Genomic DNA, 72,089 nt, shown 5'->3' with positions numbered 1-72,089 from the left:
GCCCGGAATCCTGGGGCGGAGGAGCGCGGAGGGGTTTCGCACCAGCAAGAAGAAGGCGATCTCTGGAAGTCTTGCTCGCTGCCCGGAAGCTGAGCAGAGAGCCTAGCGAAGAATGTTGTCGGCGTTGCTGGCGGCGCCAGCGGAGGAGTGCCACGAGGCGTAGCACACCCCGGTAGAACTAGGAAAGTTACCTGGATCTCCTAGCAAGCAGGAAACGGAGGCACCCTGGAAACGAAGACAAGCGGGAAGCCAAGATAGCGTCCGAGTCCGAACGCTCAGCCTCGATGAAAGGAATCATTGGCCCCGCCTCCTGGGAGGAGCCGCGTTAAGTGTGCTTCCGGAGATCACGTGCTGCCGGCCGGCGCCTGGGATTCTGGTTGTTGGTGTTCCAGCGCCGCTATCGTGCGGGGCGGCGTTTCGAATCATGACATCCTAAATCAAATGCAGTGAGTAGGGTACCCCGCCACTTGGCTGGCCATAAGATCTATGTATCTGTATCCTAATGTAGGTGCTACAGCTTAGAGAGTGTTAGCAAATCCGGCATGGGATTTTGAGAAGTATGTGAGGTAGAAAACACAATTTTAGTTTCACATTTCTAATGAGCTGTGGATTTTCACATTAACGCAGACTCTATTGTACTGATGTGTTTGAGTTATAAAAAGCAATTTGTGTTGTATTGCATATAGTAAATTGACTAACAGTGGACTTTTCCATCTGCAGATTATACTGAATGACCAGCAGTGGCAGTGTTGCCCAACAGATTATCGCTGCATTGCCGAGACTAAACAAAAAAAAAAAAAAAAAAGAAAGAAAAACACTGAAGTCTTCAAGCATACTGCATCATTTTACCAATTTATGTGGTAAGTTAAACTCACAATCATTCCTTTGGGCGATTAAAAGACGTTCACAGCATCTGAATGTCTTCACTACTTTCAAGTGGGGTACTCTTGCTTGAATATCATTTCTGTCAAGATGGAAGTAATGTGGATCACTTTGTTTTAGTCATGATGGTTAATAAAGGTCTGGCTGCCTCCAAGGCTACCAAAACCTGCTTTAGATCCTGGTGCAGCAATATACCATCTGAGGAAATGACTGCCTTTGAGGCTGGAATGTATTACCTTACCTTAGAGCCATAGTCTAACTTTCACATGGAAGTAAGCTGCTTTCACCTCTTCCACTGCAGTCTGTATGATGGGCTCTGATATTCAAGATGGATTGTTAAGGATCATCTGTCTTTTTGTATCTCCATCCCACGTTGAAAAAGCCCCCAATGCGTTGACTAGTTCAGTCCTTAACCGTTCCACCTCCTGCTTGCCTTTCAGTCCTAATTGCAGATAGTGACCGAGTGCATAATTGCTGAGATCTCATCCTCCTGTGTCACCCTTACCAAGGACAATTGTTCCAGTGGTGCCCTGACATCATAAAGCTACTGCAGGATGTCATCTGACAGGAGGGCCAATCAATTGCCTAGCAAGCAATAGGATACATTTATCTTGGTATTTAAATGAGTAGCAGGGTAGAGAGGATGCCCAACGGAAAACTAAGATGAAAGAAGTTGGGGCATTTTTTCAGACTTATAGATTTGTATGAATGTGCGGCGATCATAATAGTCTTTTCCTCACTATTGCTTTACTAGTAGGCCTTGGTTAAAATGATGCTGGTAACATATGCTATTCACAGTTTTTATTATTCCCACTAACTGAAGCATTACCCTTCCACTCAACTTATCAGCTGACTTAATTAACTCTGGTGTACCATATCCTAAAACAAATGCAGTGAGTAGGGTACCCCGCCACTTGGCTGGCCATAAGATCTATGTATCTGTATCCTAATGTAGGTGCTACAGCTTAGAGAGTGTTAGCAAATCCGGCATGGGATTTTGAGAAGTATGTGAGGTTGAAAACACAAATTTAGTTTCACATTTCTAATGAGCTGTGGATTTTCACATTAACGCAGACTCTATTGTACTGATGTGTTTGAGTTATAAAAAGCAATTTGTGTTGTATTGCATATAGTAAATTGACTAACAGTGGACTTTTCCATCTGCAGATTATACTGAATGACCAGCAGTGGCAGTGTTGCCCAACAGATTATCGCTGCATTGCCGAGACTAAACAAAAAAAAAATAAATAAATAAAACACTGAAGTCTTCAAGCATACTGCATCATTTTACCAATTTATGTGGTAAGTTAAACTCACAATCATTCCTATGGGCATTAAAAGACGTTCACAGCATCTGAATGTCTTCACTACTTTCAAGTGGGGTACTCTTGCTTGAATATCATTTCTGTCAAGATGGAAGTAATGTGGATCACTTTGTTTTAGTCATGATGGTTAATAAAGGTCTGGCTGCCTCCAAGGCTACCAAAACCTGCTTTAGATCCTGGTGCAGCAATATACCATCTGAGGAAATGACTGCCTTTGAGGCTGGAATGTATTACCTTACGTTAGAGCCATAGTCTAACTTTCACATGGAAGTAAGCTGCTTTCACCTCTTCCACTGCAGTCTGTATGATGGGCTCTGATATTCAAGATGGATTGTTGAGGATCATCTGTCTTTTTGTATCTCCATCCCACGTTGAAAAAGCCCCCAATGCTTTGACTAATTCAGTCCTTAACCGTTCCACCTCCTGCTTGCCTTTCAGTCCTAATTGCAGATAGTGACCAAGTGCATAATTGCTGAGATCTCATCCTCCTGTGTCACCCTTACCAAGGACAATTGTTCCAGTGGTGCCCTGACATCATAAAGCTACTGCAGGATGTCATCTGACAGGAGGGCCAATCAATTGCCTAGCAAGCAATAGGATACATTTATCTTGGTATTTAAATGAGTAGCAGGGTAGAGAGGATGCCCAACGGAAAACTAAGATGAAAGAAGTTGGGGCATTTTTTCAGACTTATAGATTTGTATGAATGTGCGGCGATCATAATAGTCTTTTCCTCACTATTGCTTTACTAGTAGGCCTTGGTTAAAATGATGCTGGTAACATATGCTATTCACAGTTTTTATTATTCCCACTAACTGAAGCATTACCCTTCCACTCAACTTATCAGCTGACTTAATTAACTCTGGTGTACCATATCCTAAAACAAATGCAGTGAGTAGGGTACCCCGCCACTTGGCTGGCCATAAGATCTATGTATCTGTATCCTAATGTAGGTTGCTACAGCTTAGAGAGTGTTAGCAAATCCGGCATGGGATTTTGAGAAGTATGTGAGGTTGAAAACACAAATTTAGTTTCACATTTCTAATGAGCTGTGGATTTTCACATTAACGCAGACTCTATTGTACTGATGTGTTTGAGTTATAAAAAGCAATTTGTGTTGTATTGCATATAGTAAATTGACTAACAGTGGACTTTTCCATCTGCAGATTATACTGAATGACCAGCAGTGGCAGTGTTGCCCAACAGATTATCGCTGCATTGCCGAGACTAAACAAAAAAAAAAAAAATAAATAAAACACTGAAGTCTTCAAGCATACTGCATCATTTTACCAATTTATGTGGTAAGTTAAACTCACAATCATTCCTTTGGGCATTAAAAGACGTTCACAGCATCTGAATGTCTTCACTACTTTCAAGTGGGGTACTCTTGCTTGAATATCATTTCTGTCAAGATGGAAGTAATGTGGATCACTTTGTTTTAGTCATGATGGTTAATAAAGGTCTGGCTGCCTCCAAGGCTACCAAAACCTGCTTTAGATCCTGGTGCAGCAATATACCATCTGAGGAAATGACTCCCTTTGAGGCTGGAATGTATTACCTTACGTTAGAGCCATAGTCTAACTTTCACATGGAAGTAAGCTGCTTTCACCTCTTCCACTGCAGTCTGTATGAATGCCTCTGATATTCAAGATGGATTGTTAAGGATCATCTGTCTTTTTGTATCTCCATCCCACGTTGAAAAAGCCCCCAATGCTTTGACTGGTTCAGTCCTTAACCGTTCCACCTCCTGCTTGCCTTTCAGTCCTAATTGCAGATAGTGACCGAGTGCATAATTGCTGAGATCTCATCCTCCTGTGTCACCCTTACCAAGGACAATTGTTCCAGTGGTGCAGGGCACTGTAAAACGAGAAGGATAAAAGCTTCCATTGCAGAAACTATATAGCACACTAATGATATTTCAATCATTCAACACACTCAACCAAAATATCTCCTTGTGCACTATGAACTCATCCTCAAGTAGCACCAAGGTAAAAAGTTACACAAAGCTTTAATGTGTATACACACACCAACATTTACATCATATCAACATGGAGCATATAGCAAATTTCATATATTGCTGTTGGGGGAAAAATACATCACATCAATATAAAAACCAATACACTGCTTAACCCCCCACAACGCTGCTCAACATAAAATCCACAAATATACATAAAATATTAAAAACAAATGGGAGAACCCCACGGCAGAGTACTAATCTATCTGATGTGTATGCGGATCCATTGTATGTATCAAACACAAGTCCTAATGAAGTAGATGTTCTTTATCCACCTCATCAGGACTCGTGTCTGATATGCTTATCTGATGAGTTTCGGCTCTCTCAATGAGAAATTATTCATAAACATATAGAATTTTTTTGCAGTTGGGCGAGCCAACAAATGAATGAGAGCCAAGCCAGGATTCTTGCATGGCTCTAGGAACCCATACACAGAGCCAAGGACATGTTTGACTGCTTGACATGTAAATCATGCAGTAACCATCATGTAAAAATAAGGTGGTCTTGTTGAAGATTGCATTAATCTCTTAGCATGAGCTGAAAGCCATTTTGTACTTGGCAGCAATTTTAGTTAGCTATGTGCTGGCCATTTGCTGTTTCCCTCTCCCAGAGTCTTGCACATGCTCAGATTTGCTTAGCTAGTAGAGTGCATCTGTTCCTAGTATAGAACTGTCAGGCTGTTCTAACTGATGTCAGCAACTTATTACTCCTCCTACTTGTTGACTGTGCAGTTTCTGTATGACCATTTATGTGCATAACTCTTCTCATGTGTACTTGTACCGCCTTTTTTAAGCCCCTGTGTGGGTATATAATGCCCCTGTTCTCTGTACTCCTTAGAAATGTCTCCTACAGTGATTTGAGAATACTGTATGACGCATTTTTACCTCTTTAGAGGTTAAATAAAAAGATGTCTTTTATATTACAGCTTCTGTGCCAATCTCTTGTTTGTTGGTTTAAAAGGACCAGTTGTATCAGTGAAGCCCCAGATTAGGTTTTTATTTCTACAATTGGTGCTCTCTCTGAGGCTCATCAGAGAAGTGGCTATCCAAGGGAGTGATCCTGATGGGAGACAGGAATCTACTGAGGAGGACAGAACAGGACTCTAGTAAAAAGGTACCCTAAAACTGAGATTCTGTCTCTGACCATTTGGTCACTCAGAACTTGGCAGTTAGAATCTGGAAACTTGTACTTGGTAAGGTCGTTTGTTACGACGCTTCTTGGATTTGTATGGAAATTGGCCAATATTTGGAATTTGGAAATATGTAAACTGCAGTTTATGTAGGCAGGTAATGAGAAACTTTTGTAAACTTGGACGGCACACTTTGAGTTAAGTGCTACTTTGTGTATAATATTGTATATGCTGCAATATTTTTGGCATGCCTGTTCTTAGCACACATCGTAGAATGTGTTGCATTTGTGTAGGTACCCTTGGAACTTGTATTGAATTAGCCGGCTCCCCTAGAGGGGATACTTAACTAGGTTAAGGTATAGAAACGTATTTTTTCCTTGGTGACTAGTACCCTGAGGAACTAAATATGTACATAGAAAGGATCCTGGTCTGTGCACTTAGTAACATTCATAAATGGTGATATGCAGAGCGTTTTTTTCTTGGTGTTCTGCCAGCCAAATCTAGTGAATATGACTTACAACTAGTATTTACAAATAGTTTGGTTTAAGTACAGTCTGTGGGCTGTCTTTTGTTTCTGTCCTAAGTGTTGATCTGTGGGTTAAATGTGTGTTTATATATAATATATAATATAATATAATATATATATTTTGATTATATAAAAAATGTTATTTAAAATAGGTGCATTAAATTCGTTTTTTAATATTTATAATGCCTAATAATGATGCTGTGACCTCCTAGCATCCGAATTGAATTTAAGCCGTGCTATACAGCAATAGGGGGTCACTTACATGTGAATTGTCACTTTACCCAGGCGTACAAAACTTATTTTTATAAGGGTAGACATTATACATTTCTGATGCCACATCTCTGGGATATGTAGAGGACATTCTGGGGATGACTATTATGCAAAATCATTGTAGGATATTCATTTTTAAGTGCCCCAAACATCAAAGTCGAAATTGAGTAAAATTCCCTATTTAAATGAGGTTATTCCAATCAGAGCAGCTTTTAAACTGCCTTAGGCTCCAGTAAATGCACATATGTAAGTATAGAACGAATAGCTGACATCTATACTGCTAGACAAGCACTCAGCACACTGCTTACAAATATAAATATGTACAAAAAACTGGCAGAAGTTATTAAGCTTCTGAATTGCTGGTAGACAGGAATGGAGTGGGTTGTTGCGCTCTCAATCTCCAGGGTCACTTTGAATTTGTAAAACTGCATGAAAATCTTGCACATGAGATGGAACAGCTGAATAGGTTAAAGGTCGAAGTTCTACATTTAGAAGCCTAGCAGGGCTCAGCGCAACATTTGCTTTGACATTTCGACATTTGAAAGACGAAATGGCAGGGCAGGGACAGAAAGAGGTTTTGCGTACTTTTTTTGGCAAAAGCAAGTTTTTGTGCACTAATATGAACAGATTGAATAATAATGGTATATGTGAGCTCTTATTAAGACAATGGCTCTGCCATATGTATAGCACTAATGCTTTTAGGGCTGAATTAAGGAAGCAATGGGATTTAGTTTGAATTCATGTGCCCTCGTGTTACATTTGTACATTTGCTAAAGGAATGTGCTATTTAGCTTCTCAGAGTTTGTTTATGCCCAGTTGCTATAAATTGGGGTTGATAGTGTTGACAGAATGAAACCTGTTACAGGTTTCCTACTGTCAAAAATGGGGGAAAGAGGCTAGCTCCTCTACAAATTAAGGGTAGGCAAATGTATGTGTTCTCTCTCTTTTTCTCAAATTTCTTTTGAGCCTGTCTAAACTGTCTGTGAAATAGCCATGAGACATTTAATTGGCTACTCAGTAATACTGTTTTAAAGATTATTAGCATTAATAAAATTAATAAATACATTTTCTATGTTACTGCCCATCCTGTCTGATGAAATTATGAAAGGATGAGTAGTCTAGAATGTGGTTTCCTTATTTGATCTTTAAGGGGAACTAGCTGTGGGTAGTTTTTGTTCTGAAATTCTCAGGTGATAACACTATTGTTTGTTATTCTCATGCTACATACAGTTTTGCAAGGGCATTGCTAGTTTTTATTAGCAATTAGCAGTTTTATTTGTATGAATGTGCGGCGATCATCATAGTCTTTTACTCACCATTGCTTTACTAGTAGGCCTTGGTTAAAATGATGCTGGTAACATATGCTATTCACAGTTTGTATTATTCCCACTAACTGAAGCATTACCCTTCCACTCTCAACTTATCAGCTGACTTAATTAACTCTGGTGTACCATATCCTTGTTATGCTGCCCTGGGGTCCTCTCCTCGGGATGACGATGTGGCTAGTTATGGGTCCACCTCCCATCCGTCCCCAGTCCGGTGTATGTATAACACCCTCGGACTTGGGAGACAGGTGGGCGAGGGAAGGAAGGGTAGGGACCGCGGGGATGGAGACCTGAAAAGAGAGAAGATGACCGATTACTCCAAGGCGGTTCTTCAGGACTCAGCTCCCACCCTGTGCCTGTGATTACTGCTCACCTGGGCTTCTGTCCTCCCTGCGAGGTATGTCCGCGCAACACCAGAACTGCTTAAGTCCCGTGTGTGGGCTAGGACAGGTGGCTACCGCGTTACTTCACGGGTAGCTGGGACGTAGAGCCCAGTGTCTCGAAGGGGTGGATTGTTATCTGGGGTAGGCGCTACCACTCAACGCCTCTCGGAGTTTGCAATGGCGGAGGAGCGCTCGGAGGGCTCTAAACTTCTTCCGTTCCTTTACGGAGAAGTCCAGGGTCAAGCGATGACTGTTCCTGGCGCTACTACGTCACGCCCTCAATCCTTGGGCGGAGGAGCGCTAGGAGCCGGATCGGGTTTCTCCCGTGCCGGATACGACGGAACCTGAAGGGAAGGCGGTGCGGAAACCCGGCGCTTCAACGTCACGCCCGGAATCCTGGGGCGGAGGAGCGCGGAGGGGTTTCGCACCAGCAAGAAGAAGGCGATCTCTGGAAGTCTTGCTCGCTGCCCGGAAGCTGAGCAGAGAGCCTAGCGAAGAATGTTGTCGGCGTTGCTGGCGGCGCCAGCGGAGGAGTGCCACGAGGCGTAGCACACCCCGGTAGAACTAGGAAAGTTACCTGGATCTCCTAGCAAGCAGGAAACGGAGGCACCCTGGAAACGAAGACAAGCGGGAAGCCAAGATAGCGTCCGAGTCCGAACGCTCAGCCTCGATGAAAGGAATCATTGGCCCCGCCTCCTGGGAGGAGCCGCGTTAAGTGTGCTTCCGGAGATCACGTGCTGCCGGCCGGCGCCTGGGATTCTGGTTGTTGGTGTTCCAGCGCCGCTATCGTGCGGGGCGGCGTTTCGAATCATGACATCCTAAATCAAATGCAGTGAGTAGGGTACCCCGCCACTTGGCTGGCCATAAGATCTATGTATCTGTATCCTAATGTAGGTGCTACAGCTTAGAGAGTGTTAGCAAATCCGGCATGGGATTTTGAGAAGTATGTGAGGTTGAAAACACAATTTTAGTTTCACATTTCTAATGAGCTGTGGATTTTCACATTAACGCAGACTCTATTGTACTGATGTGTTTGAGTTATAAAAAGCAATTTGTGTTGTATTGCATATAGTAAATTGACTAACAGTGGACTTTTCCATCTGCAGATTATACTGAATGACCAGCAGTGGCAGTGTTGCCCAACAGATTATCGCTGCATTGCCGAGACTAAACAAAAAAAAAAAAAAAAAAGAAAGAAAAACACTGAAGTCTTCAAGCATACTGCATCATTTTACCAATTTATGTGGTAAGTTAAACTCACAATCATTCCTTTGGGCGATTAAAAGACGTTCACAGCATCTGAATGTCTTCACTACTTTCAAGTGGGGTACTCTTGCTTGAATATCATTTCTGTCAAGATGGAAGTAATGTGGATCACTTTGTTTTAGTCATGATGGTTAATAAAGGTCTGGCTGCCTCCAAGGCTACCAAAACCTGCTTTAGATCCTGGTGCAGCAATATACCATCTGAGGAAATGACTGCCTTTGAGGCTGGAATGTATTACCTTACGTTAGAGCCATAGTCTAACTTTCACATGGAAGTAAGCTGCTTTCACCTCTTCCACTGCAGTCTGTATGATGGGCTCTGATATTCAAGATGGATTGTTAAGGATCATCTGTCTTTTTGTATCTCCATCCCACGTTGAAAAAGCCCCCAATGCGTTGACTAGTTCAGTCCTTAACCGTTCCACCTCCTGCTTGCCTTTCAGTCCTAATTGCAGATAGTGACCGAGTGCATAATTGCTGAGATCTCATCCTCCTGTGTCACCCTTACCAAGGACAATTGTTCCAGTGGTGCCCTGACATCATAAAGCTACTGCAGGATGTCATCTGACAGGAGGGCCAATCAATTGCCTAGCAAGCAATAGGATACATTTATCTTGGTATTTAAATGAGTAGCAGGGTAGAGAGGATGCCCAACGGAAAACTAAGATGAAAGAAGTTGGGGCATTTTTTCAGACTTATAGATTTGTATGAATGTGCGGCGATCATAATAGTCTTTTCCTCACTATTGCTTTACTAGTAGGCCTTGGTTAAAATGATGCTGGTAACATATGCTATTCACAGTTTTTATTATTCCCACTAACTGAAGCATTACCCTTCCACTCAACTTATCAGCTGACTTAATTAACTCTGGTGTACCATATCCTAAAACAAATGCAGTGAGTAGGGTACCCCGCCACTTGGCTGGCCATAAGATCTATGTATCTGTATCCTAATGTAGGTGCTACAGCTTAGAGAGTGTTAGCAAATCCGGCATGGGATTTTGAGAAGTATGTGAGGTTGAAAACACAAATTTAGTTTCACATTTCTAATGAGCTGTGGATTTTCACATTAACGCAGACTCTATTGTACTGATGTGTTTGAGTTATAAAAAGCAATTTGTGTTGTATTGCATATAGTAAATTGACTAACAGTGGACTTTTCCATCTGCAGATTATACTGAATGACCAGCAGTGGCAGTGTTGCCCAACAGATTATCGCTGCATTGCCGAGACTAAACAAAAAAAAAATAAATAAATAAAACACTGAAGTCTTCAAGCATACTGCATCATTTTACCAATTTATGTGGTAAGTTAAACTCACAATCATTCCTATGGGCATTAAAAGACGTTCACAGCATCTGAATGTCTTCACTACTTTCAAGTGGGGTACTCTTGCTTGAATATCATTTCTGTCAAGATGGAAGTAATGTGGATCACTTTGTTTTAGTCATGATGGTTAATAAAGGTCTGGCTGCCTCCAAGGCTACCAAAACCTGCTTTAGATCCTGGTGCAGCAATATACCATCTGAGGAAATGACTGCCTTTGAGGCTGGAATGTATTACCTTACGTTAGAGCCATAGTCTAACTTTCACATGGAAGTAAGCTGCTTTCACCTCTTCCACTGCAGTCTGTATGATGGGCTCTGATATTCAAGATGGATTGTTGAGGATCATCTGTCTTTTTGTATCTCCATCCCACGTTGAAAAAGCCCCCAATGCTTTGACTAATTCAGTCCTTAACCGTTCCACCTCCTGCTTGCCTTTCAGTCCTAATTGCAGATAGTGACCAAGTGCATAATTGCTGAGATCTCATCCTCCTGTGTCACCCTTACCAAGGACAATTGTTCCAGTGGTGCCCTGACATCATAAAGCTACTGCAGGATGTCATCTGACAGGAGGGCCAATCAATTGCCTAGCAAGCAATAGGATACATTTATCTTGGTATATAAATGAGTAGCAGGGTAGAGAGGATGCCCAACGGAAAACTAAGATGAAAGAAGTTGGGGCATTTTTTCAGACTTATAGATTTGTATGAATGTGCGGCGATCATAATAGTCTTTTCCTCACTATTGCTTTACTAGTAGGCCTTGGTTAAAATGATGCTGGTAACATATGCTATTCACAGTTTTTATTATTCCCACTAACTGAAGCATTACCCTTCCACTCAACTTATCAGCTGACTTAATTAACTCTGGTGTACCATATCCTAAAACAAATGCAGTGAGTAGGGTACCCCGCCACTTGGCTGGCCATAAGATCTATGTATCTGTATCCTAATGTAGGTTGCTACAGCTTAGAGAGTGTTAGCAAATCCGGCATGGGATTTTGAGAAGTATGTGAGGTTGAAAACACAAATTTAGTTTCACATTTCTAATGAGCTGTGGATTTTCACATTAACGCAGACTCTATTGTACTGATGTGTTTGAGTTATAAAAAGCAATTTGTGTTGTATTGCATATAGTAAATTGACTAACAGTGGACTTTTCCATCTGCAGATTATACTGAATGACCAGCAGTGGCAGTGTTGCCCAACAGATTATCGCTGCATTGCCGAGACTAAACAAAAAAAAAAAAAAAAAATAAAACACTGAAGTCTTCAAGCATACTGCATCATTTTACCAATTTATGTGGTAAGTTAAACTCACAATCATTCCTTTGGGCATTAAAAGACGTTCACAGCATCTGAATGTCTTCACTACTTTCAAGTGGGGTACTCTTGCTTGAATATCATTTCTGTCAAGATGGAAGTAATGTGGATCACTTTGTTTTAGTCATGATGGTTAATAAAGGTCTGGCTGCCTCCAAGGCTACCAAAACCTGCTTTAGATCCTGGTGCAGCAATATACCATCTGAGGAAATGACTCCCTTTGAGGCTGGAATGTATTACCTTACGTTAGAGCCATAGTCTAACTTTCACATGGAAGTAAGCTGCTTTCACCTCTTCCACTGCAGTCTGTATGAATGCCTCTGATATTCAAGATGGATTGTTAAGGATCATCTGTCTTTTTGTATCTCCATCCCACGTTGAAAAAGCCCCCAATGCTTTGACTGGTTCAGTCCTTAACCGTTCCACCTCCTGCTTGCCTTTCAGTCCTAATTGCAGATAGTGACCGAGTGCATAATTGCTGAGATCTCATCCTCCTGTGTCACCCTTACCAAGGACAATTGTTCCAGTGGTGCCCTGACATCATAAAGCTACTGCAGGATGTCATCTGACAGGAGGGCCAATCAATTGCCTAGCAAGCAATAGGATACATTTATCTTGGTATATAAATGAGTAGCAGGGTAGAGAGGATGCCCAACTGAAAACTAAGATGAAAGAAGTTGGGGCATTTTTTCAGACTTATAGATTTGTATGAATGTGCGGCGATCATAATAGTCTTTTCCTCACCATTGCTTTACTAGTAGGCCTTGGTTAAAATGATGCTGGTAACATATGCTATTCACAGTTTGTATTATTCCCACTAACTGAAGCATTACCCTTCCACTCAACTTATCAGCTGACTTAATTAACTCTGGTGTACCATATCCTAATGCAGTGAGTAGGGTACCCCGCCACTTGGCTGGCCATAAGATCTATGTATCTGTATCCTAATGTAGGTGCTACAGCTTAGAGAGTGTTAGCAAATCCGGCATGGGATTTTGAGAAGTATGTGAGGTTGAAAACACAAATTTAGTTTCACGTTTCTAATGAGCTGTGGATTTTCACATTAACGCAGACTCTATTGTACTGATGTGTTTGAGTTATAAAAAGCAATTTGTGTTGTATTGCATATAGTAAATTGACTAACAGTGGACTTTTCCATCTGCAGATTATACTGAATGACCAGCAGTGGCAGTGTTGCCCAACAGATTATCGCTGCATTGCCGAGACTAAACAAAAAAAAAAAAAAAAAGAAAGAAAAACACTGAAGTCTTCAAGCATACTGCATCATTTTACCAATTTATGTGGTAAGTTAAACTCACAATCATTCCTTTGGGCGATTAAAAGACGTTCACAGCATCTGAATGTCTTCACTACTTTCAAATGGGGTACTCTTGCTTGAATATCATTTCTGTCAAGATGGAAGTAATGTGGATCACTTTGTTTTAGTCATGATGGTTAATAAAGGTCTGGCTGCCTCCAAGGCTACCAAAACCTGCTTTAGATCCTGGTGCAGCAATATACCATCTGCGGAAATGACTGCCTTTGAGGCTGGAATGTATTACCTTACGTTAGAGCCATAGTCTAACTTTCACATGGAAGTAAGCTGCTTTCACCTCTTCCACTGCAGTCTGTATGATGGGCTCTGATATTCAAGATGGATTGTTAAGGATCATCTGTCTTTTTGTATCTCCATCCCACGTTGAAAAAGCCCCCAATGCTTTGACTAGTTCAGTCCTTAACCGTTCCACCTCCTGCTTGCCTTTCAGTCCTAATTGCAGATAGGGACCGAGTGCATAATTGCTGAGATCTCATCCTCCTGTGTCACCCTTACCAAGGACAATTGTTCCAGTGGTGCCCTGACATCATAAAGCTACTGCAGGATGTCATCTGACAGGAGGGCCAATCAATTGCCTAGCAAGCAATAGGATACATTTATCTTGGTATTTAAATGAGTAGCAGGGTAGAGAGGATGCCCAACGGAAAACTAAGATGAAAGAAGTTGGGGCATTTTTTCAGACTTATAGATTTGTATGAATGTGCGGCGATCATAATAGTCTTTTCCTCACCATTGCTTTACTAGTAGGCCTTGGTTAAAATGATGCTGGTAACATATGCTATTCACAGTTTGTATTATTCCCACTAACTGAAGCATTACCCTTCCACTCTCAACTTATCAGCTGACTTAATTAACTCTGGTGTACCATATCCTAAAACAAATGCAGTGAGTAGGGTACCCCGCCACTTGGCTGGCCATAAGATCTATGTATCTGTATCCTAATGTAGGTGCTACAGCTTAGAGAGTGTTAGCAAATCCGGCATGGGATTTTGAGAAGTATGTGAGGTTGAAAACACAAATTTAGTTTCACATTTCTAATGAGCTGTGGATTTTCACATTAACGCAGACTCTATTGTACTGATGTGTTTGAGTTATAAAAAGCAATTTGTGTTGTATTGCATATAGTAAATTGACTAACAGTGGACTTTTCCATCTGCAGATTATACTGAATGACCAGCAGTGGCAGTGTTGCCCAACAGATTATCGCTGCATTGCCGAGACTAAACAAAAAAAATAAAAATAAATAAAAACACTGAAGTCTTCAAGCATACTGCATCATTTTACCAATTTATGTGGTAAGTTAAACTCACAATCATTCCTTTGGGCATTAAAAGACGTTCACAGCATCTGAATGTCTTCACTATTTTCAAGTGGGGTACTCTTGCTTGAATATCATTTCTGTCAAGATGGAAGTAATGTGGATCACTTTGTTTTAGTCATAATGGTTAATAAAGGTCTGGCTGCCTCCAAGGCTACCAAAACCTGCTTTAGATCCTGGTGCAGCAATATACCATCTGCGGAAATGACTGCCTTTGAGGCTGGAATGTATTACCTTACGTTAGAGCCATAGTCTAACTTTCACATGGAAGTAAGCTGCTTTCACCTCTTCCACTGCAGTCTGTATGATGGGCTCTGATATTCAAGATGGATTGTTAAGGATCATCTGTCTTTTTGTATCTCCATCCCACGTTGAAAAAGCCCCCAATGCTTTGACTAGTTCAGTCCTTAACCGTTCCACCTCCTGCTTGCCTTTCAGTCCTAATTGCAGATAGTGACCGAGTGCATAATTGCTGAGATCTCATCCTCCTGTGTCACCCTTACCAAGGACAATTGTTCCAGTGGTGCCCTGACATCATAAAGCTACTGCAGGATGTCATCTGACAGGAGGGCCAATCAATTGCCTAGCAAGCAATAGGATACATTTATCTTGGTATTTAAATGAGTAGCAGGGTAGAGAGGATGCCCAACGGAAAACTAAGATGAAAGAAGTTGGGGCATTTTTTCAGACTTCTAGATTTGTATGAATGTGCAGCGATCATAATAGTCTTTTCCTCACCATTGCTTTACTAGTAGGCCTTGGTTAAAATGATGCTGGTAACATATGCTATTCACAGTTTGTATTATTCCCACTAACTGAAGCATTACCCTTCCACTCTCAACTTATCAGCTGACTTAATTAACTCTGGTGTACCATATCCTAAAACAAATGCAGTGAGTAGGGTACCCCGCCACTTGGCTGGCCATAAGATCTATGTATCTGTATCCTAATGTAGGTGCTACAGCTTAGAGAGTGTTAGCAAATCCGGCATGGGATTTTGAGAAGTATGTGAGGTTGAAAACACAAATTTAGTTTCACATTTCTAATGAGCTGTGGATTTTCACATTAACGCAGACTCTATTGTACTGATGTGTTTGAGTTATAAAAAGCAATTTGTGTTGTATTGCATATAGTAAATTGACTAACAGTGGACTTTTCCATCTGCAGATTATACTGAATGACCAGCAGTGGCAGTGTTGCCCAACAGATTATCGCTGCATTGCCGAGACTAAACAAAAAAGAAAAAAAGAAATAAAAACACTGAAGTCTTCAAGCATACTGCATCATTTTACCAATTTATGTGGTAAGTTAAACTCACAATCATTCCTTTGGGCATTAAAAGACGTTCACAGCATCTGAATGTCTTCACTACTTTCAAGTGGGGTACTCTTGCTTGAATATCATTTCTGTCAAGATGGAAGTAATGTGGATCACTTTGTTTTAGTCATGATGGTTAATAAAGGTCTGGCTGCCTCCAAGGCTACCAAAACCTGCTTTAGATCCTGGTGCAGCAATATACCATCTGAGGAAATGACTCCCTTTGAGGCTGGAATGTATTACCTTACGTTAGAGCCATAGTCTAACTTTCACATGGAAGTAAGCTGCTTTCACCTCTTCCACTGCAGTCTGTATGAATGCCTCTGATATTCAAGATGGATTGTTAAGGATCATCTGTCTTTTTGTATCTCCATCCCACGTTGAAAAAGCCCCCAATGCTTTGACTGGTTCAGTCCTTAACCGTTCCACCTCCTGCTTGCCTTTCAGTCCTAATTGCAGATAGTGACCGAGTGCATAATTGCTGAGATCTCATCCTCCTGTGTCACCCTTACCAAGGACAATTGTTCCAGTGGTGCCCTGACATCATAAAGCTACTGCAGGATGTCATCTGACAGGAGGGCCAATCAATTGCCTAGCAAGCAATAGGATACATTTATCTTGGTATATAAATGAGTAGCAGGGTAGAGAGGATGCCCAACTGAAAACTAAGATGAAAGAAGTTGGGGCATTTTTTCAGACTTATAGATTTGTATGAATGTGCGGCGATCATAATAGTCTTTTCCTCACCATTGCTTTACTAGTAGGCCTTGGTTAAAATGATGCTGGTAACATATGCTATTCACAGTTTGTATTATTCCCACTAACTGAAGCATTACCCTTCCACTCAACTTATCAGCTGACTTAATTAACTCTGGTGTACCATATCCTAAAACAAATGCAGTGAGTAGGGTACCCCGCCACTTGGCTGGCCATAAGATCTATGTATCTGTATCCTAATGTAGGTGCTACAGCTTAGAGAGTGTTAGCAAATCCAGCATGGGATTTTGAGAAGTATGTGAGGTTGAAAACACAAATTTAGTTTCACGTTTCTAATGAGCTGTGGATTTTCACATTAACGCAGACTCTATTGTACTGATGTGTTTGAGTTATAAAAAGCAATTTGTGTTGTATTGCATATAGTAAATTGACTAACAGTGGACTTTTCCATCTGCAGATTATACTGAATGACCAGCAGTGGCAGTGTTGCCCAACAGATTATCGCTGCATTGCCGAGACTAAACAAAAAAAAAAAAAAAAGAAAGAAAAACACTGAAGTCTTCAAGCATACTGCATCATTTTACCAATTTATGTGGTAAGTTAAACTCACAATCATTCCTTTGGGCGATTAAAAGACGTTCACAGCATCTGAATGTCTTCACTACTTTCAAATGGGGTACTCTTGCTTGAATATCATTTCTGTCAAGATGGAAGTAATGTGGATCACTTTGTTTTAGTCATGATGGTTAATAAAGGTCTGGCTGCCTCCAAGGCTACCAAAACCTGCTTTAGATCCTGGTGCAGCAATATACCATCTGCGGAAATGACTGCCTTTGAGGCTGGAATGTATTACCTTACGTTAGAGCCATAGACTAACTTTCACATGGAAGTAAGCTGCTTTCACCTCTTCCACTGCAGTCTGTATGATGGGCTCTGATATTCAAGATGGATTGTTAAGGATCATCTGTCTTTTTGTATCTCCATCCCACGTTGAAAAAGCCCCCAATGCTTTGACTAGTTCAGTCCTTAACCGTTCCACCTCCTGCTTGCCTTTCAGTCCTAATTGCAGATAGTGACCGAGTGCATACTTGCTGAGATCTCATCCTCCTGTGTCACCCTTACCAAGGACAATTGTTCCAGTGGTGCCCTGACATCATAAAGCTACTGCAGGATGTCATCTGACAGGAGGGCCAATCAATTGCCTAGCAAGCAATAGGATACATTTATCTTGGTATTTAAATGAGTAGCAGGGTAGAGAGGATGCCCAACGGAAAACTAAGATGAAAGAAGTTGGGGCATTTTTTCAGACTTCTAGATTTGTATGAATGTGCGGCGATCATAATAGTCTTTTCCTCACCATTGCTTTACTAGTAGGCCTTGGTTAAAATGATGCTGGTAACATATGCTATTCACAGTTTGTATTATTCCCACTAACTGAAGCATTACCCTTCCACTCTCAACTTATCAGCTGACTTAATTAACTCTGGTGTACCATATCCTAAAACAAATGCAGTGAGTAGGGTACCCCGCCACTTGGCTGGCCATAAGATCTATGTATCTGTATCCTAATGTAGGTGCTACAGCTTAGAGAGTGTTAGCAAATCCGGCATGGGATTTTGTTAAGTATGTGAGGTTGAAAACACAAATTTAGTTTCACATTTCTAATGAGCTGTGGATTTTCACATTAACGCAGACTCTATTGTACTGATGTGTTTGAGTTATAAAAAGCAATTTGTGTTGTATTGCATATAGTAAATTGACTAACAGTGGACTTTTCCATCTGCAGATTATACTGAATGACCAGCAGTGGCAGTGTTGCCCAACAGATTATCGCTGCATTGCCGAGACTAAACAAAAAAGAAAAAAAGAAATAAAAACACTGAAGTCTTCAAGCATACTGCATCATTTTACCAATTTATGTGGTAAGTTAAACTCACAATCATTCCTTTGGGCATTAAAAGACGTTCACAGCATCTGAATGTCTTCACTACTTTCAAGTGGGGTACTCTTGCTTGAATATCATTTCTGTCAAGATGGAAGTAATGTGGATCACTTTGTTTTAGTCATGATGGTTAATAAAGGTCTGGCTGCCTCCAAGGCTACCAAAACCTGCTTTAGATCCTGGTGCAGCAATATACCATCTGAGGAAATGACTCCCTTTGAGGCTGGAATGTATTACCTTACGTTAGAGCCATAGTCTAACTTTCACATGGAAGTAAGCTGCTTTCACCTCTTCCACTGCAGTCTGTATGAATGCCTCTGATATTCAAGATGGATTGTTAAGGATCATCTGTCTTTTTGTATCTCCATCCCACGTTGAAAAAGCCCCCAATGCTTTGACTGGTTCAGTCCTTAACCGTTCCACCTCCTGCTTGCCTTTCAGTCCTAATTGCAGATAGTGACCGAGTGCATAATTGCTGAGATCTCATCCTCCTGTGTCACCCTTACCAAGGACAATTGTTCCAGTGGTGCCCTGACATCATAAAGCTACTGCAGGATGTCATCTGACAGGAGGGCCAATCAATTGCCTAGCAAGCAATAGGATACATTTATCTTGGTATATAAATGAGTAGCAGGGTAGAGAGGATGCCCAACTGAAAACTAAGATGAAAGAAGTTGGGGCATTTTTTCAGACTTATAGATTTGTATGAATGTGCGGCGATCATAATAGTCTTTTCCTCACCATTGCTTTACTAGTAGGCCTTGGTTAAAATGATGCTGGTAACATATGCTATTCACAGTTTGTATTATTCCCACTAACTGAAGCATTACCCTTCCACTCAACTTATCAGCTGACTTAATTAACTCTGGTGTACCATATCCTAAAACAAATGCAGTGAGTAGGGTACCCCGCCACTTGGCTGGCCATAAGATCTATGTATCTGTATCCTAATGTAGGTGCTACAGCTTAGAGAGTGTTAGCAAATCCGGCATGGGATTTTGAGAAGTATGTGAGGTTGAAAACACAAATTTAGTTTCACGTTTCTAATGAGCTGTGGATTTTCACATTAACGCAGACTCTATTGTACTGATGTGTTTGAGTTATAAAAAGCAATTTGTGTTGTATTGCATATAGTAAATTGACTAACAGTGGACTTTTCCATCTGCAGATTATACTGAATGACCAGCAGTGGCAGTGTTGCCCAACAGATTATCGCTGCATTGCCGAGACTAAACAAAAAAAAAAAAAAAAAGAAAGAAAAACACTGAAGTCTTCAAGCATACTGCATCATTTTACCAATTTATGTGGTAAGTTAAACTCACAATCATTCCTTTGGGCGATTAAAAGACGTTCACAGCATCTGAATGTCTTCACTACTTTCAAATGGGGTACTCTTGCTTGAATATCATTTCTGTCAAGATGGAAGTAATGTGGATCACTTTGTTTTAGTCATGATGGTTAATAAAGGTCTGGCTGCCTCCAAGGCTACCAAAACCTGCTTTAGATCCTGGTGCAGCAATATACCATCTGCGGAAATGACTGCCTTTGAGGCTGGAATGTATTACCTTACGTTAGAGCCATAGTCTAACTTTCACATGGAAGTAAGCTGCTTTCACCTCTTCCACTGCAGTCTGTATGATGGGCTCTGATATTCAAGATGGATTGTTAAGGATCATCTGTCTTTTTGTATCTCCATCCCACGTTGAAAAAGCCCCCAATGCTTTGACTAGTTCAGTCCTTAACCGTTCCACCTCCTGCTTGCCTTTCAGTCCTAATTGCAGATAGTGACCGAGTGCATACTTGCTGAGATCTCATCCTCCTGTGTCACCCTTACCAAGGACAATTGTTCCAGTGGTGCCCTGACATCATAAAGCTACTGCAGGATGTCATCTGACAGGAGGGCCAATCAATTGCCTAGCAAGCAATAGGATACATTTATCTTGGTATTTAAATGAGTAGCAGGGTAGAGAGGATGCCCAACGGAAAACTAAGATGAAAGAAGTTGGGGCATTTTTTCAGACTTATAGATTTGTATGAATGTGCGGCGTTCATAATAGTCTTTTCCTCACCATTGCTTTACTAGTAGGCCTTGGTTAAAATGATGCTGGTAACATATGCTATTCACAGTTTGTATTATTCCCACTAACTGAAGCATTACCCTTCCACTCAACTTATCAGCTGACTTAATTAACTCTGGTGTACCATATCCTAATGCAGTGATTAGGGTACCCCGCCACTTGGCTGGCCATAAGATCTATGTATCTGTATCCTAATGTAGGTGCTACAGCTTAGAGAGTGTTAGCAAATCCGGCATGGGATTTTGAGAAGTATGTGAGGTTGAAAACACAAATTTAGTTTCACATTTCTAATGAGCTGTGGATTTTCACATTAACGCAGACTCTATTGTACTGATGTGTTTGAGTTATAAAAAGCAATTTGTGTTGTATTGCATATAGTAAATTGACTAACAGTGGACTTTTCCATCTGCAGATTATACTGAATGACCAGCAGTGGCAGTGTTGCCCAACAGATTATCGCTGCATTGCCGAGACTAAACAAAAAAGAAAAAAAGAAATAAAAACACTGAAGTCTTCAAGCATACTGTATCATTTTACCAATTTATGTGGTAAGTTAAACTCACAATCATTCCTTTGGGCGATTAAAAGACGTTCACAGCATCTGAATGTCTTCACTACTTTCAAGTGGGGTACTCTTGCTTGAATATCATTTCTGTCAAGATGGAAGTAATGTGGATCACTTTGTTTTAGTCATGATGGTTAATAAAGGTCTGGCTGCCTCCAAGGCTACCAAAACCTGCTTTAGATCCTGGTGCAGCAATATACCATCTGAGGAAATGACTGCCTTTGAGGCTGGAATGTATTACCTTACGTTAGAGCCATAGTCTAACTTTCACATGGAAGTAAGCTGCTTTCACCTCTTCCACTGCAGTCTGTATGATGGGCTCTGATATTCAAGATGGATTGTTAAGGATCATCTGTCTTTTTGTATCTCCATCCCACGTTGAAAAAGCCCCCAATGCTTTGACTAGTTCAGTCCTTAACCGTTCCACCTCCTGCTTGCCTTTCAGTCCTAATTGCAGATAGTGACCGAGTGCATAATTGCTGAGATCTCATCCTCCTGTGTCACCCTTACCAAGGACAATTGTTCCAGTGGTGCCCTGACATCATAAAGCTACTGCAGGATGTCATCTGACAGGAGGGCCAATCAATTGCCTAGCAAGCAATAGGATACATTTATCTTGGTATTTAAATGAGTAGCAGGGTAGAGAGGATGCCCAACGGAAAACTAAGATGAAAGAAGTTGGGGCATTTTTTCAGACTTATAGATTTGTATGAATGTGCGGCGATCATAATAGTCTTTTCCTCACTATTGCTTTACTAGTAGGCCTTGGTTAAAATGATGCTGGTAACATATGCTATTCACAGTTTGTATTATTCCCACTAACTGAAGCATTACCCTTCCACTCTCAACTTATCAGCTGACTTAATTATCTCTGGTGTACCATATCCTAAAACAAATGCAGTGAGTAGGGTACCCCGCCACTTGGCTGGCCATAAGATCTATGTATCTGTATCCTAATGTAGGTGCTACAGCTTAGAGAGTGTTAGCAAATCCGGCATGGGATTTTGAGAAGTATGTGAGGTTGAAAACACAAATTTAGTTTCACATTTCTAATGAGCTGTGGATTTTCACATTAACGCAGACTCTATTGTACTGATGTGTTTGAGTTATAAAAAGCAATTTGTGTTGTATTGCATATAGTAAATTGACTAACAGTGGACTTTTCCATCTGCAGATTATACTGAATGACCAGCAGTGGCAGTGTTGCCCAACAGATTATCGCTGCATTGCCGAGACTAAACAAAAAAACAAAAAAAAAGAAAGAAAAACACTGAAGTCTTCAAGCATACTGCATCATTTTACCAATTTATGTGGTAAGTTAAACTCACAATCCTTCCTTTGGGCGATTAAAAGACGTTCACAGCATCTGAATGTCTTCACTACTTTCAAGTGGGGTACTCTTGCTTGAATATCATTTCTGTCAAGATGGAAGTAATGTGGATCACTTTGTTTTAGTCATGATGGTTAATAAAGGTCTGGCTGCCTCCAAGGCTACCAAAACCTGCTTTAGATCCTGGTGCAGCAATATACCATCTGAGGAAATGACTGCCTTTGAGGCTGGAATGTATTACCTTACGTTAGAGCCATAGTCTAACTTTCACATGGAAGTAAGCTGCTTTCACCTCTTCCACTGCAGTCTGTATGATGGGCTCTGATATTCAAGATGGATTGTTAAGGATCATCTGTCTTTTTGTATCTCCATCCCACGTTGAAAAAGCCCCCAATGCTTTGACTAGTTCAGTCCTTAACCGTTCCACCTCCTGCTTGCCTTTCAGTCCTAATTGCAGATAGTGACCGAGTGCATAATTGCTGAGATCTCATCCTCCTGTGTCACCCTTACCAAGGACAATTGTTCCAGTGGTGCCCTGACATCATAAAGCTACTGCAGGATGTCATCTGACAGGAGGGCCAATCAATTGCCTAGCAAGCAATAGGATACATTTATCTTGGTATTTAAATGAGTAGCAGGGTAGAGAGGATGCCCAACGGAAAACTAAGATGAAAGAAGTTGGGGCATTTTTTCAGACTTATAGATTTGTATGAATGTGCGGCGATCATAATAGTCTTTTCCTCACTATTGCTTTACTAGTAGGCCTTGGTTAAAATGATGCTGGTAACATATGCTATTCACAGTTTGTATTATTCCCACTAACTGAAGCATTACCCTTCCACTCTCAACTTATCAGCTGACTTAATTATCTCTGGTGTACCATATCCTAAAACAAATGCAGTGAGTAGGGTACCCCGCCACTTGGCTGGCCATAAGATCTATGTATCTGTATCCTAATGTAGGTGCTACAGCTTAGAGAGTGTTAGCAAATCCGGCATGGGATTTTGAGAAGTATGTGAGGTTGAAAACACAAATTTAGTTTCACATTTCTAATGAGCTGTGGATTTTCACATTAACGCAGACTCTATTGTACTGATGTGTTTGAGTTATAAAAAGCAATTTGTGTTGTATTGCATATAGTAAATTGACTAACAGTGGACTTTTCCATCTGCAGATTATACTGAATGACCAGCAGTGGCAGTGTTGCCCAACAGATTATCGCTGCATTGCCGAGACTAAACAAAAAAGAAAAAAAGAAATAAAAACACTGAAGTCTTCAAGCATACTGTATCATTTTACCAATTTATGTGGTAAGTTAAACTCACAATCATTCCTTTGGGCGATTAAAAGACGTTCACAGCATCTGAATGTCTTCACTACTTTCAAGTGGGGTACTCTTGCTTGAATATCATTTCTGTCAAGATGGAAGTAATGTGGATCACTTTGTTTTAGTCATGATGCTTAATAAAGGTCTGGCTGCCTCCAAGGCTACCAAAACCTGCTTTAGATCCTGGTGCAGCAATATACCATCTGAGGAAATGACTGCCTTTGAGGCTGGAATGTATTACCTTACGTTAGAGCCATAGTCTAACTTTCACATGGAAGTAAGCTGCTTTCACCTCTTCCACTGCAGTCTGTATGATGGGCTCTGATATTCAAGATGGATTGTTAAGGATCATCTGTCTTTTTGTTTCTCCATCCCACGTTGAAAAAGCCCCCAATGCTTTGACTAGTTCAGTCCTTAACCGTTCCACCTCCTGCTTGCCTTTCAGTCCTAATTGCAGATAGTGACCGAGTGCATAATTGCTGAGATCTCATCCTCCTGTGTCACCCTTACCAAGGACAATTGTTCCAGTGGTGCCCTGACATCATAAAGCTACTGCAGGATGTCATCTGACAGGAGGGCCAATCAATTGCCTAGCAAGCAATAGGATACATTTATCTTGGTATTTAAATGAGTAGCAGGGTAGAGAGGATGCCCAACGGAAAACTAAGATGAAAGAAGTTGGGGCATTTTTTCAGACTTATAGATTTGTATGAATGTGCGGCGATCATAATAGTCTTTTCCTCACTATTGCTTTACTAGTAGGCCTTGGTTAAAATGATGCTGGTAACATATGCTATTCACAGTTTGTATTATTCCCACTAACTGAAGCATTACCCTTCCACTCTCAACTTATCAGCTGACTTAATTAACTCTGGTGTACCATATCCTAAAACAAATGCAGTGAGTAGGGTACCCCGCCACTTGGCTGGCCATAAGATCTATGTATCTGTATCCTAATGTAGGTGCTACAGCTTAGAGAGTGTTAGCAAATCCGGCATGGGATTTTGAGAAGTATGTGAGGTTGAAAACACAAATTTAGTTTCACATTTCTAATGAGCTGTGGATTTTCACATTAACGCAGACTCTATTGTACTGATGTGTTTGAGTTATAAAAAGCAATTTGTGTTGTATTGCATATAGTAAATTGACTAACAGTGGACTTTTCCATCTGCAGATTATACTGAATGACCAGCAGTGGCAGTGTTGCCCAACAGATTATCGCTGCATTGCCGAGACTAAACAAAAAAGAAAAAAAGAAATAAAAACACTGAAGTCTTCAAGCATACTGTATCATTTTACCAATTTATGTGGTAAGTTAAACTCACAATCATTCCTTTGGGCGATTAAAAGACGTTCACAGCATCTGAATGTCTTCACTACTTTCAAGTGGGGTACTCTTGCTTGAATATCATTTCTGTCAAGATGGAAGTAATGTGGATCACTTTGTTTTAGTCATGATGGTTAATAAAGGTCTGGCTGCCTCCAAGGCTACCAAAACCTGCTTTAGATCCTGGTGCAGCAATATACCATCTGAGGAAATGACTGCCTTTGAGGCTGGAATGTATTACCTTACGTTAGAGCCATAGTCTAACTTTCACATGGAAGTAAGCTGCTTTCACCTCTTCCACTGCAGTCTGTATGATGGGCTCTGATATTCAAGATGGATTGTTAAGGATCATCTGTCTTTTTGTATCTCCATCCCACGTTGAAAAAGCCCCCAATGCTTTGACTAATTCAGTCCTTAACCGTTCCACCTCCTGCTTGCCTTTCAGTCCTAATTGCAGATAGTGACCGAGTGCATAATTGCTGAGATCTCATCCTCCTGTGTCACCCTTACCAAGGACAATTGTTCCAGTGGTGCCCTGACATCATAAAGCTACTGCAGGATGTCATCTGACAGGAGGGCCAATCAATTGCCTAGCAAGCAATAGGATACATTTATCTTGGTATATAAATGAGTAGCAGGGTAGAGAGGATGCCCAACTGAAAACTAAGATGAAAGAAGTTGGGGCATTTTTTCAGACTTATAGATTTGTATGAATGTGCGGCGATCATAATAGTCTTTTCCTCACCATTGCTTTACTAGTAGGCCTTGGTTAAAATGATGCTGGTAACATATGCTATTCACAGTTTGTATTATTCCCACTAACTGAAGCATTACCCTTCCACTCTCAACTTATCAGCTGACTTAATTATCTCTGGTGTACCATATCCTAAAACAAATGCAGTGAGTAGGGTACCCCGCCACTTGGCTGGCCATAAGATCTATGTATCTGTATCCTAATGTAGGTGCTACAGCTTAGAGTGTGTTAGCAAATCCGGCATGGGATTTTGAGAAGTATGTGAGGTTGAAAACACAAATTTAGTTTCACATTTCTAATGAGCTGTGGATTTTCACATTAACGCAGACTCTATTGTACTGATGTGTTTGAGTTATAAAAAGCAATTTGTGTTGTATTGCATATAGTAAATTGACTAACAGTGGACTTTTCCATCTGCAGATTATACTGAATGACCAGCAGTGGCAGTGTTGCCCAACAGATTATCGCTGCATTGCCGAGACTAAACAAAAAAGAAAAAAAGAAATAAAAACACTGAAGTCTTCAAGCATACTGTATCATTTTACCAATTTATGTGGTAAGTTAAACTCACAATCATTCCTTTGGGCGATTAAAAGACGTTCACAGCATCTGAATGTCTTCACTACTTTCAAGTGGGGTACTCTTGCTTGAATATCATTTCTGTCAAGATGGAAGTAATGTGGATCACTTTGTTTTAGTCATGATGCTTAATAAAGGTCTGGCTGCCTCCAAGGCTACCAAAACCTGCTTTAGATCCTGGTGCAGCAATATACCATCTGAGGAAATGACTGCCTTTGAGGCTGGAATGTATTACCTTACGTTAGAGCCATAGTCTAACTTTCACATGGAAGTAAGCTGCTTTCACCTCTTCCACTGCAGTCTGTATGATGGGCTCTGATATTCAAGATGGATTGTTAAGGATCATCTGTCTTTTTGTATCTCCATCCCACGTTGAAAAAGCCCCCAATGCTTTGACTAGTTCAGTCCTTAACCGTTCCACCTCCTGCTTGCCTTTCAGTCCTAATTGCAGATAGTGACCGAGTGCATAATTGCTGAGATCTCATCCTCCTGTGTCACCCTTACCAAGGACAATTGTTCCAGTGGTGCCCTGACATCATAAAGCTACTGCAGGATGTCATCTGACAGGAGGGCCAATCAATTGCCTAGCAAGCAATAGGATACATTTATCTTGGTATTTAAATGAGTAGCAGGGTAGAGAGGATGCCCAACGGAAAACTAAGATGAAAGAAGTTAGGGCATTTTTTCAGACTTATAGATTTGTATGAATGTGCGGCGATCATAATAGTCTTTTCCTCACTATTGCTTTACTAGTAGGCCTTGGTTAAAATGATGCTGGTAACATATGCTATTCACAGTTTGTATTATTCCCACTAACTGAAGCATTACCCTTCCACTCTCAACTTATCAGCTGACTTAATTATCTCTGGTGTACCATATCCTAAAACAAATGCAGTGAGTAGGGTACCACGCCACTTGGCTGGCCATAAGATCTATGTATCTGTATCCTAATGTAGGTGCTACAGCTTAGAGAGTGTTAGCAAATCCGGCATGGGATTTTGAGAAGTATGTGAGGTTGAAAACACAAATTTAGTTTCACATTTCTAATGAGCTGTGGATTTTCACATTAACGCAGACTCTATTGTACTGATGTGTTTGAGTTATAAAAAGCAATTTGTGTTGTATTGCATATAGTAAATTGACTAACAGTGGACTTTTCCATCTGCAGATTATACTGAATGACCAGCAGTGGCAGTGTTGCCCAACAGATTATCGCTGCATTGCCGAGACTAAACAAAAAAGAAAAAAAGAAATAAAAACACTGAAGTCTTCAAGCATACTGTATCATTTTACCAATTTATGTGGTAAGTTAAACTCACAATCATTCCTTTGGGCGATTAAAAGACGTTCACAGCATCTGAATGTCTTCACTACTTTCAAGTGGGGTACTCTTGCTTGAATATCATTTCTGTCAAGATGGAAGTAATGTGGATCACTTTGTTTTAGTCATGATGCTTAATAAAGGTCTGGCTGCCTCCAAGGCTACCAAAACCTGCTTTAGATCCTGGTGCAGCAATATACCATCTGAGGAAATGACTGCCTTTGAGGCTGGAATGTATTACCTTACGTTAGAGCCATAGTCTAACTTTCACATGGAAGTAAGCTGCTTTCACCTCTTCCACTGCAGTCTGTATGATGGGCTCTGATATTCAAGATGGATTGTTAAGGATCATCTGTCTTTTTGTTTCTCCATCCCACGTTGAAAAAGCCCCCAATGCTTTGACTAGTTCAGTCCTTAACCGTTCCACCTCCTGCTTGCCTTTCAGTCCTAATTGCAGATAGTGACCGAGTGCATAATTGCTGAGATCTCATCCTCCTGTGTCACCCTTACCAAGGACAATTGTTCCAGTGGTGCCCTGACATCATAAAGCTACTGCAGGATGTCATCTGACAGGAGGGCCAATCAATTGCCTAGCAAGCAATAGGATACATTTATCTTGGTATTTAAATGAGTAGCAGGGTAGAGAGGATGCCCAACGGAAAACTAAGATGAAAGAAGTTGGGGCATTTTTTCAGACTTATAGATTTGTATGAATGTGCGGCGATCATAATAGTCTTTTCCTCACTATTGCTTTACTAGTAGGCCTTGGTTAAAATGATGCTGGTAACATATGCTATTCACAGTTTGTATTATTCCCACTAACTGAAGCATTACCCTTCCACTCTCAACTTATCAGCTGACTTAATTAACTCTGGTGTACCATATCCTAAAACAAATGCAGTGAGTAGGGTACCCCGCCACTTGGCTGGCCATAAGATCTATGTATCTGTATCCTAATGTAGGTGCTACAGCTTAGAGAGTGTTAGCAAATCCGGCATGGGATTTTGAGAAGTATGTGAGGTTGAAAACACAAATTTAGTTTCACATTTCTAATGAGCTGTGGATTTTCACATTAACGCAGACTCTATTGTACTGATGTGTTTGAGTTATAAAAAGCAATTTGTGTTGTATTGCATATAGTAAATTGACTAACAGTGGACTTTTCCATCTGCAGATTATACTGAATGACCAGCAGTGGCAGTGTTGCCCAACAGATTATCGCTGCATTGCCGAGACTAAACAAAAAAGAAAAAAAGAAATAAAAACACTGAAGTCTTCAAGCATACTGTATCATTTTACCAATTTATGTGGTAAGTTAAACTCACAATCATTCCTTTGGGCGATTAAAAGACGTTCACAGCATCTGAATGTCTTCACTACTTTCAAGTGGGGTACTCTTGCTTGAATATCATTTCTGTCAAGATGGAAGTAATGTGGATCACTTTGTTTTAGTCATGATGCTTAATAAAGGTCTGGCTGCCTCCAAGGCTACCAAAACCTGCTTTAGATCCTGGTGCAGCAATATACCATCTGAGGAAATGACTGCCTTTGAGGCTGGAATGTATTACCTTACGTTAGAGCCATAGTCTAACTTTCACATGGAAGTAAGCTGCTTTCACCTCTTCCACTGCAGTCTGTATGATGGGCTCTGATATTCAAGATGGATTGTTAAGGATCATCTGTCTTTTTGTTTCTCCATCCCACGTTGAAAAAGCCCCCAATGCTTTGACTAGTTCAGTCCTTAACCGTTCCACCTCCTGCTTGCCTTTCAGTCCTAATTGCAGATAGTGACCGAGTGCATAATTGCTGAGATCTCATCCTCCTGTGTCACCCTTACCAAGGACAATTGTTCCAGTGGTGCCCTGACATCATAAAGCTACTGCAGGATGTCATCTGACAGGAGGGCCAATCAATTGCCTAGCAAGCAATAGGATACATTTATCTTGGTATTTAAATGAGTAGCAGGGTAGAGAGGATGCCCAACGGAAAACTAAGATGAAAGAAGTTGGGGCATTTTTTCAGACTTATAGATTTGTATGAATGTGCGGCGATCATAATAGTCTTTTCCTCACTATTGCTTTACTAGTAGGCCTTGGTTAAAATGATGCTGGTAACATATGCTATTCACAGTTTGTATTATTCCCACTAACTGAAGCATTACCCTTCCACTCTCAACTTATCAGCTGACTTAATTAACTCTGGTGTACCATATCCTAAAACAAATGCAGTGAGTAGGGTACCCCGCCACTTGGCTGGCCATAAGATCTATGTATCTGTATCCTAATGTAGGTGCTACAGCTTAGAGAGTGTTAGCAAATCCGGCATGGGATTTTGAGAAGTATGTGAGGTTGAAAACACAAATTTAGTTTCACATTTCTAATGAGCTGTGGATTTTCACATTAACGCAGACTCTATTGTACTGATGTGTTTGAGTTATAAAAAGCAATTTGTGTTGTATTGCATATAGTAAATTGACTAACAGTGGACTTTTCCATCTGCAGATTATACTGAATGACCAGCAGTGGCAGTGTTGCCCAACAGATTATCGCTGCATTGCCGAGACTAAACAAAAAAGAAAAAAAGAAATAAAAACACTGAAGTCTTCAAGCATACTGTATCATTTTACCAATTTATGTGGTAAGTTAAACTCACAATCATTCCTTTGGGCGATTAAAAGACGTTCACAGCATCTGAATGTCTTCACTACTTTCAAGTGGGGTACTCTTGCTTGAATATCATTTCTGTCAAGATGGAAGTAATGTGGATCACTTTGTTTTAGTCATGATGGTTAATAAAGGTCTGGCTGCCTCCAAGGCTACCAAAACCTGCTTTAGATCCTGGTGCAGCAATATACCATCTGAGGAAATGACTGCCTTTGAGGCTGGAATGTATTACCTTACGTTAGAGCCATAGTCTAACTTTCACATGGAAGTAAGCTGCTTTCACCTCTTCCACTGCAGTCTGTATGATGGGCTCTGATATTCAAGATGGATTGTTAAGGATCATCTGTCTTTTTGTTTCTCCATCCCACGTTGAAAAAGCCCCCAATGCTTTGACTAGTTCAGTCCTTAACCGTTCCACCTCCTGCTTGCCTTTCAGTCCTAATTGCAGATAGTGACCGAGTGCATAATTGCTGAGATCTCATCCTCCTGTGTCACCCTTACCAAGGACAATTGTTCCAGTGGTGCCCTGACATCATAAAGCTACTGCAGGATGTCATCTGACAGGAGGGCCAATCAATTGCCTAGCAAGCAATAGGATACATTTATCTTGGTATTTAAATGAGTAGCAGGGTAGAGAGGATGCCCAACGGAAAACTAAGATGAAAGAAGTTGGGGCATTTTTTCAGACTTATAGATTTGTATGAATGTGCGGCGATCATAATAGTCTTTTCCTCACTATTGCTTTACTAGTAGGCCTTGGTTAAAATGATGCTGGTAACATATGCTATTCACAGTTTGTATTATTCCCACTAACTGAAGCATTACCCTTCCACTCTCAACTTATCAGCTGACTTAATTAACTCTGGTGTACCATATCCTAAAACAAATGCAGTGAGTAGGGTACCCCGCCACTTGGCTGGCCATAAGATCTATGTATCTGTATCCTAATGTAGGTGCTACAGCTTAGAGAGTGTTAGCAAATCCGGCATGGGATTTTGAGAAGTATGTGAGGTTGAAAACACAAATTTAGTTTCACATTTCTAATGAGCTGTGGATTTTCACATTAACGCAGACTCTATTGTACTGATGTGTTTGAGTTATAAAAAGCAATTTGTGTTGTATTGCATATAGTAAATTGACTAACAGTGGACTTTTCCATCTGCAGATTATACTGAATGACCAGCAGTGGCAGTGTTGCCCAACAGATTATCGCTGCATTGCCGAGACTAAACAAAAAAGAAAAAAAGAAATAAAAACACTGAAGTCTTCAAGCATACTGTATCATTTTACCAATTTATGTGGTAAGTTAAACTCACAATCATTCCTTTGGGCGATTAAAAGACGTTCACAGCATCTGAATGTCTTCACTACTTTCAAGTGGGGTACTCTTGCTTGAATATCATTTCTGTCAAGATGGAAGTAATGTGGATCACTTTGTTTTAGTCATGATGGTTAATAAAGGTCTGGCTGCCTCCAAGGCTACCAAAACCTGCTTTAGATCCTGGTGCAGCAATATACCATCTGAGGAAATGACTGCCTTTGAGGCTGGAATGTATTACCTTACGTTAGAGCCATAGTCTAACTTTCACATGGAAGTAAGCTGCTTTCACCTCTTCCACTGCAGTCTGTATGATGGGCTCTGATATTCAAGATGGATTGTTAAGGATCATCTGTCTTTTTGTATCTCCATCCCACGTTGAAAAAGCCCCCAATGCTTTGACTAATTCAGTCCTTAACCGTTCCACCTCCTGCTTGCCTTTCAGTCCTAATTGCAGATAGTGACCAAGTGCATAATTGCTGAGATCTCATCCTCCTGTGTCACCCTTACCAAGGACAATTGTTCCAGTGGTGCCCTGACATCATAAAGCTACTGCAGGATGTCATCTGACAGGAGGGCCAATCAATTGCCTAGCAAGCAATAGGATACATTTATCTTGGTATATAAATGAGTAGCAGGGTAGAGAGGATGCCCAACTGAAAACTAAGATGAAAGAAGTTGGGGCATTTTTTCAGACTTATAGATTTGTATGAATGTGCGGCGATCATAATAGTCTTTTCCTCACCATTGCTTTACTAGTAGGCCTTGGTTAAAATGATGCTGGTAACATATGCTATTCACAGTTTGTATTATTCCCACTAACTGAAGCATTACCCTTCCACTCTCAACTTATCAGCTGACTTAATTATCTCTGGTGTACCATATCCTAAAACAAATGCAGTGAGTAGGGTACCCCGCCACTTGGCTGGCCATAAGATCTATGTATCTGTATCCTAATGTAGGTGCTACAGCTTAGAGTGTGTTAGCAAATCCGGCATGGGATTTTGAGAAGTATGTGAGGTTGAAAACACAAATTTAGTTTCACATTTCTAATGAGCTGTGGATTTTCACATTAACGCAGACTCTATTGTACTGATGTGTTTGAGTTATAAAAAGCAATTTGTGTTGTATTGCATATAGTAAATTGACTAACAGTGGACTTTTCCATCTGCAGATTATACTGAATGACCAGCAGTGGCAGTGTTGCCCAACAGATTATCGCTGCATTGCCGAGACTAAACAAAAAAGAAAAAAAGAAATAAAAACACTGAAGTCTTCAAGCATACTGTATCATTTTACCAATTTATGTGGTAAGTTAAACTCACAATCATTCCTTTGGGCGATTAAAAGACGTTCACAGCATCTGAATGTCTTCACTACTTTCAAGTGGGGTACTCTTGCTTGAATATCATTTCTGTCAAGATGGAAGTAATGTGGATCACTTTGTTTTAGTCATGATGCTTAATAAAGGTCTGGCTGCCTCCAAGGCTACCAAAACCTGCTTTAGATCCTGGTGCAGCAATATACCATCTGAGGAAATGACTGCCTTTGAGGCTGGAATGTATTACCTTACGTTAGAGCCATAGTCTAACTTTCACATGGAAGTAAGCTGCTTTCACCTCTTCCACTGCAGTCTGTATGATGGGCTCTGATATTCAAGATGGATTGTTAAGGATCATCTGTCTTTTTGTATCTCCATCCCACGTTGAAAAAGCCCCCAATGCTTTGACTAGTTCAGTCCTTAACCGTTCCACCTCCTGCTTGCCTTTCAGTCCTAATTGCAGATAGTGACCGAGTGCATAATTGCTGAGATCTCATCCTCCTGTGTCACCCTTACCAAGGACAATTGTTCCAGTGGTGCCCTGACATCATAAAGCTACTGCAGGATGTCATCTGACAGGAGGGCCAATCAATTGCCTAGCAAGCAATAGGATACATTTATCTTGGTATTTAAATGAGTAGCAGGGTAGAGAGGATGCCCAACGGAAAACTAAGATGAAAGAAGTTAGGGCATTTTTTCAGACTTATAGATTTGTATGAATGTGCGGCGATCATAATAGTCTTTTCCTCACTATTGCTTTACTAGTAGGCCTTGGTTAAAATGATGCTGGTAACATATGCTATTCACAGTTTGTATTATTCCCACTAACTGAAGCATTACCCTTCCACTCTCAACTTATCAGCTGACTTAATTATCTCTGGTGTACCATATCCTAAAACAAATGCAGTGAGTAGGGTACCACGCCACTTGGCTGGCCATAAGATCTATGTATCTGTATCCTAATGTAGGTGCTACAGCTTAGAGAGTGTTAGCAAATCCGGCATGGGATTTTGAGAAGTATGTGAGGTTGAAAACACAAATTTAGCTTCACATTTCTAATGAGCTGTGGATTTTCACATTAACGCAGACTCTATTGTACTGATGTGTTTGAGTTATAAAAAGCAATTTGTGTTGTATTGCATATAGTAAATTGACTAACAGTGGACTTTTCCATCTGCAGATTATACTGAATGACCAGCAGTGGCAGTGTTGCCCAACAGATTATCGCTGCATTGCCGAGACTAAACAAAAAAGAAAAAAAGAAATAAAAACACTGAAGTCTTCAAGCATACTGTATCATTTTACCAATTTATGTGGTAAGTTAAACTCACAATCATTCCTTTGGGCGATTAAAAGACGTTCACAGCATCTGAATGTCTTCACTACTTTCAAGTGGGGTACTCTTGCTTGAATATCATTTCTGTCAAGATGGAAGTAATGTGGATCACTTTGTTTTAGTCATGATGGTTAATAAAGGTCTGGCTGCCTCCAAGGCTACCAAAACCTGCTTTAGATCCTGGTGCAGCAATATACCATCTGAGGAAATGACTGCCTTTGAGGCTGGAATGTATTACCTTACGTTAGAGCCATAGTCTAACTTTCACATGGAAGTAAGCTGCTTTCACCTCTTCCACTGCAGTCTGTATGATGGGCTCTGATATTCAAGATGGATTGTTAAGGATCATCTGTCTTTTTGTATCTCCATCCCACGTTGAAAAAGCCCCCAATGCTTTGACTAATTCAGTCCTTAACCGTTCCACCTCCTGCTTGCCTTTCAGTCCTAATTGCAGATAGTGACCAAGTGCATAATTGCTGAGATCTCATCCTCCTGTGTCACCCTTACCAAGGACAATTGTTCCAGTGGTGCCCTGACATCATAAAGCTACTGCAGGATGTCATCTGACAGGAGGGCCAATCAATTGCCTAGCAAGCAATAGGATACATTTATCTTGGTATATAAATGAGTAGCAGGGTAGAGAGGATGCCCAACTGAAAACTAAGATGAAAGAAGTTGGGGCATTTTTTCAGACTTATAGATTTGTATGAATGTGCGGCGATCATAATAGTCTTTTCCTCACCATTGCTTTACTAGTAGGCCTTGGTTAAAATGATGCTGGTAACATATGCTATTCACAGTTTGTATTATTCCCACTAACTGAAGCATTACCCTTCCACTCTCAACTTATCAGCTGACTTAATTATCTCTGGTGTACCATATCCTAAAACAAATGCAGTGAGTAGGGTACCCCGCCACTTGGCTGGCCATAAGATCTATGTATCTGTATCCTAATGTAGGTGCTACAGCTTAGAGTGTGTTAGCAAATCCGGCATGGGATTTTGAGAAGTATGTGAGGTTGAAAACACAAATTTAGTTTCACATTTCTAATGAGCTGTGGATTTTCACATTAACGCAGACTCTATTGTACTGATGTGTTTGAGTTATAAAAAGCAATTTGTGTTGTATTGCATATAGTAAATTGACTAACAGTGGACTTTTCCATCTGCAGATTATACTGAATGACCAGCAGTGGCAGTGTTGCCCAACAGATTATCGCTGCATTGCGAGACTAAACAAAAAAGAAAAAAAGAAATAAAAACACTGAAGTCTTCAAGCATACTGTATCATTTTACCAATTTATGTGGTAAGTTAAACTCACAATCATTCCTTTGGGCGATTAAAAGACGTTCACAGCATCTGAATGTCTTCACTACTTTCAAGTGGGGTACTCTTGCTTGAATATCATTTCTGTCAAGATGGAAGTAATGTGGATCACTTTGTTTTAGTCATGATGGTTAATAAAGGTCTGGCTGCCTCCAAGGCTACCAAAACCTGCTTTAGATCCTGGTGCAGCAATATACCATCTGAGGAAATGACTGCCTTTGAGGCTGGAATGTATTACCTTACGTTAGAGCCATAGTCTAACTTTCACATGGAAGTAAGCTGCTTTCACCTCTTCCACTGCAGTCTGTATGATGGGCTCTGATATTCAAGATGGATTGTTAAGGATCATCTGTCTTTTTGTATCTCCATCCCACGTTGAAAAAGCCCCCAATGCTTTGACTAATTCAGTCCTTAACCGTTCCACCTCCTGCTTGCCTTTCAGTCCTAATTGCAGATAGTGACCAAGTGCATAATTGCTGAGATCTCATCCTCCTGTGTCACCCTTACCAAGGACAATTGTTCCAGTGGTGCCCTGACATCATAAAGCTACTGCAGGATGTCATCTGACAGGAGGGCCAATCAATTGCCTAGCAAGCAATAGGATACATTTATCTTGGTATTTAAATGAGTAGCAGGGTAGAGAGGATGCCCAACGGAAAACTAAGATGAAAGAAGTTGGGGCATTTTTTCAGACTTATAGATTTGTATGAATGTGCGGCGATCATAATAGTCTTTTCCTCACTATTGCTTTACTAGTAGGCCTTGGTTAAAATGATGCTGGTAACATATGCTATTCACAGTTTGTATTATTCCCACTAACTGAAGCATTACCCTTCCACTCTCAACTTATCAGCTGACTTAATTAACTCTGGTGTACCATATCCTAAAACAAATGCAGTGAGTAGGGTACCCCGCCACTTGGCTGGCCATAAGATCTATGTATCTGTATCCTAATGTAGGTGCTACAGCTTAGAGAGTGTTAGCAAATCCGGCATGGGATTTTGAGAAGTATGTGAGGTTGAAAACACAAATTTAGTTTCACATTTCTAATGAGCTGTGGATTTTCACATTAACGCAGACTCTATTGTACTGATGTGTTTGAGTTATAAAAAGCAATTTGTGTTGTATTGCATATAGTAAATTGACTAACAGTGGACTTTTCCATCTGCAGATTATACTGAATGACCAGTAGTGGCAGTGTTGCCCAACAGATTATCGCTGCATTGCCGAGACTAAACAAAAAAGAAAAAAAGAAATAAAAACACTGAAGTCTTCAAGCATACTGTATCATTTTACCAATTTATGTGGTAAGTTAAACTCACAATCATTCCTTTGGGCGATTAAAAGACGTTCACAGCATCTGAATGTCTTCACTACTTTCAAGTGGGGTACTCTTGCTTGAATATCATTTCTGTCAAGATGGAAGTAATGTGGATCACTTTGTTTTAGTCATGATGCTTAATAAAGGTCTGGCTGCCTCCAAGGCTACCAAAACCTGCTTTAGATCCTGGTGCAGCAATATACCATCTGAGGAAATGACTGCCTTTGAGGCTGGAATGTATTACCTTACGTTAGAGCCATAGTCTAACTTTCACATGGAAGTAAGCTGCTTTCACCTCTTCCACTGCAGTCTGTATGATGGGCTCTGATATTCAAGATGGATTGTTAAGGATCATCTGTCTTTTTGTATCTCCATCCCACGTTGAAAAAGCCCCCAATGCTTTGACTAGTTCAGTCCTTAACCGTTCCACCTCCTGCTTGCCTTTCAGTCCTAATTGCAGATAGTGACCGAGTGCATAATTGCTGAGATCTCATCCTCCTGTGTCACCCTTACCAAGGACAATTGTTCCAGTGGTGCCCTGACATCATAAAGCTACTGCAGGATGTCATCTGACAGGAGGGCCAATCAATTGCCTAGCAAGCAATAGGATACATTTATCTTGGTATTTAAATGAGTAGCAGGGTAGAGAGGATGCCCAACGGAAAACTAAGATGAAAGAAGTTAGGGCATTTTTTCAGACTTATAGATTTGTATGAATGTGCGGCGATCATAATAGTCTTTTCCTCACTATTGCTTTACTAGTAGGCCTTGGTTAAAATGATGCTGGTAACATATGCTATTCACAGTTTGTATTATTCCCACTAACTGAAGCATTACCCTTCCACTCTCAACTTATCAGCTGACTTAATTATCTCTGGTGTACCATATCCTAAAACAAATGCAGTGAGTAGGGTACCACGCCACTTGGCTGGCCATAAGATCTATGTATCTGTATCCTAATGTAGGTGCTACAGCTTAGAGAGTGTTAGCAAATCCGGCATGGGATTTTGAGAAGTATGTGAGGTTGAAAACACAAATTTAGTTTCACATTTCTAATGAGCTGTGGATTTTCACATTAACGCAGACTCTATTGTACTGATGTGTTTGAGTTATAAAAAGCAATTTGTGTTGTATTGCATATAGTAAATTGACTAACAGTGGACTTTTCCATCTGCAGATTATACTGAATGACCAGCAGTGGCAGTGTTGCCCAACAGATTATCGCTGCATTGCCGAGACTAAACAAAAAAGAAAAAAAGAAATAAAAACACTGAAGTCTTCAAGCATACTGTATCATTTTACCAATTTATGTGGTAAGTTAAACTCACAATCATTCCTTTGGGCGATTAAAAGACGTTCACAGCATCTGAATGTCTTCACTACTTTCAAGTGGGGTACTCTTGCTTGAATATCATTTCTGTCAAGATGGAAGTAATGTGGATCACTTTGTTTTAGTCATGATGCTTAATAAAGGTCTGGCTGCCTCCAAGGCTACCAAAACCTGCTTTAGATCCTGGTGCAGCAATATACCATCTGAGGAAATGACTGCCTTTGAGGCTGGAATGTATTACCTTACGTTAGAGCCATAGTCTAACTTTCACATGGAAGTAAGCTGCTTTCACCTCTTCCACTGCAGTCTGTATGATGGGCTCTGATATTCAAGATGGATTGTTAAGGATCATCTGTCTTTTTGTTTCTCCATCCCACGTTGAAAAAGCCCCCAATGCTTTGACTAGTTCAGTCCTTAACCGTTCCACCTCCTGCTTGCCTTTCAGTCCTAATTGCAGATAGTGACCGAGTGCATAATTGCTGAGATCTCATCCTCCTGTGTCACCCTTACCAAGGACAATTGTTCCAGTGGTGCCCTGACATCATAAAGCTACTGCAGGATGTCATCTGACAGGAGGGCCAATCAATTGCCTAGCAAGCAATAGGATACATTTATCTTGGTATTTAAATGAGTAGCAGGGTAGAGAGGATGCCCAACGGAAAACTAAGATGAAAGAAGTTGGGGCATTTTTTCAGACTTATAGATTTGTATGAATGTGCGGCGATCATAATAGTCTTTTCCTCACTATTGCTTTACTAGTAGGCCTTGGTTAAAATGATGCTGGTAACATATGCTATTCACAGTTTGTATTATTCCCACTAACTGAAGCATTACCCTTCCACTCTCAACTTATCAGCTGACTTAATTAACTCTGGTGTACCATATCCTAAAACAAATGCAGTGAGTAGGGTACCCCGCCACTTGGCTGGCCATAAGATCTATGTATCTGTATCCTAATGTAGGTGCTACAGCTTAGAGAGTGTTAGCAAATCCGGCATGGGATTTTGAGAAGTATGTGAGGTTGAAAACACAAATTTAGTTTCACATTTCTAATGAGCTGTGGATTTTCACATTAACGCAGACTCTATTGTACTGATGTGTTTGAGTTATAAAAAGCAATTTGTGTTGTATTGCATATAGTAAATTGACTAACAGTGGACTTTTCCATCTGCAGATTATACTGAATGACCAGCAGTGGCAGTGTTGCCCAACAGATTATCGCTGCATTGCCGAGACTAAACAAAAAAGAAAAAAAGAAATAAAAACACTGAAGTCTTCAAGCATACTGTATCATTTTACCAATTTATGTGGTAAGTTAAACTCACAATCATTCCTTTGGGCGATTAAAAGACGTTCACAGCATCTGAATGTCTTCACTACTTTCAAGTGGGGTACTCTTGCTTGAATATCATTTCTGTCAAGATGGAAGTAATGTGGATCACTTTGTTTTAGTCATGATGCTTAATAAAGGTCTGGCTGCCTCCAAGGCTACCAAAACCTGCTTTAGATCCTGGTGCAGCAATATACCATCTGAGGAAATGACTGCCTTTGAGGCTGGAATGTATTACCTTACGTTAGAGCCATAGTCTAACTTTCACATGGAAGTAAGCTGCTTTCACCTCTTCCACTGCAGTCTGTATGATGGGCTCTGATATTCAAGATGGATTGTTAAGGATCATCTGTCTTTTTGTTTCTCCATCCCACGTTGAAAAAGCCCCCAATGCTTTGACTAGTTCAGTCCTTAACCGTTCCACCTCCTGCTTGCCTTTCAGTCCTAATTGCAGATAGTGACCGAGTGCATAATTGCTGAGATCTCATCCTCCTGTGTCACCCTTACCAAGGACAATTGTTCCAGTGGTGCCCTGACATCATAAAGCTACTGCAGGATGTCATCTGACAGGAGGGCCAATCAATTGCCTAGCAAGCAATAGGATACATTTATCTTGGTATTTAAATGAGTAGCAGGGTAGAGAGGATGCCCAACGGAAAACTAAGATGAAAGAAGTTGGGGCATTTTTTCAGACTTATAGATTTGTATGAATGTGCGGCGATCATAATAGTCTTTTCCTCACTATTGCTTTACTAGTAGGCCTTGGTTAAAATGATGCTGGTAACATATGCTATTCACAGTTTGTATTATTCCCACTAACTGAAGCATTACCCTTCCACTCTCAACTTATCAGCTGACTTAATTAACTCTGGTGTACCATATCCTAAAACAAATGCAGTGAGTAGGGTACCCCGCCACTTGGCTGGCCATAAGATCTATGTATCTGTATCCTAATGTAGGTGCTACAGCTTAGAGAGTGTTAGCAAATCCGGCATGGGATTTTGAGAAGTATGTGAGGTTGAAAACACAAATTTAGTTTCACATTTCTAATGAGCTGTGGATTTTCACATTAACGCAGACTCTATTGTACTGATGTGTTTGAGTTATAAAAAGCAATTTGTGTTGTATTGCATATAGTAAATTGACTAACAGTGGACTTTTCCATCTGCAGATTATACTGAATGACCAGCAGTGGCAGTGTTGCCCAACAGATTATCGCTGCATTGCCGAGACTAAACAAAAAAGAAAAAAAGAAATAAAAACACTGAAGTCTTCAAGCATACTGTATCATTTTACCAATTTATGTGGTAAGTTAAACTCACAATCATTCCTTTGGGCGATTAAAAGACGTTCACAGCATCTGAATGTCTTCACTACTTTCAAGTGGGGTACTCTTGCTTGAATATCATTTCTGTCAAGATGGAAGTAATGTGGATCACTTTGTTTTAGTCATGATGGTTAATAAAGGTCTGGCTGCCTCCAAGGCTACCAAAACCTGCTTTAGATCCTGGTGCAGCAATATACCATCTGAGGAAATGACTGCCTTTGAGGCTGGAATGTATTACCTTACGTTAGAGCCATAGTCTAACTTTCACATGGAAGTAAGCTGCTTTCACCTCTTCCACTGCAGTCTGTATGATGGGCTCTGATATTCAAGATGGATTGTTAAGGATCATCTGTCTTTTTGTTTCTCCATCCCACGTTGAAAAAGCCCCCAATGCTTTGACTAGTTCAGTCCTTAACCGTTCCACCTCCTGCTTGCCTTTCAGTCCTAATTGCAGATAGTGACCGAGTGCATAATTGCTGAGATCTCATCCTCCTGTGTCACCCTTACCAAGGACAATTGTTCCAGTGGTGCCCTGACATCATAAAGCTACTGCAGGATGTCATCTGACAGGAGGGCCAATCAATTGCCTAGCAAGCAATAGGATACATTTATCTTGGTATTTAAATGAGTAGCAGGGTAGAGAGGATGCCCAACGGAAAACTAAGATGAAAGAAGTTGGGGCATTTTTTCAGACTTATAGATTTGTATGAATGTGCGGCGATCATAATAGTCTTTTCCTCACTATTGCTTTACTAGTAGGCCTTGGTTAAAATGATGCTGGTAACATATGCTATTCACAGTTTGTATTATTCCCACTAACTGAAGCATTACCCTTCCACTCTCAACTTATCAGCTGACTTAATTAACTCTGGTGTACCATATCCTAAAACAAATGCAGTGAGTAGGGTACCCCGCCACTTGGCTGGCCATAAGATCTATGTATCTGTATCCTAATGTAGGTGCTACAGCTTAGAGAGTGTTAGCAAATCCGGCATGGGATTTTGAGAAGTATGTGAGGTTGAAAACACAAATTTAGTTTCACATTTCTAATGAGCTGTGGATTTTCACATTAACGCAGACTCTATTGTACTGATGTGTTTGAGTTATAAAAAGCAATTTGTGTTGTATTGCATATAGTAAATTGACTAACAGTGGACTTTTCCATCTGCAGATTATACTGAATGACCAGCAGTGGCAGTGTTGCCCAACAGATTATCGCTGCATTGCCGAGACTAAACAAAAAAGAAAAAAAGAAATAAAAACACTGAAGTCTTCAAGCATACTGTATCATTTTACCAATTTATGTGGTAAGTTAAACTCACAATCATTCCTTTGGGCGATTAAAAGACGTTCACAGCATCTGAATGTCTTCACTACTTTCAAGTGGGGTACTCTTGCTTGAATATCATTTCTGTCAAGATGGAAGTAATGTGGATCACTTTGTTTTAGTCATGATGGTTAATAAAGGTCTGGCTGCCTCCAAGGCTACCAAAACCTGCTTTAGATCCTGGTGCAGCAATATACCATCTGAGGAAATGACTGCCTTTGAGGCTGGAATGTATTACCTTACGTTAGAGCCATAGTCTAACTTTCACATGGAAGTAAGCTGCTTTCACCTCTTCCACTGCAGTCTGTATGATGGGCTCTGATATTCAAGATGGATTGTTAAGGATCATCTGTCTTTTTGTATCTCCATCCCACGTTGAAAAAGCCCCCAATGCTTTGACTAATTCAGTCCTTAACCGTTCCACCTCCTGCTTGCCTTTCAGTCCTAATTGCAGATAGTGACCAAGTGCATAATTGCTGAGATCTCATCCTCCTGTGTCACCCTTACCAAGGACAATTGTTCCAGTGGTGCCCTGACATCATAAAGCTACTGCAGGATGTCATCTGACAGGAGGGCCAATCAATTGCCTAGCAAGCAATAGGATACATTTATCTTGGTATATAAATGAGTAGCAGGGTAGAGAGGATGCCCAACTGAAAACTAAGATGAAAGAAGTTGGGGCATTTTTTCAGACTTATAGATTTGTATGAATGTGCGGCGATCATAATAGTCTTTTCCTCACCATTGCTTTACTAGTAGGCCTTGGTTAAAATGATGCTGGTAACATATGCTATTCACAGTTTGTATTATTCCCACTAACTGAAGCATTACCCTTCCACTCTCAACTTATCAGCTGACTTAATTATCTCTGGTGTACCATATCCTAAAACAAATGCAGTGAGTAGGGTACCCCGCCACTTGGCTGGCCATAAGATCTATGTATCTGTATCCTAATGTAGGTGCTACAGCTTAGAGTGTGTTAGCAAATCCGGCATGGGATTTTGAGAAGTATGTGAGGTTGAAAACACAAATTTAGTTTCACATTTCTAATGAGCTGTGGATTTTCACATTAACGCAGACTCTATTGTACTGATGTGTTTGAGTTATAAAAAGCAATTTGTGTTGTATTGCATATAGTAAATTGACTAACAGTGGACTTTTCCATCTGCAGATTATACTGAATGACCAGCAGTGGCAGTGTTGCCCAACAGATTATCGCTGCATTGCCGAGACTAAACAAAAAAGAAAAAAAGAAATAAAAACACTGAAGTCTTCAAGCATACTGTATCATTTTACCAATTTATGTGGTAAGTTAAACTCACAATCATTCCTTTGGGCGATTAAAAGACGTTCACAGCATCTGAATGTCTTCACTACTTTCAAGTGGGGTACTCTTGCTTGAATATCATTTCTGTCAAGATGGAAGTAATGTGGATCACTTTGTTTTAGTCATGATGCTTAATAAAGGTCTGGCTGCCTCCAAGGCTACCAAAACCTGCTTTAGATCCTGGTGCAGCAATATACCATCTGAGGAAATGACTGCCTTTGAGGCTGGAATGTATTACCTTACGTTAGAGCCATAGTCTAACTTTCACATGGAAGTAAGCTGCTTTCACCTCTTCCACTGCAGTCTGTATGATGGGCTCTGATATTCAAGATGGATTGTTAAGGATCATCTGTCTTTTTGTATCTCCATCCCACGTTGAAAAAGCCCCCAATGCTTTGACTAGTTCAGTCCTTAACCGTTCCACCTCCTGCTTGCCTTTCAGTCCTAATTGCAGATAGTGACCGAGTGCATAATTGCTGAGATCTCATCCTCCTGTGTCACCCTTACCAAGGACAATTGTTCCAGTGGTGCCCTGACATCATAAAGCTACTGCAGGATGTCATCTGACAGGAGGGCCAATCAATTGCCTAGCAAGCAATAGGATACATTTATCTTGGTATTTAAATGAGTAGCAGGGTAGAGAGGATGCCCAACGGAAAACTAAGATGAAAGAAGTTAGGGCATTTTTTCAGACTTATAGATTTGTATGAATGTGCGGCGATCATAATAGTCTTTTCCTCACTATTGCTTTACTAGTAGGCCTTGGTTAAAATGATGCTGGTAACATATGCTATTCACAGTTTGTATTATTCCCACTAACTGAAGCATTACCCTTCCACTCTCAACTTATCAGCTGACTTAATTATCTCTGGTGTACCATATCCTAAAACAAATGCAGTGAGTAGGGTACCACGCCACTTGGCTGGCCATAAGATCTATGTATCTGTATCCTAATGTAGGTGCTACAGCTTAGAGAGTGTTAGCAAATCCGGCATGGGATTTTGAGAAGTATGTGAGGTTGAAAACACAAATTTAGCTTCACATTTCTAATGAGCTGTGGATTTTCACATTAACGCAGACTCTATTGTACTGATGTGTTTGAGTTATAAAAAGCAATTTGTGTTGTATTGCATATAGTAAATTGACTAACAGTGGACTTTTCCATCTGCAGATTATACTGAATGACCAGCAGTGGCAGTGTTGCCCAACAGATTATCGCTGCATTGCCGAGACTAAACAAAAAAGAAAAAAAGAAATAAAAACACTGAAGTCTTCAAGCATACTGTATCATTTTACCAATTTATGTGGTAAGTTAAACTCACAATCATTCCTTTGGGCGATTAAAAGACGTTCACAGCATCTGAATGTCTTCACTACTTTCAAGTGGGGTACTCTTGCTTGAATATCATTTCTGTCAAGATGGAAGTAATGTGGATCACTTTGTTTTAGTCATGATGGTTAATAAAGGTCTGGCTGCCTCCAAGGCTACCAAAACCTGCTTTAGATCCTGGTGCAGCAATATACCATCTGAGGAAATGACTGCCTTTGAGGCTGGAATGTATTACCTTACGTTAGAGCCATAGTCTAACTTTCACATGGAAGTAAGCTGCTTTCACCTCTTCCACTGCAGTCTGTATGATGGGCTCTGATATTCAAGATGGATTGTTAAGGATCATCTGTCTTTTTGTATCTCCATCCCACGTTGAAAAAGCCCCCAATGCTTTGACTAATTCAGTCCTTAACCGTTCCACCTCCTGCTTGCCTTTCAGTCCTAATTGCAGATAGTGACCAAGTGCATAATTGCTGAGATCTCATCCTCCTGTGTCACCCTTACCAAGGACAATTGTTCCAGTGGTGCCCTGACATCATAAAGCTACTGCAGGATGTCATCTGACAGGAGGGCCAATCAATTGCCTAGCAAGCAATAGGATACATTTATCTTGGTATATAAATGAGTAGCAGGGTAGAGAGGATGCCCAACTGAAAACTAAGATGAAAGAAGTTGGGGCATTTTTTCAGACTTATAGATTTGTATGAATGTGCGGCGATCATAATAGTCTTTTCCTCACCATTGCTTTACTAGTAGGCCTTGGTTAAAATGATGCTGGTAACATATGCTATTCACAGTTTGTATTATTCCCACTAACTGAAGCATTACCCTTCCACTCTCAACTTATCAGCTGACTTAATTATCTCTGGTGTACCATATCCTAAAACAAATGCAGTGAGTAGGGTACCCCGCCACTTGGCTGGCCATAAGATCTATGTATCTGTATCCTAATGTAGGTGCTACAGCTTAGAGTGTGTTAGCAAATCCGGCATGGGATTTTGAGAAGTATGTGAGGTTGAAAACACAAATTTAGTTTCACATTTCTAATGAGCTGTGGATTTTCACATTAACGCAGACTCTATTGTACTGATGTGTTTGAGTTATAAAAAGCAATTTGTGTTGTATTGCATATAGTAAATTGACTAACAGTGGACTTTTCCATCTGCAGATTATACTGAATGACCAGCAGTGGCAGTGTTGCCCAACAGATTATCGCTGCATTGCGAGACTAAACAAAAAAGAAAAAAAGAAATAAAAACACTGAAGTCTTCAAGCATACTGTATCATTTTACCAATTTATGTGGTAAGTTAAACTCACAATCATTCCTTTGGGCGATTAAAAGACGTTCACAGCATCTGAATGTCTTCACTACTTTCAAGTGGGGTACTCTTGCTTGAATATCATTTCTGTCAAGATGGAAGTAATGTGGATCACTTTGTTTTAGTCATGATGGTTAATAAAGGTCTGGCTGCCTCCAAGGCTACCAAAACCTGCTTTAGATCCTGGTGCAGCAATATACCATCTGAGGAAATGACTGCCTTTGAGGCTGGAATGTATTACCTTACGTTAGAGCCATAGTCTAACTTTCACATGGAAGTAAGCTGCTTTCACCTCTTCCACTGCAGTCTGTATGATGGGCTCTGATATTCAAGATGGATTGTTAAGGATCATCTGTCTTTTTGTATCTCCATCCCACGTTGAAAAAGCCCCCAATGCTTTGACTAATTCAGTCCTTAACCGTTCCACCTCCTGCTTGCCTTTCAGTCCTAATTGCAGATAGTGACCAAGTGCATAATTGCTGAGATCTCATCCTCCTGTGTCACCCTTACCAAGGACAATTGTTCCAGTGGTGCCCTGACATCATAAAGCTACTGCAGGATGTCATCTGACAGGAGGGCCAATCAATTGCCTAGCAAGCAATAGGATACATTTATCTTGGTATTTAAATGAGTAGCAGGGTAGAGAGGATGCCCAACGGAAAACTAAGATGAAAGAAGTTGGGGCATTTTTTCAGACTTATAGATTTGTATGAATGTGCGGCGATCATAATAGTCTTTTCCTCACTATTGCTTTACTAGTAGGCCTTGGTTAAAATGATGCTGGTAACATATGCTATTCACAGTTTGTATTATTCCCACTAACTGAAGCATTACCCTTCCACTCTCAACTTATCAGCTGACTTAATTAACTCTGGTGTACCATATCCTAAAACAAATGCAGTGAGTAGGGTACCCCGCCACTTGGCTGGCCATAAGATCTATGTATCTGTATCCTAATGTAGGTGCTACAGCTTAGAGAGTGTTAGCAAATCCGGCATGGGATTTTGAGAAGTATGTGAGGTTGAAAACACAAATTTAGTTTCACATTTCTAATGAGCTGTGGATTTTCACATTAACGCAGACTCTATTGTACTGATGTGTTTGAGTTATAAAAAGCAATTTGTGTTGTATTGCATATAGTAAATTGACTAACAGTGGACTTTTCCATCTGCAGATTATACTGAATGACCAGTAGTGGCAGTGTTGCCCAACAGATTATCGCTGCATTGCCGAGACTAAACAAAAAAGAAAAAAAGAAATAAAAACACTGAAGTCTTCAAGCATACTGTATCATTTTACCAATTTATGTGGTAAGTTAAACTCACAATCATTCCTTTGGGCGATTAAAAGACGTTCACAGCATCTGAATGTCTTCATTACTTTCAAGTGGGGTACTCTTGCTTGAATATCATTTCTGTCAAGATGGAAGTAATGTGGATCACTTTGTTTTAGTCATGATGGTTAATAAAGGTCTGGCTGCCTCCAAGGCTACCAAAACCTGCTTTAGATCCTGGTGCAGCAATATACCATCTGAGGAAATGACTGCCTTTGAGGCTGGAATGTATTACCTTACGTTAGAGCCATAGTCTAACTTTCACATGGAAGTAAGCTGCTTTCACCTCTTCCACTGCAGTCTGTATGATGGGCTCTGATATTCAAGATGGATTGTTAAGGATCATCTGTCTTTTTGTATCTCCATCCCACGTTGAAAAAGCCCCCAATGCTTTGACTAGTTCAGTCCTTAACCGTTCCACCTCCTGCTTGCCTTTCAGTCCTAATTGCAGATAGTGACCGAGTGCATAATTGCTGAGATCTCATCCTCCTGTGTCACCCTTACCAAGGACAATTGTTCCAGTGGTGCCCTGACATCATAAAGCTACTGCAGGATGTCATCTGACAGGAGGGCCAATCAATTGCCTAGCAAGCAATAGGATACATTTATCTTGGTATTTAAATGAGTAGCAGGGTAGAGAGGATGCCCAACGGAAAACTAAGATGAAAGAAGTTGGGGCATTTTTTCAGACTTATAGATTTGTATGAATGTGCGGCGATCATAATAGTCTTTTCCTCACTATTGCTTTACTAGTAGGCCTTGGTTAAAATGATGCTGGTAACATATGCTATTCACAGTTTGTATTATTCCCACTAACTGAAGCATTACCCTTCCACTCTCAACTTATCAGCTGACTTAATTATCTCTGGTGTACCATATCCTAAAACAAATGCAGTGAGTAGGGTACCCCGCCACTTGGCTGGCCATAAGATCTATGTATCTGTATCCTAATGTAGGTGCTACAGCTTAGAGAGTGTTAGCAAATCCGGCATGGGATTTTGAGAAGTATGTGAGGTTGAAAACACAAATTTAGTTTCACATTTCTAATGAGCTGTGGATTTTCACATTAACGCAGACTCTATTGTACTGATGTGTTTGAGTTATAAAAAGCAATTTGTGTTGTATTGCATATAGTAAATTGACTAACAGTGGACTTTTCCATCTGCAGATTATACTGAATGACCAGCAGTGGCAGTGTTGCCCAACAGATTATCGCTGCATTGCCGAGACTAAACAAAAAAGAAAAAAAGAAATAAAAACACTGAAGTCTTCAAGCATACTGTATCATTTTACCAATTTATGTGGTAAGTTAAACTCACAATCATTCCTTTGGGCGATTAAAAGACGTTCACAGCATCTGAATGTCTTCACTACTTTCAAGTGGGGTACTCTTGCTTGAATATCATTTCTGTCAAGATGGAAGTAATGTGGATCACTTTGTTTTAGTCATGATGGTTAATAAAGGTCTGGCTGCCTCCAAGGCTACCAAAACCTGCTTTAGATCCTGGTGCAGCAATATACCATCTGAGGAAATGACTGCCTTTGAGGCTGGAATGTATTACCTTACGTTAGAGCCATAGTCTAACTTTCACATGGAAGTAAGCTGCTTTCACCTCTTCCACTGCAGTCTGTATGATGGGCTCTGATATTCAAGATGGATTGTTAAGGATCATCTGTCTTTTTGTATCTCCATCCCACGTTGAAAAAGCCCCCAATGCTTTGACTAGTTCAGTCCTTAACCGTTCCACCTCCTGCTTGCCTTTCAGTCCTAATTGCAGATAGTGACCGAGTGCATAATTGCTGAGATCTCATCCTCCTGTGTCACCCTTACCAAGGACAATTGTTCCAGTGGTGCCCTGACATCATAAAGCTACTGCAGGATGTCATCTGACAGGAGGGCCAATCAATTGCCTAGCAAGCAATAGGATACATTTATCTTGGTATTTAAATGAGTAGCAGGGTAGAGAGGATGCCCAACGGAAAACTAAGATGAAAGAAGTTGGGGCATTTTTTCAGACTTATAGATTTGTATGAATGTGCGGCGATCATAATAGTCTTTTCCTCACTATTGCTTTACTAGTAGGCCTTGGTTAAAATGATGCTGGTAACATATGCTATTCACAGTTTGTATTATTCCCACTAACTGAAGCATTACCCTTCCACTCTCAACTTATCAGCTGACTTAATTATCTCTGGTGTACCATATCCTAAAACAAATGCAGTGAGTAGGGTACCCCGCCACTTGGCTGGCCATAAGATCTATGTATCTGTATCCTAATGTAGGTGCTACAGCTTAGAGAGTGTTAGCAAATCCGGCATGGGATTTTGAGAAGTATGTGAGGTTGAAAACACAAATTTAGTTTCACATTTCTAATGAGCTGTGGATTTTCACATTAACGCAGACTCTATTGTACTGATGTGTTTGAGTTATAAAAAGCAATTTGTGTTGTATTGCATATAGTAAATTGACTAACAGTGGACTTTTCCATCTGCAGATTATACTGAATGACCAGCAGTGGCAGTGTTGCCCAACAGATTATCGCTGCATTGCCGAGACTAAACAAAAAAGAAAAAAAGAAATAAAAACACTGAAGTCTTCAAGCATACTGTATCATTTTACCAATTTATGTGGTAAGTTAAACTCACAATCATTCCTTTGGGCGATTAAAAGACGTTCACAGCATCTGAATGTCTTCACTACTTTCAAGTGGGGTACTCTTGCTTGAATATCATTTCTGTCAAGATGGAAGTAATGTGGATCACTTTGTTTTAGTCATGATGGTTAATAAAGGTCTGGCTGCCTCCAAGGCTACCAAAACCTGCTTTAGATCCTGGTGCAGCAATATACCATCTGAGGAAATGACTGCCTTTGAGGCTGGAATGTATTACCTTACGTTAGAGCCATAGTCTAACTTTCACATGGAAGTAAGCTGCTTTCACCTCTTCCACTGCAGTCTGTATGATGGGCTCTGATATTCAAGATGGATTGTTAAGGATCATCTGTCTTTTTGTATCTCCATCCCACGTTGAAAAAGCCCCCAATGCTTTGACTAATTCAGTCCTTAACCGTTCCACCTCCTGCTTGCCTTTCAGTCCTAATTGCAGATAGTGACCAAGTGCATAATTGCTGAGATCTCATCCTCCTGTGTCACCCTTACCAAGGACAATTGTTCCAGTGGTGCCCTGACATCATAAAGCTACTGCAGGATGTCATCTGACAGGAGGGCCAATCAATTGCCTAGCAAGCAATAGGATACATTTATCTTGGTATTTAAATGAGTAGCAGGGTAGAGAGGATGCCCAACGGAAAACTAAGATGAAAGAAGTTGGGGCATTTTTTCAGACTTATAGATTTGTATGAATGTGCGGCGATCATAATAGTCTTTTCCTCACTATTGCTTTACTAGTAGGCCTTGGTTAAAATGATGCTGGTAACATATGCTATTCACAGTTTGTATTATTCCCACTAACTGAAGCATTACCCTTCCACTCTCAACTTATCAGCTGACTTAATTAACTCTGGTGTACCATATCCTAAAACAAATGCAGTGAGTAGGGTACCCCGCCACTTGGCTGGCCATAAGATCTATGTATCTGTATCCTAATGTAGGTGCTACAGCTTAGAGAGTGTTAGCAAATCCGGCATGGGATTTTGAGAAGTATGTGAGGTTGAAAACACAAATTTAGTTTCACATTTCTAATGAGCTGTGGATTTTCACATTAACGCAGACTCTATTGTACTGATGTGTTTGAGTTATAAAAAGCAATTTGTGTTGTATTGCATATAGTAAATTGACTAACAGTGGACTTTTCCATCTGCAGATTATACTGAATGACCAGTAGTGGCAGTGTTGCCCAACAGATTATCGCTGCATTGCCGAGACTAAACAAAAAAGAAAAAAAGAAATAAAAACACTGAAGTCTTCAAGCATACTGTATCATTTTACCAATTTATGTGGTAAGTTAAACTCACAATCATTCCTTTGGGCGATTAAAAGACGTTCACAGCATCTGAATGTCTTCATTACTTTCAAGTGGGGTACTCTTGCTTGAATATCATTTCTGTCAAGATGGAAGTAATGTGGATCACTTTGTTTTAGTCATGATGGTTAATAAAGGTCTGGCTGCCTCCAAGGCTACCAAAACCTGCTTTAGATCCTGGTGCAGCAATATACCATCTGAGGAAATGACTGCCTTTGAGGCTGGAATGTATTACCTTACGTTAGAGCCATAGTCTAACTTTCACATGGAAGTAAGCTGCTTTCACCTCTTCCACTGCAGTCTGTATGATGGGCTCTGATATTCAAGATGGATTGTTAAGGATCATCTGTCTTTTTGTATCTCCATCCCACGTTGAAAAAGCCCCCAATGCTTTGACTAGTTCAGTCCTTAACCGTTCCACCTCCTGCTTGCCTTTCAGTCCTAATTGCAGATAGTGACCGAGTGCATAATTGCTGAGATCTCATCCTCCTGTGTCACCCTTACCAAGGACAATTGTTCCAGTGGTGCCCTGACATCATAAAGCTACTGCAGGATGTCATCTGACAGGAGGGCCAATCAATTGCCTAGCAAGCAATAGGATACATTTATCTTGGTATATAAATGAGTAGCAGGGTAGAGAGGATGCCCAACGGAAAACTAAGATGAAAGAAGTTGGGGCATTTTTTCAGACTTATAGATTTGTATGAATGTGCGGCGATCATAATAGTCTTTTCCTCACTATTGCTTTACTAGTAGGCCTTGGTTAAAATGATGCTGGTAACATATGCTATTCACAGTTTGTATTATTCCCACTAACTGAAGCATTACCCTTCCACTCTCAACTTATCAGCTGACTTAATTATCTCTGGTGTACCATATCCTAAAACAAATGCAGTGAGTAGGGTACCCCGCCACTTGGCTGGCCATAAGATCTATGTATCTGTATCCTAATGTAGGTGCTACAGCTTAGAGAGTGTTAGCAAATCCGGCATGGGATTTTGAGAAGTATGTGAGGTTGAAAACACAAATTTAGTTTCACATTTCTAATGAGCTGTGGATTTTCACATTAACGCAGACTCTATTGTACTGATGTGTTTGAGTTATAAAAAGCAATTTGTGTTGTATTGCATATAGTAAATTGACTAACAGTGGACTTTTCCATCTGCAGATTATACTGAATGACCAGCAGTGGCAGTGTTGCCCAACAGATTATCGCTGCATTGCCGAGACTAAACAAAAAAGAAAAAAAGAAATAAAAACACTGAAGTCTTCAAGCATACTGTATCATTTTACCAATTTATGTGGTAAGTTAAACTCACAATCATTCCTTTGGGCGATTAAAAGACGTTCACAGCATCTGAATGTCTTCACTACTTTCAAGTGGGGTACTCTTGCTTGAATATCATTTCTGTCAAGATGGAAGTAATGTGGATCACTTTGTTTTAGTCATGATGGTTAATAAAGGTCTGGCTGCCTCCAAGGCTACCAAAACCTGCTTTAGATCCTGGTGCAGCAATATACCATCTGAGGAAATGACTGCCTTTGAGGCTGGAATGTATTACCTTACGTTAGAGCCATAGTCTAACTTTCACATGGAAGTAAGCTGCTTTCACCTCTTCCACTGCAGTCTGTATGATGGGCTCTGATATTCAAGATGGATTGTTAAGGATCATCTGTCTTTTTGTATCTCCATCCCACGTTGAAAAAGCCCCCAATGCTTTGACTAGTTCAGTCCTTAACCGTTCCACCTCCTGCTTGCCTTTCAGTCCTAATTGCAGATAGTGACCGAGTGCATAATTGCTGAGATCTCATCCTCCTGTGTCACCCTTACCAAGGACAATTGTTCCAGTGGTGCCCTGACATCATAAAGCTACTGCAGGATGTCATCTGACAGGAGGGCCAATCAATTGCCTAGCAAGCAATAGGATACATTTATCTTGGTATTTAAATGAGTAGCAGGGTAGAGAGGATGCCCAACGGAAAACTAAGATGAAAGAAGTTAGGGCATTTTTTCAGACTTATAGATTTGTATGAATGTGCGGCGATCATAATAGTCTTTTCCTCACTATTGCTTTACTAGTAGGCCTTGGTTAAAATGATGCTGGTAACATATGCTATTCACAGTTTGTATTATTCCCACTAACTGAAGCATTACCCTTCCACTCTCAACTTATCAGCTGACTTAATTAACTCTGGTGTACCATATCCTAAAACAAATGCAGTGAGTAGGGTACCCCGCCACTTGGCTGGCCATAAGATCTATGTATCTGTATCCTAATGTAGGTGCTACAGCTTAGAGAGTGTTAGCAAATCCGGCATGGGATTTTGAGAAGTATGTGAGGTTGAAAACACAAATTTAGTTTCACATTTCTAATGAGCTGTGGATTTTCACATTAACGCAGACTCTATTGTACTGATGTGTTTGAGTTATAAAAAGCAATTTGTGTTGTATTGCATATAGTAAATTGACTAACAGTGGACTTTTCCATCTGCAGATTATACTGAATGACCAGCAGTGGCAGTGTTGCCCAACAGATTATCGCTGCATTGCCGAGACTAAACAAAAAAGAAAAAAAGAAATAAAAACACTGAAGTCTTCAAGCATACTGTATCATTTTACCAATTTATGTGGTAAGTTAAACTCACAATCATTCCTTTGGGCGATTAAAAGACGTTCACAGCATCTGAATGTCTTCACTACTTTCAAGTGGGGTACTCTTGCTTGAATATCATTTCTGTCAAGATGGAAGTAATGTGGATCACTTTGTTTTAGTCATGATGGTTAATAAAGGTCTGGCTGCCTCCAAGGCTACCAAAACCTGCTTTAGATCCTGGTGCAGCAATATACCATCTGAGGAAATGACTGCCTTTGAGGCTGGAATGTATTACCTTACGTTAGAGCCATAGTCTAACTTTCACATGGAAGTAAGCTGCTTTCACCTCTTCCACTGCAGTCTGTATGATGGGCTCTGATATTCAAGATGGATTGTTAAGGATCATCTGTCTTTTTGTATCTCCATCCCACGTTGAAAAAGCCCCCAATGCTTTGACTAGTTCAGTCCTTAACCGTTCCACCTCCTGCTTGCCTTTCAGTCCTAATTGCAGATAGTGACCGAGTGCATAATTGCTGAGATCTCATCCTCCTGTGTCACCCTTACCAAGGACAATTGTTCCAGTGGTGCCCTGACATCATAAAGCTACTGCAGGATGTCATCTGACAGGAGGGCCAATCAATTGCCTAGCAAGCAATAGGATACATTTATCTTGGTATTTAAATGAGTAGCAGGGTAGAGAGGATGCCCAACGGAAAACTAAGATGAAAGAAGTTGGGGCATTTTTTCAGACTTATAGATTTGTATGAATGTGCGGCGATCATAATAGTCTTTTCCTCACTATTGCTTTACTAGTAGGCCTTGGTTAAAATGATGCTGGTAACATATGCTATTCACAGTTTGTATTATTCCCACTAACTGAAGCATTACCCTTCCACTCTCAACTTATCAGCTGACTTAATTATCTCTGGTGTACCATATCCTAAAACAAATGCAGTGAGTAGGGTACCCCGCCACTTGGCTGGCCATAAGATCTATGTATCTGTATCCTAATGTAGGTGCTACAGCTTAGAGAGTGTTAGCAAATCCGGCATGGGATTTTGAGAAGTATGTGAGGTTGAAAACACAAATTTAGTTTCACATTTCTAATGAGCTGTGGATTTTCACATTAACGCAGACTCTATTGTACTGATGTGTTTGAGTTATAAAAAGCAATTTGTGTTGTATTGCATATAGTAAATTGACTAACAGTGGACTTTTCCATCTGCAGATTATACTGAATGACCAGCAGTGGCAGTGTTGCCCAACAGATTATCGCTGCATTGCCGAGACTAAACAAAAAAGAAAAAAAGAAATAAAAACACTGAAGTCTTCAAGCATACTGTATCATTTTACCAATTTATGTGGTAAGTTAAACTCACAATCATTCCTTTGGGCGATTAAAAGACGTTCACAGCATCTGAATGTCTTCACTACTTTCAAGTGGGGTACTCTTGCTTGAATATCATTTCTGTCAAGATGGAAGTAATGTGGATCACTTTGTTTTAGTCATGATGGTTAATAAAGGTCTGGCTGCCTCCAAGGCTACCAAAACCTGCTTTAGATCCTGGTGCAGCAATATACCATCTGAGGAAATGACTGCCTTTGAGGCTGGAATGTATTACCTTACGTTAGAGCCATAGTCTAACTTTCACATGGAAGTAAGCTGCTTTCACCTCTTCCACTGCAGTCTGTATGATGGGCTCTGATATTCAAGATGGATTGTTAAGGATCATCTGTCTTTTTGTATCTCCATCCCACGTTGAAAAAGCCCCCAATGCTTTGACTAGTTCAGTCCTTAACCGTTCCACCTCCTGCTTGCCTTTCAGTCCTAATTGCAGATAGTGACCGAGTGCATAATTGCTGAGATCTCATCCTCCTGTGTCACCCTTACCAAGGACAATTGTTCCAGTGGTGCCCTGACATCATAAAGCTACTGCAGGATGTCATCTGACAGGAGGGCCAATCAATTGCCTAGCAAGCAATAGGATACATTTATCTTGGTATTTAAATGAGTAGCAGGGTAGAGAGGATGCCCAACGGAAAACTAAGATGAAAGAAGTTAGGGCATTTTTTCAGACTTATAGATTTGTATGAATGTGCGGCGATCATAATAGTCTTTTCCTCACTATTGCTTTACTAGTAGGCCTTGGTTAAAATGATGCTGGTAACATATGCTATTCACAGTTTGTATTATTCCCACTAACTGAAGCATTACCCTTCCACTCTCAACTTATCAGCTGACTTAATTAACTCTGGTGTACCATATCCTAAAACAAATGCAGTGAGTAGGGTACCCCGCCACTTGGCTGGCCATAAGATCTATGTATCTGTATCCTAATGTAGGTGCTACAGCTTAGAGAGTGTTAGCAAATCCGGCATGGGATTTTGAGAAGTATGTGAGGTTGAAAACACAAATTTAGTTTCACATTTCTAATGAGCTGTGGATTTTCACATTAACGCAGACTCTATTGTACTGATGTGTTTGAGTTATAAAAAGCAATTTGTGTTGTATTGCATATAGTAAATTGACTAACAGTGGACTTTTCCATCTGCAGATTATACTGAATGACCAGCAGTGGCAGTGTTGCCCAACAGATTATCGCTGCATTGCCGAGACTAAACAAAAAAGAAAAAAAGAAATAAAAACACTGAAGTCTTCAAGCATACTGTATCATTTTACCAATTTATGTGGTAAGTTAAACTCACAATCATTCCTTTGGGCGATTAAAAGACGTTCACAGCATCTGAATGTCTTCACTACTTTCAAGTGGGGTACTCTTGCTTGAATATCATTTCTGTCAAGATGGAAGTAATGTGGATCACTTTGTTTTAGTCATGATGGTTAATAAAGGTCTGGCTGCCTCCAAGGCTACCAAAACCTGCTTTAGATCCTGGTGCAGCAATATACCATCTGAGGAAATGACTGCCTTTGAGGCTGGAATGTATTACCTTACGTTAGAGCCATAGTCTAACTTTCACATGGAAGTAAGCTGCTTTCACCTCTTCCACTGCAGTCTGTATGATGGGCTCTGATATTCAAGATGGATTGTTAAGGATCATCTGTCTTTTTGTATCTCCATCCCACGTTGAAAAAGCCCCCAATGCTTTGACTAGTTCAGTCCTTAACCGTTCCACCTCCTGCTTGCCTTTCAGTCCTAATTGCAGATAGTGACCGAGTGCATAATTGCTGAGATCTCATCCTCCTGTGTCACCCTTACCAAGGACAATTGTTCCAGTGGTGCCCTGACATCATAAAGCTACTGCAGGATGTCATCTGACAGGAGGGCCAATCAATTGCCTAGCAAGCAATAGGATACATTTATCTTGGTATTTAAATGAGTAGCAGGGTAGAGAGGATGCCCAACGGAAAACTAAGATGAAAGAAGTTGGGGCATTTTTTCAGACTTATAGATTTGTATGAATGTGCGGCGATCATAATAGTCTTTTCCTCACTATTGCTTTACTAGTAGGCCTTGGTTAAAATGATGCTGGTAACATATGCTATTCACAGTTTGTATTATTCCCACTAACTGAAGCATTACCCTTCCACTCTCAACTTATCAGCTGACTTAATTAACTCTGGTGTACCATATCCTAAAACAAATGCAGTGAGTAGGGTACCCCGCCACTTGGCTGGCCATAAGATCTATGTATCTGTATCCTAATGTAGGTGCTACAGCTTAGAGAGTGTTAGCAAATCCGGCATGGGATTTTGAGAAGTATGTGAGGTTGAAAACACAAATTTAGTTTCACATTTCTAATGAGCTGTGGATTTTCACATTAACGCAGACTCTATTGTACTGATGTGTTTGAGTTATAAAAAGCAATTTGTGTTGTATTGCATATAGTAAATTGACTAACAGTGGACTTTTCCATCTGCAGATTATACTGAATGACCAGCAGTGGCAGTGTTGCCCAACAGATTATCGCTGCATTGCCGAGACTAAACAAAAAAGAAAAAAAGAAATAAAAACACTGAAGTCTTCAAGCATACTGTATCATTTTACCAATTTATGTGGTAAGTTAAACTCACAATCATTCCTTTGGGCGATTAAAAGACGTTCACAGCATCTGAATGTCTTCATTACTTTCAAGTGGGGTACTCTTGCTTGAATATTATTTCTGTCAAGATGGAAGTAATGTGGATCACTTTGTTTTAGTCATGATGGTTAATAAAGGTCTGGCTGCCTCCAAGGCTACCAAAACCTGCTTTAGATCCTGGTGCAGCAATATACCATCTGAGGAAATGACTGCCTTTGAGGCTGGAATGTATTACCTTACGTTAGAGCCATAGTCTAACTTTCACATGGAAGTAAGCTGCTTTCACCTCTTCCACTGCAGTCTGTATGATGGGCTCTGATATTCAAGATGGATTGTTAAGGATCATCTGTCTTTTTGTATCTCCATCCCACGTTGAAAAAGCCCCCAATGCTTTGACTAGTTCAGTCCTTAACCGTTCCACCTCCTGCTTGCCTTTCAGTCCTAATTGCAGATAGTGACCGAGTGCATAATTGCTGAGATCTCATCCTCCTGTGTCACCCTTACCAAGGACAATTGTTCCAGTGGTGCCCTGACATCATAAAGCTACTGCAGGATGTCATCTGACAGGAGGGCCAATCAATTGCCTAGCAAGCAATAGGATACATTTATCTTGGTATTTAAATGAGTAGCAGGGTAGAGAGGATGCCCAACGGAAAACTAAGATGAAAGAAGTTGGGGCATTTTTTCAGACTTATAGATTTGTATGAATGTGCGGCGATCATAATAGTCTTTTCCTCACTATTGCTTTACTAGTAGGCCTTGGTTAAAATGATGCTGGTAACATATGCTATTCACAGTTTGTATTATTCCCACTAACTGAAGCATTACCCTTCCACTCTCAACTTATCAGCTGACTTAATTATCTCTGGTGTACCATATCCTAAAACAAATGCAGTGAGTAGGGTACCCCGCCACTTGGCTGGCCATAAGATCTATGTATCTGTATCCTAATGTAGGTGCTACAGCTTAGAGAGTGTTAGCAAATCCGGCATGGGATTTTGAGAAGTATGTGAGGTTGAAAACACAAATTTAGTTTCACATTTCTAATGAGCTGTGGATTTTCACATTAACGCAGACTCTATTGTACTGATGTGTTTGAGTTATAAAAAGCAATTTGTGTTGTATTGCATATAGTAAATTGACTAACAGTGGACTTTTCCATCTGCAGATTATACTGAATGACCAGCAGTGGCAGTGTTGCCCAACAGATTATCGCTGCATTGCCGAGACTAAACAAAAAAGAAAAAAAGAAATAAAAACACTGAAGTCTTCAAGCATACTGTATCATTTTACCAATTTATGTGGTAAGTTAAACTCACAATCATTCCTTTGGGCGATTAAAAGACGTTCACAGCATCTGAATGTCTTCACTACTTTCAAGTGGGGTACTCTTGCTTGAATATCATTTCTGTCAAGATGGAAGTAATGTGGATCACTTTGTTTTAGTCATGATGGTTAATAAAGGTCTGGCTGCCTCCAAGGCTACCAAAACCTGCTTTAGATCCTGGTGCAGCAATATACCATCTGAGGAAATGACTGCCTTTGAGGCTGGAATGTATTACCTTACGTTAGAGCCATAGTCTAACTTTATCATGGAAGTAAGCTGCTTTCACCTCTTCCACTGCAGTCTGTATGATGGGCTCTGATATTCAAGATGGATTGTTAAGGATCATCTGTCTTTTTGTATCTCCATCCCATGTTGAAAAAGCCCCCAATGCTTTGACTAATTCAGTCCTTAACCGTTCCACCTCCTGCTTGCCTTTCAGTCCTAATTGCAGATAGTGACCAAGTGCATAATTGCTGAGATCTCATCCTCCTGTGTCACCCTTACCAAGGACAATTGTTCCAGTGGTGCCCTGACATCATAAAGCTACTGCAGGATGTCATCTGACAGGAGGGCCAATCAATTGCCTAGCAAGCAATAGGATACATTTATCTTGGTATATAAATGAGTAGCAGGGTAGAGAGGATGCCCAACTGAAAACTAAGATGAAAGAAGTTGGGGCATTTTTTCAGACTTATAGATTTGTATGAATGTGCGGCGATGATAATAGTCTTTTCCTCACCATTGCTTTACTAGTAGGCCTTGGTTAAAATGATGCTGGTAACATATGCTATTCACAGTTTGTATTATTCCCACTAACTGAAGCATTACCCTTCCACTCTCAACTTATCAGCTGACTTAATTAACTCTGGTGTACCATATCCTAAAACAAATGCAGTGAGTAGGGTACCCCGCCACTTGGCTGGCCATAAGATCTATGTATCTGTATCCTAATGTAGGTGCTACAGCTTAGAGAGTGTTAGCAAATCCGGCATGGGATTTTGAGAAGTATGTGAGGTTGAAAACACAAATTTAGTTTCACATTTCTAATGAGCTGTGGATTTTCACATTAACGCAGACTCTATTGTACTGATGTGTTTGAGTTATAAAAAGCAATTTGTGTTGTATTGCATATAGTAAATTGACTAACAGTGAACTTTTCCATCTGCAGATTATACTGAATGACCAGCAGTGGCAGTGTTGCCCAACAGATTATCGCTGCATTGCCGAGACTAAACAAAAAAGAAAAAAAGAAATAAAAACACTGAAGTCTTCAAGCATACTGTATCATTTTACCAATTTATGTGGTAAGTTAAACTCACAATCATTCCTTTGGGCGATTAAAAGACGTTCACAGCATCTGAATGTCTTCACTACTTTCAAGTGGGGTACTCTTGCTTGAATATCATTTCTGTCAAGATGGAAGTAATGTGGATCACTTTGTTTTAGTCATGATGGTTAATAAAGGTCTGGCTGCCTCCAAGGCTACCAAAACCTGCTTTAGATCCTGGTGCAGCAATATACCATCTGAGGAAATGACTGCCTTTGAGGCTGGAATGTATTACCTTACGTTAGAGCCATAGTCTAACTTTCACATGGAAGTAAGCTGCTTTCACCTCTTCCACTGCAGTCTGTATGATGGGCTCTGATATTCAAGATGGATTGTTAAGGATCATCTGTCTTTTTGTATCTCCATCCCACGTTGAAAAAGCCCCCAATGCTTTGACTAGTTCAGTCCTTAACCGTTCCACCTCCTGCTTGCCTTTCAGTCCTAATTGCAGATAGTGACCGAGTGCATAATTGCTGAGATTTCATCCTCCTGTGTCACCCTTACCAAGGACAATTGTTCCAGTGGTGCCCTGACATCATAAAGCTACTGCAGGATGTCATCTGACAGGAGGGCCAATCAATTGCCTAGCAAGCAATAGGATACATTTATCTTGGTATTTAAATGAGTAGCAGGGTAGAGAGGATGCCCAACGGAAAACTAAGATGAAAGAAGTTGGGGCATTTTTTCAGACTTATAGATTTGTATGAATGTGCGGCGATCATAATAGTCTTTTCCTCACTATTGCTTTACTAGTAGGCCTTGGTTAAAATGATGCTGGTAACATATGCTATTCACAGTTTGTATTATTCCCACTAACTGAAGCATTACCCTTCCACTCTCAACTTATCAGCTGACTTAATTATCTCTGGTGTACCATATCCTAAAACAAATGCAGTGAGTAGGGTACCCCGCCACTTGGCTGGCCATAAGATCTATGTATCTGTATCCTAATGTAGGTGCTACAGCTTAGAGAGTGTTAGCAAATCCGGCATGGGATTTTGAGAAGTATGTGAGGTTGAAAACACAAATTTAGTTTCACATTTCTAATGAGCTGTGGATTTTCACATTAACGCAGACTCTATTGTACTGATGTGTTTGAGTTATAAAAAGCAATTTGTGTTGTATTGCATATAGTAAATTGACTAACAGTGGACTTTTCCATCTGCAGATTATACTGAATGACCAGCAGTGGCAGTGTTGCCCAACAGATTATCGCTGCATTGCCGAGACTAAACAAAAAAGAAAAAAAGAAATAAAAACACTGAAGTCTTCAAGCATACTGTATCATTTTACCAATTTATGTGGTAAGTTAAACTCACAATCATTCCTTTGGGCGATTAAAAGACGTTCACAGCATCTGAATGTCTTCACTACTTTCAAGTGGGGTACTCTTGCTTGAATATCATTTCTGTCAAGATGGAAGTAATGTGGATCACTTTGTTTTAGTCATGATGGTTAATAAAGGTCTGGCTGCCTCCAAGGCTACCAAAACCTGCTTTAGATCCTGGTGCAGCAATATACCATCTGAGGAAATGACTGCCTTTGAGGCTGGAATGTATTACCTTACGTTAGAGCCATAGTCTAACTTTCACATGGAAGTAAGCTGCTTTCACCTCTTCCACTGCAGTCTGTATGATGGGCTCTGATATTCAAGATGGATTGTTAAGGATCATCTGTCTTTTTGTATCTCCATCCCACGTTGAAAAAGCCCCCAATGTTTGACTAGTTCAGTCCTTAACCGTTCCACCTCCTGCTTGCCTTTCAGTCCTAATTGCAGATAGTGACCGAGTGCATAATTGCTGAGATCTCATCCTCCTGTGTCACCCTTACCAAGGACAATTGTTCCAGTGGTGCCCTGACATCATAAAGCTACTGCAGGATGTCATCTGACAGGAGGGCCAATCAATTGCCTAGCAAGCAATAGGATACATTTATCTTGGTATTTAAATGAGTAGCAGGGTAGAGAGGATGCCCAACGGAAAACTAAGATGAAAGAAGTTGGGGCATTTTTTCAGACTTATAGATTTGTATGAATGTGCGGCGATCATAATAGTCTTTTCCTCACTATTGCTTTACTAGTAGGCCTTGGTTAAAATGATGCTGGTAACATATGCTATTCACAGTTTGTATTATTCCCACTAACTGAAGCATTACCCTTCCACTCTCAACTTATCAGCTGACTTAATTATCTCTGGTGTACCATATCCTAAAACAAATGCAGTGAGTAGGGTACCCCGCCACTTGGCTGGCCATAAGATCTATGTATCTGTATCCTAATGTAGGTGCTACAGCTTAGAGAGTGTTAGCAAATCCGGCATGGGATTTTGAGAAGTATGTGAGGTTGAAAACACAAATTTAGTTTCACATTTCTAATGAGCTGTGGATTTTCACATTAACGCAGACTCTATTGTACTGATGTGTTTGAGTTATAAAAAGCAATTTGTGTTGTATTGCATATAGTAAATTGACTAACAGTGGACTTTTCCATCTGCAGATTATACTGAATGACCAGCAGTGGCAGTGTTGCCCAACAGATTATCGCTGCATTGCCGAGACTAAACAAAAAAGAAAAAAAGAAATAAAAACACTGAAGTCTTCAAGCATACTGTATCATTTTACCAATTTATGTGGTAAGTTAAACTCACAATCATTCCTTTGGGCGATTAAAAGACGTTCACAGCATCTGAATGTCTTCACTACTTTCAAGTGGGGTACTCTTGCTTGAATATCATTTCTGTCAAGATGGAAGTAATGTGGATCACTTTGTTTTAGTCATGATGGTTAATAAAGGTCTGGCTGCCTCCAAGGCTACCAAAACCTGCTTTAGATCCTGGTGCAGCAATATACCATCTGAGGAAATGACTGCCTTTGAGGCTGGAATGTATTACCTTACGTTAGAGCCATAGTCTAACTTTCACATGGAAGTAAGCTGCTTTCACCTCTTCCACTGCAGTCTGTATGATGGGCTCTGATATTCAAGATGGATTGTTAAGGATCATCTGTCTTTTTGTATCTCCATCCCACGTTGAAAAAGCCCCCAATGCTTTGACTAGTTCAGTCCTTAACCGTTCCACCTCCTGCTTGCCTTTCAGTCCTAATTGCAGATAGTGACCGAGTGCATAATTGCTGAGATCTCATCCTCCTGTGTCACCCTTACCAAGGACAATTGTTCCAGTGGTGCCCTGACATCATAAAGCTACTGCAGGATGTCATCTGACAGGAGGGCCAATCAATTGCCTAGCAAGCAATAGGATACATTTATCTTGGTATTTAAATGAGTAGCAGGGTAGAGAGGATGCCCAACGGAAAACTAAGATGAAAGAAGTTGGGGCATTTTTTCAGACTTATAGATTTGTATGAATGTGCGGCGATCATAATAGTCTTTTCCTCACTATTGCTTTACTAGTAGGCCTTGGTTAAAATGATGCTGGTAACATATGCTATTCACAGTTTGTATTATTCCCACTAACTGAAGCATTACCCTTCCACTCTCAACTTATCAGCTGACTTAATTATCTCTGGTGTACCATATCCTAAAACAAATGCAGTGAGTAGGGTACCCCGCCACTTGGCTGGCCATAAGATCTATGTATCTGTATCCTAATGTAGGTGCTACAGCTTAGAGAGTGTTAGCAAATCCGGCATGGGATTTTGAGAAGTATGTGAGGTTGAAAACACAAATTTAGTTTCACATTTCTAATGAGCTGTGGATTTTCACATTAACGCAGACTCTATTGTACTGATGTGTTTGAGTTATAAAAAGCAATTTGTGTTGTATTGCATATAGTAAATTGACTAACAGTGGACTTTTCCATCTGCAGATTATACTGAATGACCAGCAGTGGCAGTGTTGCCCAACAGATTATCGCTGCATTGCCGAGACTAAACAAAAAAGAAAAAAAGAAATAAAAACACTGAAGTCTTCAAGCATACTGTATCATTTTACCAATTTATGTGGTAAGTTAAACTCACAATCATTCCTTTGGGCGATTAAAAGACGTTCACAGCATCTGAATGTCTTCACTACTTTCAAGTGGGGTACTCTTGCTTGAATATCATTTCTGTCAAGATGGAAGTAATGTGGATCACTTTGTTTTAGTCATGATGGTTAATAAAGGTCTGGCTGCCTCCAAGGCTACCAAAACCTGCTTTAGATCCTGGTGCAGCAATATACCATCTGAGGAAATGACTGCCTTTGAGGCTGGAATGTATTACCTTACGTTAGAGCCATAGTCTAACTTTCACATGGAAGTAAGCTGCTTTCACCTCTTCCACTGCAGTCTGTATGATGGGCTCTGATATTCAAGATGGATTGTTAAGGATCATCTGTCTTTTTGTATCTCCATCCCACGTTGAAAAAGCCCCCAATGCTTTGACTAGTTCAGTCCTTAACCGTTCCACCTCCTGCTTGCCTTTCAGTCCTAATTGCAGATAGTGACCGAGTGCATAATTGCTGAGATCTCATCCTCCTGTGTCACCCTTACCAAGGACAATTGTTCCAGTGGTGCCCTGACATCATAAAGCTACTGCAGGATGTCATCTGACAGGAGGGCCAATCAATTGCCTAGCAAGCAATAGGATACATTTATCTTGGTATTTAAATGAGTAGCAGGGTAGAGAGGATGCCCAACGGAAAACTAAGATGAAAGAAGTTGGGGCATTTTTTCAGACTTATAGATTTGTATGAATGTGCGGCGATCATAATAGTCTTTTCCTCACTATTGCTTTACTAGTAGGCCTTGGTTAAAATGATGCTGGTAACATATGCTATTCACAGTTTGTATTATTCCCACTAACTGAAGCATTACCCTTCCACTCTCAACTTATCAGCTGACTTAATTATCTCTGGTGTACCATATCCTAAAACAAATGCAGTGAGTAGGGTACCCCGCCACTTGGCTGGCCATAAGATCTATGTATCTGCATCCTAATGTAGGTGCTACAGCTTAGAGAGTGTTAGCAAATCCGGCATGGGATTTTGAGAAGTATGTGAGGTTGAAAACACAAATTTAGTTTCACATTTCTAATGAGCTGTGGATTTTCACATTAACGCAGACTCTATTGTACTGATGTGTTTGAGTTATAAAAAGCAATTTGTGTTGTATTGCATATAGTAAATTGACTAACAGTGGACTTTTCCATCTGCAGATTATACTGAATGACCAGCAGTGGCAGTGTTGCCCAACAGATTATCGCTGCATTGCCGAGACTAAACAAAAAAGAAAAAAAGAAATAAAAACACTGAAGTCTTCAAGCATACTGTATCATTTTACCAATTTATGTGGTAAGTTAAACTCACAATCATTCCTTTGGGAGATTAAAAGACGTTCACAGCATCTGAATGTCTTCACTACTTTCAAGTGGGGTACTCTTGCTTGAATATCATTTCTGTCAAGATGGAAGTAATGTGGATCACTTTGTTTTAGTCATGATGGTTAATAAAGGTCTGGCTGCCTCCAAGGCTACCAAAACCTGCTTTAGATCCTGGTGCAGCAATATACCATCTGAGGAAATGACTGCCTTTGAGGCTGGAATGTATTACCTTACGTTAGAGCCATAGTCTAACTTTCACATGGAAGTAAGCTGCTTTCACCTCTTCCACTGCAGTCTGTATGATGGGCTCTGATATTCAAGATGGATTGTTAAGGATCATCTGTCTTTTTGTATCTCCATCCCACGTTGAAAAAGCCCCCAATGCTTTGACTAGTTCAGTCCTTAACCGTTCCACCTCCTGCTTGCCTTTCAGTCCTAATTGCAGATAGTGACCGAGTGCATAATTGCTGAGATCTCATCCTCCTGTGTCACCCTTACCAAGGACAATTGTTCCAGTGGTGCCCTGACATCATAAAGCTACTGCAGGATGTCATCTGACAGGAGGGCCAATCAATTGCCTAGCAAGCAATAGGATACATTTATCTTGGTATTTAAATGAGTAGCAGGGTAGAGAGGATGCCCAACGGAAAACTAAGATGAAAGAAGTTGGGGCATTTTTTCAGACTTATAGATTTGTATGAATGTGCGGCGATCATAATAGTCTTTTCCTCACTATTGCTTTACTAGTAGGCCTTGGTTAAAATGATGCTGGTAACATATGCTATTCACAGTTTGTATTATTCCCACTAACTGAAGCATTACCCTTCCACTCTCAACTTATCAGCTGACTTAATTATCTCTGGTGTACCATATCCTAAAACAAATGCAGTGAGTAGGGTACCCCGCCACTTGGCTGGCCATAAGATCTATGTATCTGTATCCTAATGTAGGTGCTACAGCTTAGAGAGTGTTAGCAAATCCGGCATGGGATTTTGAGAAGTATGTGAGGTTGAAAACACAAATTTAGTTTCACATTTCTAATGAGCTGTGGATTTTCACATTAACGCAGACTCTATTGTACTGATGTGTTTGAGTTATAAAAAGCAATTTGTGTTGTATTGCATATAGTAAATTGACTAACAGTGGACTTTTCCATCTGCAGATTATACTGAATGACCAGCAGTGGCAGTGTTGCCCAACAGATTATCGCTGCATTGCCGAGACTAAACAAAAAAGAAAAAAAGAAATAAAAACACTGAAGTCTTCAAGCATACTGTATCATTTTACCAATTTATGTGGTAAGTTAAACTCACAATCATTCCTTTGGGCGATTAAAAGACGTTCACAGCATCTGAATGTCTTCACTACTTTCAAGTGGGGTACTCTTGCTTGAATATCATTTCTGTCAAGATGGAAGTAATGTGGATCACTTTGTTTTAGTCATGATGGTTAATAAAGGTCTGGCTGCCTCCAAGGCTACCAAAACCTGCTTTAGATCCTGGTGCAGCAATATACCATCTGAGGAAATGACTGCCTTTGAGGCTGGAATGTATTACCTTACGTTAGAGCCATAGTCTAACTTTCACATGGAAGTAAGCTGCTTTCACCTCTTCCACTGCAGTCTGTATGATGGGCTCTGATATTCAAGATGGATTGTTAAGGATCATCTGTCTTTTTGTATCTCCATCCCACGTTGAAAAAGCCCCCAATGCTTTGACTAGTTCAGTCCTTAACCGTTCCACCTCCTGCTTGCCTTTCAGTCCTAATTGCAGATAGTGACCGAGTGCATAATTGCTGAGATCTCATCCTCCTGTGTCACCCTTACCAAGGACAATTGTTCCAGTGGTGCCCTGACATCATAAAGCTACTGCAGGATGTCATCTGACAGGAGGGCCAATCAATTGCCTAGCAAGCAATAGGATACATTTATCTTGGTATTTAAATGAGTAGCAGGGTAGAGAGGATGCCCAACGGAAAACTAAGATGAAAGAAGTTGGGGCATTTTTTCAGACTTATAGATTTGTATGAATGTGCGGCGATCATAATAGTCTTTTCCTCACTATTGCTTTACTAGTAGGCCTTGGTTAAAATGATGCTGGTAACATATGCTATTCACAGTTTGTATTATTCCCACTAACTGAAGCATTACCCTTCCACTCTCAACTTATCAGCTGACTTAATTATCTCTGGTGTACCATATCCTAAAACAAATGCAGTGAGTAGGGTACCCCGCCACTTGGCTGGCCATAAGATCTATGTATCTGCATCCTAATGTAGGTGCTACAGCTTAGAGAGTGTTAGCAAATCCGGCATGGGATTTTGAGAAGTATGTGAGGTTGAAAACACAAATTTAGTTTCACATTTCTAATGAGCTGTGGATTTTCACATTAACGCAGACTCTATTGTACTGATGTGTTTGAGTTATAAAAAGCAATTTGTGTTGTATTGCATATAGTAAATTGACTAACAGTGGACTTTTCCATCTGCAGATTATACTGAATGACCAGCAGTGGCAGTGTTGCCCAACAGATTATCGCTGCATTGCCGAGACTAAACAAAAAAGAAAAAAAGAAATAAAAACACTGAAGTCTTCAAGCATACTGTATCATTTTACCAATTTATGTGGTAAGTTAAACTCACAATCATTCCTTTGGGAGATTAAAAGACGTTCACAGCATCTGAATGTCTTCACTACTTTCAAGTGGGGTACTCTTGCTTGAATATCATTTCTGTCAAGATGGAAGTAATGTGGATCACTTTGTTTTAGTCATGATGGTTAATAAAGGTCTGGCTGCCTCCAAGGCTACCAAAACCTGCTTTAGATCCTGGTGCAGCAATATACCATCTGAGGAAATGACTGCCTTTGAGGCTGGAATGTATTACCTTACGTTAGAGCCATAGTCTAACTTTCACATGGAAGTAAGCTGCTTTCACCTCTTCCACTGCAGTCTGTATGATGGGCTCTGATATTCAAGATGGATTGTTAAGGATCATCTGTCTTTTTGTATCTCCATCCCACGTTGAAAAAGCCCCCAATGCTTTGACTAGTTCAGTCCTTAACCGTTCCACCTCCTGCTTGCCTTTCAGTCCTAATTGCAGATAGTGACCGAGTGCATAATTGCTGAGATCTCATCCTCCTGTGTCACCCTTACCAAGGACAATTGTTCCAGTGGTGCCCTGACATCATAAAGCTACTGCAGGATGTCATCTGACAGGAGGGCCAATCAATTGCCTAGCAAGCAATAGGATACATTTATCTTGGTATTTAAATGAGTAGCAGGGTAGAGAGGATGCCCAACGGAAAACTAAGATGAAAGAAGTTGGGGCATTTTTTCAGACTTATAGATTTGTATGAATGTGCGGCGATCATAATAGTCTTTTCCTCACTATTGCTTTACTAGTAGGCCTTGGTTAAAATGATGCTGGTAACATATGCTATTCACAGTTTGTATTATTCCCACTAACTGAAGCATTACCCTTCCACTCTCAACTTATCAGCTGACTTAATTATCTCTGGTGTACCATATCCTAAAACAAATGCAGTGAGTAGGGTACCCCGCCACTTGGCTGGCCATAAGATCTATGTATCTGTATCCTAATGTAGGTGCTACAGCTTAGAGAGTGTTAGCAAATCCGGCATGGGATTTTGAGAAGTATGTGAGGTTGAAAACACAAATTTAGTTTCACATTTCTAATGAGCTGTGGATTTTCACATTAACGCAGACTCTATTGTACTGATGTGTTTGAGTTATAAAAAGCAATTTGTGTTGTATTGCATATAGTAAATTGACTAACAGTGGACTTTTCCATCTGCAGATTATACTGAATGACCAGCAGTGGCAGTGTTGCCCAACAGATTATCGCTGCATTGCCGAGACTAAACAAAAAAGAAAAAAAGAAATAAAAACACTGAAGTCTTCAAGCATACTGTATCATTTTACCAATTTATGTGGTAAGTTAAACTCACAATCATTCCTTTGGGCGATTAAAAGACGTTCACAGCATCTGAATGTCTTCACTACTTTCAAGTGGGGTACTCTTGCTTGAATATCATTTCTGTCAAGATGGAAGTAATGTGGATCACTTTGTTTTAGTCATGATGGTTAATAAAGGTCTGGCTGCCTCCAAGGCTACCAAAACCTGCTTTAGATCCTGGTGCAGCAATATACCATCTGAGGAAATGACTGCCTTTGAGGCTGGAATGTATTACCTTACGTTAGAGCCATAGTCTAACTTTCACATGGAAGTAAGCTGCTTTCACCTCTTCCACTGCAGTCTGTATGATGGGCTCTGATATTCAAGATGGATTGTTAAGGATCATCTGTCTTTTTGTATCTCCATCCCACGTTGAAAAAGCCCCCAATGCTTTGACTAGTTCAGTCCTTAACCGTTCCACCTCCTGCTTGCCTTTCAGTCCTAATTGCAGATAGTGACCGAGTGCATAATTGCTGAGATCTCATCCTCCTGTGTCACCCTTACCAAGGACAATTGTTCCAGTGGTGCCCTGACATCATAAAGCTACTGCAGGATGTCATCTGACAGGAGGGCCAATCAATTGCCTAGCAAGCAATAGGATACATTTATCTTGGTATTTAAATGAGTAGCAGGGTAGAGAGGATGCCCAACGGAAAACTAAGATGAAAGAAGTTGGGGCATTTTTTCAGACTTATAGATTTGTATGAATGTGCGGCGATCATAATAGTCTTTTCCTCACTATTGCTTTACTAGTAGGCCTTGGTTAAAATGATGCTGGTAACATATGCTATTCACAGTTTGTATTATTCCCACTAACTGAAGCATTACCCTTCCACTCTCAACTTATCAGCTGACTTAATTATCTCTGGTGTACCATATCCTAAAACAAATGCAGTGAGTAGGGTACCCCGCCACTTGGCTGGCCATAAGATCTATGTATCTGTATCCTAATGTAGGTGCTACAGCTTAGAGAGTGTTAGCAAATCCGGCATGGGATTTTGAGAAGTATGTGAGGTTGAAAACACAAATTTAGTTTCACATTTCTAATGAGCTGTGGATTTTCACATTAACGCAGACTCTATTGTACTGATGTGTTTGAGTTATAAAAAGCAATTTGTGTTGTATTGCATATAGTAAATTGACTAACAGTGGACTTTTCCATCTGCAGATTATACTGAATGACCAGCAGTGGCAGTGTTGCCCAACAGATTATCGCTGCATTGCCGAGACTAAACAAAAAAGAAAAAAAGAAATAAAAACACTGAAGTCTTCAAGCATACTGTATCATTTTACCAATTTATGTGGTAAGTTAAACTCACAATCATTCCTTTGGGCGATTAAAAGACGTTCACAGCATCTGAATGTCTTCACTACTTTCAAGTGGGGTACTCTTGCTTGAATATCATTTCTGTCAAGATGGAAGTAATGTGGATCACTTTGTTTTAGTCATGATGGTTAATAAAGGTCTGGCTGCCTCCAAGGCTACCAAAACCTGCTTTAGATCCTGGTGCAGCAATATACCATCTGAGGAAATGACTGCCTTTGAGGCTGGAATGTATTACCTTACGTTAGAGCCATAGTCTAACTTTCACATGGAAGTAAGCTGCTTTCACCTCTTCCACTGCAGTCTGTATGATGGGCTCTGATATTCAAGATGGATTGTTAAGGATCATCTGTCTTTTTGTATCTCCATCCCACGTTGAAAAAGCCCCCAATGCTTTGACTAGTTCAGTCCTTAACCGTTCCACCTCCTGCTTGCCTTTCAGTCCTAATTGCAGATAGTGACCGAGTGCATAATTGCTGAGATCTCATCCTCCTGTGTCACCCTTACCAAGGACAATTGTTCCAGTGGTGCCCTGACATCATAAAGCTACTGCAGGATGTCATCTGACAGGAGGGCCAATCAATTGCCTAGCAAGCAATAGGATACATTTATCTTGGTATTT

This window comes from Triturus cristatus, chromosome 2_1, assembly GCF_964204655.1.
Source record: "Triturus cristatus chromosome 2_1, aTriCri1.1, whole genome shotgun sequence".
Taxonomy (NCBI): Eukaryota; Metazoa; Chordata; class Amphibia; order Caudata; family Salamandridae; genus Triturus; species Triturus cristatus.
Note: the sequence above shows the minus strand (reverse complement) of the source record.